The 67,503-nt window shown below is 38.5% G+C and overlaps 6 protein-coding genes across 8 annotated transcripts; 2 read left to right on the forward strand and 4 right to left on the reverse strand.

Moving 5' to 3' along the window:
- The first annotated feature begins 1,940 nt into the window (after window positions 1-1,940).
- On the forward strand, window positions 1,941-8,026 carry apol (apolipoprotein L). Of its 3 annotated transcripts, none has more exons than XM_008416446.2 (4): window positions 1,941-2,321; window positions 4,241-4,834; window positions 5,899-6,021; window positions 6,764-8,026. In XM_008416446.2, exons 1-4 carry the CDS (start codon window positions 2,140-2,142, stop codon window positions 7,722-7,724), a joined length of 1,860 nt encoding a protein of 619 aa, XP_008414668.1. In that variant the 5' UTR covers window positions 1,941-2,139; the 3' UTR covers window positions 7,725-8,026. The 3 variants fall into 3 exon arrangements, with proteins under 3 accessions (XP_008414668.1, XP_008414670.1, XP_008414669.1); XM_008416448.2 differs by lacking the exon at window positions 1,941-2,321 and adding an exon at window positions 2,976-3,079; XM_008416447.2 differs by lacking the exon at window positions 1,941-2,321 and adding an exon at window positions 3,037-3,129.
- Window positions 8,027-9,717: 1,691 nt separating this feature from the next.
- LOC103469002 (apolipoprotein L3-like) lies at window positions 9,718-10,887 on the reverse strand. The gene has a single exon (XM_008416449.1). It carries the CDS (start codon window positions 10,885-10,887, stop codon window positions 10,051-10,053), a length of 837 nt encoding a protein of 278 aa, XP_008414671.1. The 3' UTR covers window positions 9,718-10,050.
- Window positions 10,888-14,325: 3,438 nt separating this feature from the next.
- LOC108166475 (uncharacterized) lies at window positions 14,326-15,283 on the reverse strand. The gene is made up of 2 exons (XM_017306130.1): window positions 14,529-15,283; window positions 14,326-14,452 (listed from the first exon to the last, which is right to left on the reverse strand). Exons 1-2 carry the CDS (start codon window positions 15,056-15,058, stop codon window positions 14,326-14,328), a joined length of 657 nt encoding a protein of 218 aa, XP_017161619.1. The 5' UTR covers window positions 15,059-15,283.
- A 17,092-nt stretch (window positions 15,284-32,375) lies between these two features.
- LOC103469080 (apolipoprotein L4-like) lies at window positions 32,376-33,595 on the forward strand. The gene is made up of 2 exons (XM_008416571.1): window positions 32,376-32,484; window positions 32,590-33,595. Exons 1-2 carry the CDS (start codon window positions 32,450-32,452, stop codon window positions 33,593-33,595), a joined length of 1,041 nt encoding a protein of 346 aa, XP_008414793.1. The 5' UTR covers window positions 32,376-32,449.
- Window positions 33,596-45,065: 11,470 nt separating this feature from the next.
- LOC103469081 (uncharacterized) lies at window positions 45,066-47,495 on the reverse strand. Its single transcript, XM_008416572.2, has 3 exons — window positions 46,790-47,495; window positions 46,251-46,417; window positions 45,066-46,134 (listed from the first exon to the last, which is right to left on the reverse strand). Exons 1-3 carry the CDS (start codon window positions 47,480-47,482, stop codon window positions 45,198-45,200), a joined length of 1,797 nt encoding a protein of 598 aa, XP_008414794.1. The 5' UTR covers window positions 47,483-47,495; the 3' UTR covers window positions 45,066-45,197.
- A 3,351-nt stretch (window positions 47,496-50,846) lies between these two features.
- On the reverse strand, window positions 50,847-60,575 carry LOC103469003 (uncharacterized). The gene is made up of 4 exons (XM_008416450.2): window positions 60,481-60,575; window positions 56,727-57,469; window positions 53,037-53,200; window positions 50,847-52,525 (listed from the first exon to the last, which is right to left on the reverse strand). Exons 2-4 carry the CDS (start codon window positions 57,441-57,443, stop codon window positions 51,601-51,603), a joined length of 1,806 nt encoding a protein of 601 aa, XP_008414672.1. The 5' UTR covers window positions 57,444-57,469; window positions 60,481-60,575; the 3' UTR covers window positions 50,847-51,600.
- Window positions 60,576-67,503: the final 6,928 nt, after the last annotated feature.

Consider the following 67,503-nt stretch of genomic DNA (forward strand, 5'->3'; position numbering starts at 1 on the left):
CACAAAACATATCAACAAATAAATATCAAAGCAGTCCTATTAATGCTAAAATACTTTACATAACTTTTATTTTAACTAAAACATTTAAGTGAAAACAGTAAATCGGCCTCCTGGTGCAGGAACAGAATGTTCTGTCTCATTTAGAACAAACTGTTTCTGCGGCCATAATCTGTAAGGAAAAAATGATATTAACTATGATTAGTGACTTCTTTTTTTTGATTGTTTGTGATCAAATTTATATTTGCATAAATAAATCAAAGACGAATTATTTTTTTTAATAAATTCACATAAAACAGAAAAAAAAAATCAATATTTGAAACATAGACGCACTGATCAGAATTTACCTAATTCTGTCTGAACTGCTGATTCCTTCCTTCCTTCCTTACAACAAAGATACAGAAATAAAATCTTTTAAATCAAATTTACTGTTTTTATTTAAAGCGTGATTTTTTTTTCTTTTCAATTTTTTGTAACCACGAATGAATTATTTTCTTTCATCTGTTTTTTAAGTAAATTGTACATATCTCCTAATGAGATAATAAAAAACAACTTTAATTGTGACGGATTTGGTTATTTACTCCACAAAATGTAAACAGATTTACTTCCGGTATGAAGTTCTGATTTCATCAGAGCCATTTGGTTCGTGGAAACTTTGCCAAGTCAGCAATGTTTCCACCCAGAGTGTCTGTGCTTCACGGAGGGCAGCTGAACGAGCATCTCACGCACACACACACACACACACACACACACACACACACAAACACACACACACACACACACACACACACACACACACACACATGGCCTTTGGGGCCAGACGCAGTGCAAAGTAACTAGTTACATTTAGTAACTTTTAGTAATATTTTTACTATGTACTTTTTATTTTGACCTGAGTATTTTTATTATGAAGTATTTCTGCTCTTACTTGAGTAAAAATTTCTGGATTTTCTACCCAATGAATGAAAAACAAACATGTTATCCAGACACACACCTTTAGTTTTTGTTAAATGAGAGGAACTGATTTGGAAAAATTTGTTTTGCCTGATTTTATTTTATTTTATTGTTACTTATATGAATTATTATCATTTTGGTCCTTAAAACACCGAAATTTCCACTTAATTTTTAATTTTGGTCCGTCTGATTATGTAATTTTTAAATATTAATTGATTGATAATTTGATCAGTACTTCAGTTACTTTTTTACCAAATATTTTTTTACTCTTGAGTAATTTATTGGATGATTACTTCTTACTTTTACTTGAGTACAAGTAAAAAAAAATACTACAAGTTCCTTACATTTGAAGCTAATGCTGTATTACTTTTAGACTCGATAAGCTGTCAGTTTAATCCTCCATGCAGAAAGAAGCCGCATTGTCTTCTCTTTCTTCTGTCATGGTTCATGCGCAGAGAAACACTTTGGCAGAATCTGCGGCGCCCTCTAGCGTTGGCGGTTTGTACAACTTTTTCCTGAATCATTTCAAAAGTTTGAAGCAAACATATGGAGTCTGTTTTCAGATTAAATATATTTTCCAATACTGCTGTTATGTTTTTACTGTGTAACTTTACAAACGGCACCCGTTTATTTAAAAAACTGAACCATCTTTTGGCATCCACAGCTGAAAAGATGAGAAAATGATTATTTATGCCCGTTAACTGTCAGGCGGCGAATGACCTGGCAAAGAAATGAGGCTGAAAATGTGGACGGGGTTTGCCTGATAACGTCAAACATAGAACTGTCAGAGCAACTCAACGTTTATATTTCATGATAGCGTGATAGTAATTCAAGAAAACATCATAAAATTGAATAAAATCTCCTGTAGACTCCGTTTAGCGCCGCTCCGCGCGCCGGCTGACAAATGGGGCGCACCCAGAAAGCTATAAAACCTTAAATGGTTTAATAATAATAAACGGTTTGTTTGAACGGAACAAAGAATCTACTGAAATGTCGAACGACAGGAACCCTTTTCTCTGATTGGCTGTTGGAGTTTCGCTGGTTTTCTCTGATTGGCTGTTGGAGTTTCGCTGGTTTGTGTGGGACTGAAAAGTTGCTTTGTTTTCATCTTCAGCAGCAAAACAGACGCGGATCAGCTGACTGCGGGGCTGAACGGGTTAACGCGGGAGGGTGTGGTTCAACCTGCTGATGTGGAGGAACGAAAACCGAAACCGAGCTCAGATATGCAGGTTAAACCAGAACCTTTCTCAGTTTACCAGGTCCAGTCCACAGCTCCGCATCAAATCTTGTGTCCGCTCGGAGATTTTTGTTGGGAATAAAACAAAACCTGCAGGAAGTGGAGAGAGAGGAGAAAAGATGTCTGCAGGAAGGTAAGAGAATCGCACAGACAAACTGAACTGAGAGAATAACATCGATTAAAATGTCGTATCTTCACAAACAAGCAATAACTTTCATTTTTACTCAACTCGTCCGGGACTCTGCTCTTATCGCGTATTTAAAGGCTTTAAAATACATTTTAAACTCTTCATATAGAGAAAAAAAGCGCCACATGTCTGTATTAACAGTGTGATAAATTAAAAGCATGAATGCTGAAATTTTATTTTTATATTAATTTGGGACAAACTTTGATCTGAGCTCAGTTCGGTGAGCTTTGGGGCCCTCTAGTGGTCAGTTCCTGGAACTGAGTGCCACTAATGCAAATAAAGAGACGTTTATATTTCAGCAACAAGAAACGACATTCATAAAGCTTTAAATGGTGAAAATATTAAAAGTACAAGACAGCGGTATAATAAAGGAATGTAATGAAAAGTTGGAGTAAAAGAATAAAAGATAACCATCTTGTTGAAACTCTAGAACAGGGTTTCCCAACCCTGGTCCTCAAGGCTCACTGACCTGCATGTTTTAGATGTTCCCCTGCTTCAGCACACCCCATTCAGATGATTTCAATTCAGCAAAACCCTGTTAATCAGCCATCAATTGAAATCATGTGTGCTGAAGCAGGGGAATAACTAAAGCATGCAGGTCAGTGAGCCTTGAGGACCAGAAGCTTCGCGTGTTTAAAGTGCCACTCATAACCGGTTCCCAGACGGTGTCAGTAGAAAAAAGATGAGGAAGTGAAAAGATGGTGGTGAGAATTTAATCTGCAACCATTTACAGGTTATTCAGTTCGGCTAAAATGTAATTACTGTAGTTTTTGTTGGGTTATTGATGTCGTTTACATGTAACATCATTTATTTTGACTTTATTCTTTTCACCACATCATCAGTGATGCAGAGTTAAACTTATCCAGATAATCTTGACCAGAATAATGTTTAAGAAACATTATCTGAGGATGTTTTGATGTGGTAATGGCTGCAGATAGTGGAGATTCATCACAGCCAAAGTCACTGGAGCGATTTGAAAATCTTTAGATATTTAAAAAATGTCACTTGAACAGAACCGTCTTCCAGTTTTAGATGCTTGGAGTCTTTGGAGGATCTGAAGCTTTAGGAGCCTCTGTTCTTGTGTCTTAATAAATGACAACCACAACATTTATTATAATTTTAACACCTTTTATTGCAAATTTATGTTTGGAATGAAAAATAACTCAATAATACTTTATGTCAGGATGTCAAACTCATTTTAATTCTGATTAATGGTTTCTAGCCATTAGAATGTAATGATAAAACTCATAATAAACTGTAAAAAATAAAAACTACAGATTCATTTGATGAGTCTTCATAAAATTAAATGATAATGAACATCTTTTCACATTATTCAGTTGCTCTAGAATTATTTTTAGAGATTTTCTTCTCCAGTGGTTCTAATTTAGAAATATTTTCTAGAAACTTTGCAATATTTTCACGTTTGTGCACCATGTGAGAAGGAAAAACCGATAGATGGGGAAAAAAAAGTTCTAAATTTCTGCCCCAAAACTCAGAAATGTTGTAATTCATTTTAAAACGATTATAAAAAAATTAATAAATCTGGAAATTTCTGAGCTAGAAGAATATTAAGAATTTTCTAGAAAAAAACTCAGAAACTTTCTAGCAAAACATTTTTGAATTTCAAAAGTAAAAAATGTTTGACTCTTGAATCTCAGAAACTTCCAAAGTTTTTTTTAAATCATATTTTTGACTTTTAAATTTCCTTGTTTACTGGAAAATTTCTGAGAATTCAAAATGTTTTTGCACTGCTTTTTTTCCCCCATCTCTATTGCCCTTTATATGCCGTAGTAAAAAGTCACATTTGTTGTTTGAACCTGTTATTATTCTCTTAATTTTGACATAACTTGAGTTTCGCTCCACAGGAAGGAGCTGGTGGAGGCTCTGAGCCGCTACGTCTCAGAAACGCTGGCCTGCATGCAGCTGGCCAGCGGATTCTGTGCCATGTTCTCCAAATGGATGCTGTGGAGGGAAACCGAGTTGGACATGATGCTGGACATCAAAGACAGAGCGGACAAGGTGAACCTGAACATCAGCCACGTGACTCAGTCGGAGCAGAAAGGGAAGGCGTTTGTGGAGTACATGAAGAACAAGGTGAGCGGTCTGACGGCGGACAGCCGGCTGGCGGAGCTGCAGGGCGAGCTGGCGGCGGTGCTGAGCGACACGCTGGACGGGCTGCAGAAGCTCGCCGGCTTCCTGGACGCGGTGGAGAAGCTGGCGGTCACTTCGCTGCACGTCTTCGCTGAGAACCAGACGCTTCACCTGCCTGGAGACGTCGGCGCCGACCTCGTCCAGGCGGTCGTCACCGCCGCGCGCCTCATCTGCCCGCTGCTCCTGGTGTTTAAGAGGGACGCCAGCGTCTTCTTCCTGCCTAAACTGCAGAACGTGGATGTGATGGCTCACCAGCTGGACCGATACATCCAGACAGCCAAGAAAGTCTGTGACAAGATGGAGAAAAGGTGAACTCACAAGTTAAAGTCACGCAGTGTGTTTATGCAACTCAACCAGAATCCGCCACACGTTTAATTCAACACAAACAGACACAAAGTAGCATCGCTTGTGAAACATTATTTTATTTTGAAATCTTATGAAAACTTCACATTTTGCACAATTTTATTTATTTATTTAGGGCTGCACAGTGGCGCAGTTGGTAGAGCTGTTGCCTTGCAGCAAGAAGGTTCTGGGTTCGATTCCCGGCCTGGGGTCTTTCTGCATGGAGTCTCCATGTTCTCCCTGTGCATGGTGGGTTTTCTCTGGGTACTCCGGTTTCCTCCCACAGTCCAAAAATATGACTGTCAGGTTAATTGGTCTCTCTAAATTGTCCCTAGGTGTGAGTGTGTGTGTGTCCTGTGTGTCTCTGTGTTGCCCTGCGACGGACTGGCGACCTGTCCAGGTGACCCCGCCTCTCGCCCGGAACGCCAGCTGGAGAGGCACCTGCACCCCTCCCGACCCCACTGAGGGACAAGGGTGTAGGAAAATGGATGGATTTATTTATTTACTTATCCTTTACATCCATATTTTTATATCCATTGAGATATACTTATTTATTATTTTATTAAATAATTAGACCTGCCTTCGAGAGTTGCTACTTTTTAAATTTTGTTGTGCTTTCTTTCATGCACAAATACAAGTGTTTTGTTGTAGTTTTTACCATGAAGAAACTACTTGCTGCGTTCCTGTTGGTTGTGCAGGAGGCTCCGCTAATGCTTTTCAAAGATGCACAGTTGTGTAATTGTGCCTCTGTTGACATGGAGGCCTTAAAACGGCTCATTCTAACCTGAGCAGAATAAATTCTCACTATTTAAGGATGAGTTTGTGCAAAAACTGTAGTGAACAGGTTTTGTTTAGGCCATATATCGATCCTAACTGGTTTACCTTTAGGAAATAAAAAGTCTTCTGTGTGCATTTGGATTCAGCTCCTGAACTAACAAGTCTCTGACGCGAGTCTGTCAGTTTGTCGTTTTGGTAGTTGATGTCCTGAACTACGGCTTCCTGTAAAAACGTGTCGCTGTGTCTTTAACAGCTGCTTCAGTGACGTTTCCGTACAGCTGATGGGGGAAGAAGCTCAGGTGAAGGTCGGCGTGGATTTACCTGAAAATGATGTTCAGAGGATGTTGGATCACATCAACCAGCTTCATCAAATCAGGTTTGTGATTTCATCCCTGAACGGCAACAAAAGATCAACCTGAAGCAACTTCTGGAGGAAAAACTAGAAAAACTGGTTGTTTTATATTTTTGTATTGTGGTAATTAGTGGTATTTATTATTAACTGTGTTTGTTTTTTGCATATTTATGTTATCATAAAACCCATAAAATTGCAGAATAATGTCGTACAAATATGAAAATAAAGTCAAAATAATAACAAATAAAGTTAAATATTAATAAAGTCATAATATTACGATTTTATTACAAAAATAAAGTAATATAATTTTCTTCTCAAAATATTTTGAATATTCTTGTATTATTTGGATTTTATTCTCATAAAATTAGTACTTGTATGACATTATTCTGTAATTTTATTTTACATTTTTTGCTACTAACCTAATAATTTGTCATAAAACTGTTTTCTGTAGTTCATTTTTATGATTTTTTCTCCAAAATGTGGAGCTGAAAAATGTGAAAACTTACCTGATTTCAACACAAAGTGACACAAAGTAGAGCATCACTTATGAAGCATTATTTTATTTCTAAATGTTTTAAAGGAGACTTATTACAGAGTCCCTTTTCTTATGGTAGTTGATTTCCTGAACGACCATAAAATTCTTGAAAAGTGCTTGAATTTGTGGGAAAAGCGTCCGAACCCTGAAGGACGGTGGCGAATATTCCACTTCCTGTTCTAATATTTTAAGTGAAACGTCTAAATGATCCGTTCTCTCTTCGGGTCTCAGGACGGATCCAAGCTTCCGAACCGTGTTCCTGTTCCAGGACGATTCGCATCACGACTTCACGGAGGAGTTCACCAAGCGCGAGCCGGGGATGTCGGCGTTCCTGAGCGAGCTGGAGGCGAACGCCGTCCAGCTGGACAGCATGAACAAAGGAGCCAAGATCTCCAGCGTGGTGGGCAGCTCTGTGGGCGCCGTGGGCGGCGTCCTCTCCATCATCGGCTTGGCGTTGATCCCGGTCACGGCCGGAGTGTCTCTCGCCCTGACCATGACCGGGATCGGGATGGGGGTCACCAGCGGGGTCAACAGCATCGTCACCACGGCAACCGAGGTGGGCGTCAACCGCAAACACCAGAAGAAAGCCAGCGAGGTTTTCCAGAGCTTCATGGACGACGTGATGAGGCTGCAGGAATGTCTGGATGAGGTGATGCAACAAACCATCACCAGAGTGGAAACCAGCGACATCGACGTGGTTCTGGGAGCTGGGAAGGTTGTGTGCAAATTGGGGACAGTCGGGAAAAGCATTGATTCAATCGTTGACTTGGCTTCTGCTGCCAAACTGTTGAAAACCGAGGAGTTTGTGGCCAGCGCCGGGAAGGTGGCGGCTCAGGAGGGGCAAGCTCTGCGGAGCCTTCCCCGCTTGGCGTCGGACATCCCAGACGTGGGTCAGGCGGCCGTGAAAGGATCGCTGGCCGCCTCCAAGTCGGCCCGAGCCGGCCTGATCGCCGTCAACGCGCTCTTCCTCGGCATGGACATCTTCTTCATCTGCAAGGACAGCGTCGGCCTGGCCAGAGGCAGCGAGTCCGAGGTGTCGCAGTTCATCCGGGCCCGGTCCGCCCTGTGGAGCTCGGAGATGGAGTCATGGAGGAAGATCCACGAGTCGCTGAGCGACGGCCTGCCGACGTCCGGGAAGAAGGAAGCCGTGCTGGAAACGCCGTTTTACCCCGACGGTGGGAACGAGGAATAAACCGCCAACGTTTTATCTGAAGGGCCATAAAACTGACATGAACATGAAGGAGGCGAACGTTTGGTGTGAAGAATCATTCAGTAAATAAAGACACTTTTAATGCAAGGTTGATCATTTTAATGCGACTTTGACTTAAAAGTTTAATTATTTACAAAATAACACTAATAATAAAAACCCTGTATTCTATATGATTGCATCTTATTGCTGCTGGTCGTCGTCACTGACATGTTGCAGGAATGTTAAATGTGCTGCTAATCCTGTGATTTATCATGAAATTAAAAGATTTTCATTGTCATACATTATTTTAAACTAGTTTTTTTTTTTGTTGAAATTCAAAACATCTTTTTTTTTTTTAACTTAATATTTTCTGTCCAGCAGTTTGAAATTCATTAAAGGCTGAGGAAAAAACTGATTCACTTTCACAGATTATATAACTGGAAAAAATGATCTTAAAATGATCAGTTTCTGTGATTTTACTCTTTATAGGTTTATGTTTGAGTAAAATTAACATTGTTCTTTTATCCTATGTATTTATTTGCAGAAATTGAGAACTGGTCAAAATAACAGAAAAGATGCTGTGCATTCAGACCTCAAGTACTGCAAATAAAACGAGTTTCTATTCATTTAGAAACGACATTAATGTTTTAACTCAGGAAGAGTTCAGAAAACAACATTTGGTGAATAACCATCAGGTTTTCAACGGGGCAATCGGCTTACTGCAGAGCTGTGTATAAATAATGATTATAAATTTCTTTGGGTTCATTTCAAATGCAACAGATGAAAAAGAAAGGAAAACTCTGTACTAGTCTGCTTCCACACCTGCAGAAAGGGAGAAATTCGTGATGTTTCTCCATATGAACGGAGCCACAGACCCGAGGCAGACGTCTAAAGAATATAAATATGGAAATAATTCAGTGGAAAATATATAAAATTATTTCTAAAGCCGTAAATGTTTAAAGAAAATGTCAGCAGCAACATGTCTCCTCATTTTTCTCAGATGCTCCCCTGGGTTACATTCAAACAGCTTAAACTTTCAGTTTGATGGTTATTTTATTGAGTTTTTATTGTTAGATCTGAGTTTAAAGTAAAAGATAAACTGTGGAACTTCCTTAGCGCTGCGTAGATAACGATCTGACCACAGGAAGTGAACACATCAGACTTCCTGTCTGAGAAGAAGTCAGACATCTGCTGCAGGCTGTGGGAAATATTTGATCTTCAGCTTTATCTGTTTGCAGCTGTTGTTGATCATGAGTTAAAGCTAAACACTAATTACTGTTTGGTCTGAATAAAATGATACTCAGCATTTTGATTATACTATTCTAACTGCATAATACATGATACATATTGAAGATTTCCCCAAATTAAATGAAAAACAGTCAAATAAGATAATGAAGTTTGAACAGCAATAAATACACAAAGACATAAATCAAATTGGACTCATATTATTGTTCTCAATTCAGTCTTTTTAATGACATAAACAGACAGAAGTAAAACATGTTTGTCTATTTAGTTTAAAATTYATATGAAGGATTGTAGAATATATAGTGAGAAAACAAAGTTTAACCTAAAATACATAACATTGTAAACATTATTTTTTATSCTTTGTATATAATCATCCACAGCAATGAATGAAATACCAGAAAAAACTGTAAATCAAGGCATACACTGTAAAAAAAAAACAAAAACGTCTCTAGTTTACGGTAAAATGTCGGCAGCTGTGGTTGCCAGAATTTTATGGTATATTTTACTGTAAATTAGAGACATTTTTATTTACAGTGAACATTAAAACAGAAATAAGGAAGAAACAACAACATAAAACATTAAATGAAAACTAATCAATTCCTTCTGGAARCACATCTGGAAATGTATGTTTAGATTATTTTAAATRGTTTCATTTKCAAATGAATGAACTAAATTCTAACAGAGGCAAAATTTTGTATTTTCCAGGCACAAGTTGCCATTTTATAGCACAAAYAAGATACAATCAATTACCTTCAGTTGTTAGAAAAATGCTGTTTATATCAAATATGAAAAAGAATTTAACTTCACAATTCAACACCTTGAAATTAGGTTTCTGTCTCTTTAAGAAGCTCCTGCTCTTTCTGACAATCCACCTTCAGCATGTGGTCCTCCATTATGTCGTACCTTTTTTAATGCCATCCATCCATCCATCCATTTTCTAACACCCTTGTCCCTTAATGGCGTCAGGAGATGCTGCTGCCTCTCCAGCTGACGTTCCAGGCGAGAGGCGGGGTCACCTGGACAGGTCACCAGTTTTCTATGTCATCCATACTTTTATTCTCTTTATCCCTTCAGATCTAGTTTCTTAAATGCCCTCTTGAAAAAATGCCATCTGTAGGATATTTTTGTTTTCTTCTTTGGTCAGTTTGCTTTGACACAAAGAGTTGCAGATCTTCTCCCATGACTCCATCTGCGAGCAGAACAATGCAGCTCTGGCTCTGAGGAACTTTGAGACTTTAGTCTTGCTGCCTTTAGCCAGACTCAGGCTTTCTTTGGCGATGAAGAATATATCCATGCCGAGGAAGAGGGCWTTAAGGGCAATGACACCAGCTCTGGCTCCCTTGGTGAGAGCRAGAGGCCCTKTAACTGCTGCCTGACCAACATCAGCACTATCAATAATGGAATCAATACCYTTTCCTATGCTATATAGTTTATGAGCACTCCTGACTACTCCCAGCAACACGTCTATGTTACTTTGCTCCAGATTAATTACTTGTTTCATCACCTCATCAAAAGAATCCTGGACCTTTTGGAAATCCTCGTAGAACTTCCCAAAGACTTGATTTGCTTTTTTCTGTTGAGTAGAATTAACTCCCACCTCTGTTAAGGTGGTTACCACGCTGTTGGCTCCACTTGTTACCCCCATCGTCACACCGGCGATGGTCAGTCCTACAGACGCTCCGGCTGTGACTGGGATTAAGGCCAAACCAACAATGGAGAGGATTCCTCCAGCGGCTCCCACTGAGCTGCTTGTGATACTGGAGATCTTTGCTCCTTTGCTCATCTTGTCTAGCTGAACRGCACACTGCTCCACCTCATCTAGGAACYYTAGCAGTTTGGGTTGTTGCTCATTAAAGATGYKGATGAAACCAGCTGAAGAGACATCCTGGAACAGGAACTCCATCCGAAAGTCCTCGTCCATCCTGTGGAGCAAATTTTAATTCAATAAATAATTCTAACATGAAATGGAAAAGAAAAAAAAAACAGAATAAAAATTATATACAAGATAAAAATTCTAGAAATTTATTGTTAGAAGATTATTTAAAACTTTTAACGCACATTAAAACAAGAAAAAAAAATGTTTTGACACAAATGCATGTTATACACTGTTATACGGACATCCGGAAATTTTGCGCATGCGCACCACACTATGGGCAGAAAGACGATTCTTTATAAATTAATTAACAATTAATTTATTAATTTAATGCAGKGCGCCACAGCAAAGGGGAGAATAACGTAAAAAACCCGTTAAAGGACAACTCAAAATTACTTTTTATTTATCGCTCTCTGCGTTGACGACGTTACACGCACACTCGTTGCCATAGCAACCGATAACAACGCTCGTTTCAGGATTCAACAACCCAAAAGACGAACATTTTCCGAACAGAGAACAGAACATTCAGTGAATTAGAATGTTATGTTTTTAGGCTTGGTGTTTATTTTGCGATTATTAATAAGCAATCACTGTGGTTGATTAGCTACCGCTGCTGTTAGCCATTATAACAGCGGTGGTTGATTAGCTACCGCTGCTGTTAGCCATTATAACAGCGGTGGTTGATTAGCTACCGCTGCTATTAGCCATTATAACAGCGGCGGTTGATTAGCTACCGCTGCTATTAGCCATTATAACAGCGGTGGTTGATTAGCTACCGCTGCTATTAGCTAATCTAACACAACGCACCTAATACAGAATCCTAATTTCGTGACTGACTGTAGTAAATTAAGACTATTGTTCTACAAACTGTTCTACTATAAATACTCTGCTGTGGAAAATTTGTGTGTTTGTATTTAGCTTTGTCTTCATCATGACAATAACGCCACACCTTAGTGCAGATTAACCTGTTTCCCATTAGGAATATGGACTCATTCTGAACAGGGCCACATTATCTGCTAAATATCTGGTGAATAGACAGAACAAATAGGATCGGTGACAAAAATTAGTTTTGGTGAAGTCCAATACACACAATGAAAGAGGAGCACTTAGTTCTGAGAATGAATGGTAGAGAACCCAAAAATATTTATCAAGTAAAAGTAGCATTACTTCAACATATCTTACCTGGCAGAAAATAAAGTTTAAAAAGTAGCCATTCAAGAAATGAATGAAGATTAAAAAAGTATTTGGTAAAAAGTCTACTCAAGTATTGCGTAACTGATCAAATTATCAATCATTTGATATTTAAAACTTAGATAATCAGACAGACCAAAATGTAAAGTTAAGTGGAAATTTTTGTAATTTAATAACGAAAATGACAATAATTCAAATAAATAACAAAATCGGGAAAAACAATATTTTTTCAAATCAGTTTCTTTCAATAAAAAACGTATAAAACTTATAAACAAAAACTGCAGGTGTATCTCTGTGTCTGGTGAATGTTTGGTTAAAACATGTTATTTTCAATCAGTGGGTAGAAAATACAGACATTTTACTATAGTAAAAGTAAAAAGTACAGGATAGTAAAAATACTATTAAAACTACTTTTAAAAAAGTTGCACAATTAAATGTAACTAGTTACTACCCAACTCTGGTCCTGACAATATAATATGAGATAATCTATATAAAAAAAAAATCAATTTCTGCTTTCCCTCAAAGCTAACTAGAAACAACCAATCAGAGCCAGGAGGCGGGTCTTAGCGCTGTCAATCACTCTTGGGTGTGCTARGTTAGTTCAACAATAAACAGTTTTTCTGGAACGGTAAGTTGTTTCTATTATTTCCTGATTGACAGATCTAAAACGCTCCAGCTTGAACAAATGTGTGGAATTTTTTATTTTTTTTAAAATGAAAATTACATGTTATAGCTTTCAAGTTGCAGGATCTAAACGGCCATCCCTGCTGTAAAATGATGTTTTCAGGTTTTCTAATTGTATTTTTTATGTTAAAAGAATCTACAAAGGTTCCGGCTTCCTTGCAAATATTCAACTGAAAAAATAGTGAAAAATTACCTGATTTTGTCAAGCAGCTTAATCTGATCTGTCATCTTNGGTTGATTAGCTACCGCTGCTATTAGCTAATCTAACACAACGCACCTAACACAGAATCCTAATTTCGTGACTGACTGTAGTAAATTAAGACTATTGTTCTACAAACTGTTCTACTATAAATACTCTGCTGTGGAAAATTGGTGTGTTTGTGTTGAGCTTTTTCTTCATCATGACAATAACGCCACACCTTAGTGCAGACAACTCTTCTGTCATTTCCACCATCTTTAATAACAGCACATCAAGTTAATTCATCTCCTCCACTTCAGGCCAAGCCTCATCCCTGACTCTGAGATTAACCTGTTTCCCATTAGGAATATGGACTCATCCTGAACAGGGCCACATTATCTGCTAAAACTCTGGTGAATAGACAGAACAAATGGGATCGGTGACAAAAATTAGTTTTGGTGAAAGTCCAATACACCAATGAAAGAGGAGCACTTAGTTCTGAGAATGAATGGTAGAGAACCCAAAAATATTACTCAAGTAAAAGTAGCACTACTTCAACATATCTTACCTGGCAGAAAATAAAGTTAAAAAGTAGCCATCCAAGAAATGAATGAAGACTAAAAAAGTATTTGGTAAAAAGTCTACTCAAGTATTGCATAACTGATCAAATTATCAATCATTTGATATTTAAAACTTAGATAATCAGACAGACCAAAATGTAAAGTTAAGTGGAAATTTTTGTAATTTAATAACGAAAATGACAATAATTCAAATAAATAACAAAATTGGGAAAAATAATATTTTTTCAAATCAGTTTCTTTCAATAAAAAACTTATAAAACTTAAACAAAAACTGCAGGTGTATCTCTGTGTCTGGTGAATTTTTGGTTAAAACATGTTATTTTCAATCAGTGGGTAGAAAATACAGACATTTTACTATAGTAAAAGTAAAAAGTACAGCATAGTAAAAATACTATTAAAACTACTTTTAAAAAAAGTGGCTCAATTAAATGTAACTAGTTACTACCCAACTCTGGTCCTGACAATATAATATGAGATAATCTATAAAAAAAAAAAAAAAATCAATTTCTGCTTTCCCTCAAAGCTAACAACAAACAACCAATCAGAGCCAGGAGGCGGGTCTTAGCGCTGTCAATCACTCTTGGGTGTGCTAGGTTAGTTCTGGAACGGTAAGTTGTTTCTATTATTTCCTGATTGACAGATCTAAAAGGCTCCAGCTTGAACAAATGTGTGGAATTTTTTATTTTTTTAAAATGAAAATTACATGTTATAGCTTTCAAGTTGCAGAATCTAAACGGCCATCCCTGCTGTAAAATGATGTTTTCAGGTTTTCTACTTGTATTTTTTATGTTAAAAGAATCTACAAAGGTTCCAGCTTCCTTGCAAATATTCAACTGAAAAAATAGTGAAAAATTACCTGATTTTGTCAAGTAGCTTGATCTGATCTGTCATCTTCTGCATGTCGTTTTCACACAGGTCATCAGGATTCACTGCAATTTCTTCATCTTCAGCCATTTCCATGCAAATGTCAACGTTAAAGCTGTGAAAGATAAAAGCTTAAAATGTTATTTTATTCAAAACAACATCACAGTTCATTCTTTATGTTTATAAATTACCTCTGGCTGTGAATTACACATATCCTGTTGGYGGTGTCTATGTAGTTCTGCAGCTGGAATGCCAGAACCTCCACATTGTGAAGCTTTGGGAGGAAGAAGGTCTTTGCGTCTCGTTTGAACTCCAGGAGGAGAGGACAGATTTGTTGTGCAGAGCTGATCACAGCTTGAACATCATCAAAACTGATCTTTTCAGGAAGGTAGATGATCTGGTTCTCAGTGAACACATGGAGCGAAGTGACCGCCAGCTTCTCCACTGCATCCAGGAAAGTGTTGAGTTCCTCCAGACCTCCCAGCGTGTCTTCCAACACTTCAGCCAGCGTCTTTTCCAGATCTAAAAGTTTACTCTCCGCCTTGAGCTGGAAGCTGCTCTTGATGTATTTACAAAAAGACGGCCATTTGCCCTCTGACTTGGCAAAAGTGGGGTCAATTTCATCAGCCATTTCTTTCATACTCATCATTTTCACATACTCCATCTCCCTGCAGTCCTTCCACTCAGAGAATATCTCATAAAAATGTTTCACCGTTGCCATGTAAGTCAGAGTATCAGTGACGTACTGACACAAGGTGCGCTGTAGCCTCCACCTGTAAGACAGGAAGAGTTACTCTGTTTTAGAAAACAAAAGAAATGAGCAAAACAAAGACAAACATCTCTAATAATAGATATATTAGAGATAAAAAGTGTGTCTAACAGAATATATAAACTATTAGCTTGTTTGCTGTTAGGAACGGTTAAGTCTGGTGTCCAATCATTCGGACATGAAAGCTGAAAGCACTTTAAGGTCACAAATTATTTTAAAGGGACAGTTTTATGTGTTTTCCAGCCACATTGTGTTATTTTATAGCAAAATTCAGTAGTTATATTATCTTCAGTTGTTATAAAAATGCTACTTACATCATACATGATTTAAAATACATTGGATTTTTAAATTTAATGCCTTGAAATTGGGCCTCTGTCTCTTTAAGAAACTCCTGCTCTTCAGCCATCAGGAAGTCATCACAGCCTAAATACTGCACTTTTAAAACAAACTTTGTACCTTTTCAAGCGTGGCACATTCTCCTATTTAAATGTAATTTTAACCATTTGAATGATCTTAAATTCAGCACAACTTACATCAAGTTCAGTATCTTTGTGTCAGATAGATGTTATATCACAGCAGATTGTTGGCTAAAACAAAGCTTGATTTTAGACACWTTAAAAGTTATTTTCCAGTATGGAGTAAATAAAGTGGAAACATTCACATCAYTTTTAATCAAATCATTATTAACAGGCTATATTTCTTTCTTTATCTTGAGAAAAATACATTAAATATATTTGTTCAGAAAGCATCTGCTCTCTGCTTCTCATTTTAAAGAGATTTAAAAATGATGGATCTGTGTTCACAGTTTCAGTTAAACAATTTCAAGTGAACAGATCAATCAATCAATCAATCAATCAATAAATCTTTACTCTAGACACAAAAAGGTCCATAGTGAAAAAAGGTAAGAAACAAACAAAACAAGAGAAAAATAAACTAAACATGAATTATTCACCGAGTCACAAATAAATGATGACGCCAATGATTCCACAACCTTGAAGAAAATCTCACCGTACTAAAAACAGGATTTACTAAAATTGCAATTACATTATTGCATGACACAGATAATCTACACATGATTTATACATAAGATTCCYGAGCACAGCTGCACATGTGGAACAGCATCATGTACAAACATACGGCTAGCACGACTCCATCTGGGCACTTTGAGTAGGAGCCTCATGCCATCACCAACAGAAGCAAGTACATTTTATTACTTATGCTGTGAAGCTGTTSATTAATTAATCACAGATGTAAATAAATAGTGTAAATKAGTTATTTCTTTACCTTTCTCCAGGCATGTTGTTGGATTCTCAGCGTGCGGTTCTGCTGTCTTCAGCTCTCCAGAGCTACTGATAAAGACCCGTCCGATAATTAAATCAGAGCAGTTTCAGTTTCTACCTATTTAGTCTGGACTTTCTTTATAGTCTCAGTTTCTTTTTGCCAGTTTTCGCGAAACGCGAAACAAAAACACATTCTTTTCTGTGAATAATGTTTTGAAATATTTGTAGTTTACTTCGTTTGACTTCGTGAGACTCCTGGCACAGTCTGTAATTACAAACTGTTTTGCAGTCTTTTTTTATTTTATTTTTTTACAAAATGGTATATATTATTTTTACAATGCTGTGTTTGCTTGTGTGTTATAAAAGTAAAACGCGGTGATTGCTGTATTACTATTATTTATGTATTTTACCAAACTCCGGCCATTTTTTCAAGTCAAACTGAACCGGGCGCGTGAAAGCTAACCGTTCATGACGTCATGCTACTTATGTCTCAATCCTGCTTTTTAAAAATTATCAAGCTGCAGTTGTTTTATTTGCTAAACATGATTTGATGTCTGAGAATCTGACTCAAGTTTTACTGAAAGACTTCAGATTGAAATAATTATAAATCTCACATTAAGCATCTTTTGCTGTTGATTGATTAAAATAATCAATAATCAGTTCTGTTCTGTATTAAGTCAGTTTGATCTTTTCACATGTTGATCTTAATGACTTTTTAGCTGCAGATGCTTCATTTACTAAATGTTCACTAAAGGAATGTTGTTCCTGCATTTTGAGCAATAAAATGTAATTTTCTAGTTTTTAAAAATTATTTTATTTGCATTATTTGTTTCTCCGATATTGCATAAAAAGGCTTGAGAGGTTAAATGAAAAATCTGCAGAATGTATCAATATTTATCTGATTGTCAGTAAAAGAACAATCAATTATTAAACAATCATTAGTTTCAGCTCTACTTCCTGGTGGAAAGTTTGAATCTCTGAGTTTAATTATTGAGACTCTAAACCTGAGAATCCTGTCGTCTGGTTCTGATCCACTCAGCCGCCCTTCAAACACCTGGATTATTCCTGCAGCAGATTATCTCCAGATGCTGGAATAATCCAGGTCTTTGATAGGAAATAAAGATTTGATCAAAAACCCAGAATAAACATGAACAAATATCAGAATCTCTAACAAACTGGACCTGAAGAATCACTAGATGTACTGAAGTCTGGATGTTTTATAGTCATATTTAACGTCACTGGGGAACGTCCTCACGTCTCGGAGGATGTTCTCATTATGTTACATTTATTTTGAGATTAAAGTGGAAATAAAAGCAGAAACAAGTTTAATGTCTTCAGAGTTTCTTGCTGCTGATAGTTTGAGAAAATCAGTGATTGATGCAGGTTGATCATCCTGATCAATCAGACCAGCTGCATTCTGAGCAGAACGGCTCACCTTTGACCCCTGGAAACTGTTTTTCAGTTTATACCCATCAACCTTTTACAGCCTTTAATTCTCTACAACCATGCGCTGCAGCTATTTTACCACATAAACTATCATGACTCAGTGAGTTTCACACCGTCTTAGATTTTTTTATGCTTGATATTTATTAATAAGGAAAAGTTTTGCAGTTACAGTTTGATGCGGCAGCAGCAATCAGGAGATAATATAATGCACATGATTATAGAGCTAAATAAATCTAAATATATTTCCCTCAGTCTGACACTGACAGCAGTAGGAGCTGCAGCTCATGACGTGACGATGATGAGGTGGGATGGAGCAGCAGCTGCAGGTCAGGCTGCCGTCCTCAGGTTGGTTTCTCTGATTCCTCCTGTTCCCAGCTGATGACTGTTATCCTCTTCAGAGAGAGGAGAGACTCCCTCCCTCTCTCTCTCTCTCTCTCTCTCTCTCTCTCTCTCTCTCTCTCTCTCTCTCTCTCCCTCCCTCCCTCCCTCTTTGCCTTGAATGTTGGAGTCCAGGCCTTCGCCGACGTTAGAGGTCTGATTTAACTGCAGACTTTGGGAAGTTTCCCTCTGCTGTTCTGCGGCCCTTGGATCCTCTTTGATTCAGGATGTTTGGGTTTGTGTGAGACGGCTGCTGTTCCTCTGCTTAGTGGCAGATTTATGGGCTCTGCTGCTGCTATGGTCTATCCAAGCATCAAGTAGATGCAGAATCAGGTGGATTTTACCTTTAACCAGCTGGAGTTAGACATCAGGCCTGCATTAGATGGAGTTTTAGGCTCTGATCTTGACCTGAGGCAGGTCAAAGGTCACCTTCCATCCTTTTCTCTCAGCAGCTCCTTTTCTTATTTCTTTGCCGTCTGCTTCCTGAAGGCCCAGTGATCAGCTCGGGCTCCTGCTTAGTTTCTCTGTTGTCTCGGTTCACAGACACATCCTGACCCGTCAGTGAGTTAACGTCTCCTGTTTCTAGCCCATCAACAACCTGCATCACATGACTGACTTATTTTATGACTACAAATACATCAAAAACACGATAATAACTTGATTACAGTTAAAACTATCAGTACATAAAGCTGTTTCCTAATCCTCCTTTACTTTAAGCCAGTTGTTAAAACATTTCAGAGTTTTATATAACATTTAATTATTTCAACAGTTCAGTTTTTAAGTACTCTTTAAATTTGGTCTTTCTATGTGAGGAAGGCCAAACTCCACTTTACTAAAACTGAACTGAGAAGAGAAACTCAGGCAAGCAGAGAAAACAGAGAAGAAATAAACTGAAGAAAACCTGTGAGCTGTGTGATCCGATTCGGTTCTCAAGTACAGAACCAGAGAGCAGATATTTTACACATAAACACTTTACCTATGGTTTTCTCAAGATAACAAGATGATTGATGTGTGTGTTAAATGGCAAACTATATTTTCTCAGGATTTACTCCTTCTGAGAAAACCATCAGAAAATTAACTTATCATGACAAAACCAGTGAGAAAAAGATACGCAGAAAACAGGAAATTAATTTATCTTGAAAAATATCGTTGGAAAATTAACCAGTTCTCTATTCAGATAAAATAAATGTGGGAAAGCGTCTGCTCTGTGCTTCTGTACTGCAGGTCTGGACTGGCATTTAGGAAGATGGAGACTAATCACCAAAAACAGCCCTGAACATGTCAAACACGCGACGGAGTCTGGTAGGGATTGTTTCTATTGGAACGGTCATGCCGGTGTTGTCCACAGTGTAGGCGTACTGCTGCCTCAGCTCTTCTTCCTGCATTACGGCGTTTCTGGGTGATTTTCCCAGGCAGGCGGCCAGGTGGACGGTGACTTCGTATTCAGAGAAAGAGACCACCATAGAAATGGCCAACATGACGATAAAGAAGGGCACCTCACCGATCCAGGAGGCAAGGTACGGGATGACATACCGGTTGGCTGCTGGTTCACCAAGATACATTTCTAGAGCAATGAGATCTTCAAATGCCCTGTCTCCTGGTTTTCCTACAGGACTAACCATGATGTTAGGGATGTTTGAAGTTACAGAACTGTTTATGGAGTTCCAGTTACGGGGCAGATCGGGTGGTGTATGGGCCTCCTCAGGATAAGGACAGGAGTAAAACCATCTCAAAAGCCACCTCAAAGGCCAGCTGAATTGGTTAGTTGGGAATCTGCACTCAAACTGCCGGTGATCAGGCCGGATGCTTCCTGTAGCGATGCTGTAGGCCGCTCTAGTAGTCAGGCGGCAGTTCCAGGGAGAATACAGCACGACGTTTGTGATGGACTTCGAAGGCAGCAGACATTTGGCAGGAATCATCCGGTTCTCAATCGATCCATGGGCCAAGAAGATCAGTTCAATCTTCTTTCCCTCCTTCTCCCTAACCAAATCCCTTCTCAGGTTTTGTTGTATAATGCATGCAAAATTTAACAAATGGAATAAGGCATCTGACTCTGGATTGTCTCTGAACCACTGTTTAACCTCTTCTTCTTGGGAGTTTTCAATTGCGTAGTCAATCAGCGCTCTCTTCTCACGTTCGGTCTGCTTTTTCACATTTTTGATGCCTCTGATTATGAAGAGATATTTGAGAGATTTCCTGTGGGGAAAAAGTAGGAGAGTAACATTTTAAGATTATTTCTCAACAACATTCTGACTGCATTTGAGGAAAACCTGAACCATTAATGTTTGTGTGATTTCACAGCCGACCAACATACTCAATGATGCTGAACTTTTCCCATAGCTTCCTGATGATCTCCAGGATCTCCATGGCTCTGCTCCTCAGAGATCGACTGGCTTCTGTCACATGGTTGTTCTCAATCTGATCTCTCCAGCTGTTGATTTCTCCTGGACGAAAGTATATTATAGCTGCTCCTATAAGCTGTGGATCAGCAGGAGATCAGTACAAGATTGGACAGATGGCATTAGGTCTAGTCAAAGTAAGAGATTAAAGTTTCACTCAGAAACAAAAGCACTGTTATTAATTATTAAACAAAGATCAAGATAAAAATCAAACTGTGATAATCTGAGTCCAGGGATCCAACATGTTCATCCAGGAATGAATGACTTGATACAACCTGCTGGGTTTATTTAACTAGAAAACCTTTAAACTGGTTTGAATAAACTGAGCTTAGTTTACTGTTTAATATAATTTAGATTCATTTGAATTGATGATTCATTTGAAAGGACTTATAAACTGCAGAGAGATGATGTCCAGTTGCTTGCAAAATTATTCACCAGGTTGTAAACAATTGTAAAATATAAAATTATACATGACTCTGTGCTGTTAACAAAGCTCTCCATCTAATCCGACTCAGCTTGAACCGTTTGGTGAAGAAGAATGAGCAAAATTTCAGTCTGGATGTGCAAAACTGGTGGAGAAAAACCCTGAAAGACAAGAAACTGAGACTGAAGCAAGAGGTGGTTCCACAACATATTGACTCAGGAGGGTGAATACTTTTGCACACTGCACTTTTCAGGTTTTATTTGTAAAAAAATGTTTTGAGTCTTTCTACTTCGCAGCTGTATAACAATTTGTTGGTCTTTCACATCGAGTTCCAGTGAAATATATTTATGTTTGATGTTGTAATGTGAATTGATACTACATGTGTCAACTGAACTGAATATGTATTTGAATCATATATTTGATGTGATGTAGCTACAGTAAAAGTCTTACCGTGACGCCTCCAGAAGCCTCCATATCACTAATTCTGATCTGACTCCATAAACTTTCTGAACCAGTTTCCAGGTTGAAGATTATGAGAACAACACAGACATTCTTCAGGATGTGTGAGAACCCGAGCTCTTCAAGACATTTTATCAGCTTTTCAGGTAGATGGTCAATGTTGGACATGTCCAGTTGTGTGTGGATTCCCAAAGCCACCAGAACATCAGTCAGGATGTGCTGATGGAGCTTCTCTGGATCCGGGTTGGAGTTCAGCTTCTCACCCTTCAATTCCTCAAACAACTTCTGAATGCTGGCCACTGTTTTATTGCTTGACTTTAAAATATTCTCAGCTTCAGTCAAATGTTCTTGAGTTGTTCTGCCCCCACTTCCAGACTCCAGTTCTCCTGCCAGTTTCTCCAGCTTGACTGCATACTCCTTCCCCTGCTTGATCCAGGAGAAAATCTCCTCCACAAACTGGTCAGCTTTAGCCATCACAAAGAGAGAGAAGTCACAGGAATCTGGAATATAAAACCATTCAGATGTGTCATTTCCTGGGTGAAGAAGAGGAATAACTTCAGAAAACATGAACCAGAGGAAGTCTGGGTCAAATCAGACACAAGTTTTGATTTATTTTCCTTTTTTCTGATTCACAACGGTTCAAATTATTCAAACTGGCTCAGATATTTACATACTGTCCCACTGATATTTGGAAACTTTTGAGGATAATTAAAGTTTAAGCTGACAGCACAACACTGAAAAATGCAAAGTTTGAGTCAATGCAGAACAGACGTCTCCAGGTTCAGTCCTGAATGCTTTCAGATCTGTCTCTTGTCCTCCACACTGGAGTTAAATATCGGAGGAGTTGTGCTGCAACTATTATTTCAGTTGCATATTAAATTATCAATTATTCAATTCATCAGAACAAAAATGGCACATTTTACAGTTTCATTTAAGCCTTTTTATTTATTATCACAAATACATTTAAAGATGAAAATAAAGAATTATAATGTGACACCACCATTGCTTTAGTGAACTCTTCATCATTTCCTATAAAAAATACTTATAAAATAACGAGCTCAGTCCGTTCTGCTCAACTTATCTGTTTATTATTTATTGGATTAACTGATTAATAATTGGATGCAAAAAATGCTTAATTGGAGATTTATTCAGAGAATCTGGACCGAGTGAAACTAAATCAATGCCACCTGAGGAGTTTTGGGAAATATATTTGTTATATATATTTTGTACAGTTTTGGCTTAGTTACTGCTCAGACCGCCTTTTATTGAGTTTTATATTGCAGTTAGTGATTACTCATTTATTTAATTAGTTATTTCAATAATCAATTCATCATGATTAATCATTTCATCTCTACTAAGTTGCCTCTCCAGCATGCGGTCCAGCTCTATAGAGCTCTGCTAATGAGCGGATATTGGAGCCAGGTGACACCTGTCCTTACGGACCGGACTTTGAGACCACTGGTACAGAACCTGAACAGTACCACTGTGACCAGCAGAACCTGAACAGTACTACTGTGACCAGTAGAGGGAGCTCACACACCAACAACTTACTATCCAACTTTATCTTGGGAGGGTTGCTGTGGTAACGATTATAGGTCGTTTTTCTAGTGCCCACCGGATGTAGCTGTATTCCACTGTAATATGTGGATTTAAATTTGTGTGCACCACCTCAGCCAATGCAGGGCAGCTAACCAAAGCGTCCATTCGGTGCATATTTAAGATATTTCTTTCCTGCCGGCTACCGTACTAGAGTCCTCTACTATGCAAGATGTGAAGACGAAGTAGAAAAATATGAGTGGTAAGAAAAACCTTTCGGTTTCTAACCAAAGACTGCTGTAGCAGTACTGTTTGTTTATCCTGTTTGAAATTTAGGTTATTGTTTTTAGGTTCAAATTAGTTTAAGATGTATAGCTGCATAAAAACCATCCAAGTAGATAAATGTTATGTTGTTGGTTGTTCAATCTTGGATGAAGACTATCTTTCATTTTCAAGGTCTTAGGGTATGAGATTTTTTTGTTGTTGTTGGATTGGACACAGTTTACCTCAATACCATGAAGCAAACACAAGTCAACAATGTTAATAATTATCATGGAGGATAATGATGCCCTCTTCACATTTCTGCCTGTCCCCTCATGTATTCATGCCAAGAAATAACCCTGCAGACCATTAAATCAATTATTTGTTCAGATTGTAGTTCATTAGGCAGTTTGCACATAATCAGTCAGATAGTCGACCAGATATATTAATTGAAATACAACAAATACTTTATAGAATCAATATAATGAGGCTAACACACATTTTTTTATTGTTTCCAGCACATCACAGGCTTAAGGGGAATTAAGGCTTAAGGATGGCTAAGGACCAATCTGGTAAGAATATTAATGTTGGTTTTAGTATAACAAAAATAAAGGGTATAATTAAACAAAAGATGAAAGAGAAGTGGCAAAAGTAGAAGAAAGGAAAGGATGGTGGTTTGATAAAACCCAAAAGAGAACTGGAGAAATGAGAACAAAGAATCAGGAGAGAAGAGGTAATTATTTCATGACTTAGAATCAGACACACTGGATTGAATATCTCACTATTTTTGATAGGGAAACATCAGACAGGGAAATTTGATCATAAGGGAGATGAGACATTAGAACATGTTATTTTGCATTGTAGGAATTACTGGATTCATAAAAACAAGTTGAGAACCTTAATAATATGAAAATGAAATTGGATTTTGTTGATTTATTGCATAAATATTCAGGAAGCAGATGTAATCCACGGAATAAGAACTCATCTCCACAGGGCCGCGCAGAGACCTTTAGAGGGCCGGGGCTCAAAGTTAAAAAGGGGCACATTGAGCAAGATCTTAAAACACAACAACATAACAACAACCCATACTAATCATTAATCTAATATTTAATCAGATCATACTATATTACTGCCATCATGTGGGGACAATGCAAATCAAATTTAGTTTGTTTTTCCTGATAGGTATGAAGGTGCTGTTGAGGGGCTTTTGCTGCTGTCAGTCCTGGAGGGCTGAGTTGATCTGAGACTGTAGTTTTTAAGCAGATTGAAGGAGAGAATGTAGCTGGTAATGAAATATTTGATTAAATAAACCCTGATAATATCTTACTGTTTAGCCTCCATAGAAACTTGGCTGCAGACTGCTCTGAAGAAGGAAAAAGCTCAGAGTAATTAACTCTGCATCATTTTTTGATGTTAGCTCCTCTGAGCACTAGTATTATTACACTGAGATATGAAGGCAAAGAAAACGCAGTAGCTGTTGGTAGGGGCCATTCAGAAGCCCTGCAGACATTCAGGGGCCCCTAGAAATAAATGGCTGAATTGTAACACAGATTATAGATCTAAAACTTTAGCATTTGTTTATTGAGAATGACAATGTTATTGAATTTCATTTAATGTTTTCAGCAGAGATACAATGAAAATTGTACATTAAGGATTTAATTACGAAGTTTACTTTGTAAAAGTGCAAAGAGTCATTTTGATAGTTTGATTGTTGTGTTACCATGGCTACAATATGGTTTAATCTTTGTGTTTGAGCTGGGTTTCTTCACAAATACATCATAACAAATAATAGCCAATAATCAGTGATTGATTTTAAACTCAGCCAATAAACCTTGCCCTCCTCTTTCATAATTTAATAATAAACTCTGTTAGTGATAATGATGTTGTTAGCAGGACGGGGCAGGAGGCCAACTCAGATTCTACCTAAGGCCTCATATTATCTTGGGCCGGCCCTGCATGAATAGCCGCTCTGCTGAGACCAACAGGGGGATTTAATTTATGAGGCGCTAGCACAGACAGATCTTCAGATCCGGCTTTTCTGTTTCGTTACCGTTGAGCCACAGAGGCTCCCGTCAGCAGCGGCTGTAACCTGTCTGGTGGTATCATTAAGTTAAGAAGAAGCAGAGCGAACACTGAGCAGGTGGTACTGGTGCTTTGAGCTGCGCCGTATCGTTTCTTTATATCAGGATATCTGGTTCTGACCCACAGCGGGAGGACCAACTCAGGCTACCTCTAGCGAACCGAGTATTTAGTCCAGAACTGGGGCAGAATAATAAAACTGAAGCCAGAAGTTTTCTCTGCAGCTGAACCATTTCTGTGTTTGGGGGAGTTTTCCTGCAATTGTGAGGACAATTTTGAAAATAAATTACGTTTTTTTCTCATTTGAACATCAGACCTACGTTTTTATTTACAAATCAGTGTATGTTGGAAAAAAAAAATTCTTGTCCATAATCTGATAGTTAGAGGTCACCGTCCACCCCGCCCCCTTACCATGGGCCCGGTGCCTTAACAACATGGAGACACTGAGAATCCTGAGTATTAGACCGAGGGCAGCCAGACTAATTTATTTTGCACAACAGGCCTCCTGTTGCACAAATAAAAATAAAAAATATATTTAAAAAACCCTTCCAAAACGGGCACTTGGGTCACGAAGGATTAAAGGAGCAGGAGCTCAAACCCCATGCCTGCTACCCGCCCCCCTGCTGCTTGAAGCAAACCCAGAAAGAATCTTAAACTCTTCTGAAAAATGAACGGAAATGTGGAGGGAGACAGAGGTAAATATGGATTTAAACTTGGTGGACAAAACTCTAGGAATCTTAAGCAGCAGCTGAAGATTCACTGTGCTGATATTTTTTCAAACGTTATGCATAAAATCTTACCCAACAATTGGCTTCTGATAAATTTCATGCTAAGCTATAAAAATTCTCATAACTCCTGGCGCACACGACGCTAACGTCAAGCTAAAGTTTGCTTGGTTGCACTATAACGTCAGTTCAGGCTGATGTGCTTTACTATGTGTAGAACATGCAGAGATTTATGGCTTCACTATGAGAGACACCCATCTTGCAAAATGCGCAGTCGTTCTTCATTTGACAATTAAAAGTTGCTGAAACATGGGCAATATTTAGGGCAGCGTGGAAAGACTGCCAAAGATCGTTGTTCCCTAGAGACGGAACATTTTGATTGATTCAGTTTCCTGTCCTGGTTTTTGTAGCACAGTGAATATGATTAATACAGCAGCATTAGTCAATTTTACTTTTTATAGGTTATATGTAAAACAATTATAAAAATGCAATTTTTTAGGGACAATTTATATAATTTAAGGCAGAACAGGCCAGCTTTATTAGAATATGTTGTTATTCAAAGGAAGGTCAGAAAAATAAAGATGTTTGAAAAAGTTAAAAGTGTTTTTTTCTTTCTTTTTTGTATTTCATAATCAGGCAAGAACGTTATGCCATAACTGGTTAAAACTATCATTATTAATAATCCTAATAATACTAATACTTAAAACTTCAAGTTAATTGATTCGAAAGTATTTATATTTTACATTACATTTTTTCAACTAAATGTTATTAATCAACTAAGACTGAAACAATTCTGATGAAATTATGACTAAACTGAATTAAAAAGTTGCTGTCAAAATTAACACTGCTAACCTAGGTTTCCACTGATAGGACATCAGCAGAATAATTTATTTAGCCTAATGCAGCATGTCTGTGTTAGTTTCAGATACAAGGTTTCAAAAGGCTTACTGTGCAGAGAGCAGAGCTGGGATTTGGTCCAGTGAGGTTTTCCAGAGGCGACTTGGTCAGCAGCTCCTTTGAGTTGTGCAGCCTGAGGTTGAGCTCAACAGGAATCCACCAGGCATTTTATAGGAAGCTGGATCTCCTGACCTCTCCCTCTGATTCACACTTTCCATTCAGGACGAATGACGTGATAAACACCAATATTTACCAAGGTGTTTAAAAATTAAACTTATGTGCAGAAAGTACTGAGGTGGTCCACAAGCAAGATCTAACTGAATAAAACTTTGAGAAGCTGAGAGGGTTTTTTTTCCTGTTCTTAACTTTCTTCTGCTTTCATGGTTCTCAGTATCTAAAGTTTCTTTTAGTTTCCACTTTTACTGCATGTTGTATTTTGTTGTTGGTTTTAAATTTGCCAGATTAACAGAATATTTCTGATTTCAATGCATTCATTTTTGTGGGAGACAAAATAATACAAACCACTTTCTACATTTTAGTTTTTCTACTTAAGATACTCTGACATTCATCTGACCTGGTTGACTTATAAAATGCATGAAGTGTCAGGAGGACAGTAACCTCCACAATCCCTGGAGGTCCGGTAAACCCATGCCTCCGGTACGCATGGGTTTACCAGCTTAGGGCCCTGGCGCTTTGAGGGGCCCGAAAGATGCTTTGTATTTTTGTGTATGAATAAGGTCAGAATGCCTTAATTTTAAAGTGGCTAAGAGGATTTTGATGGTGTTGTTGAAAAACTGATTTGTTCTGGCAAACGTCCATCATAAATGCTGGGTTATTACTGGTCCAAGTTTGACCCGTCTTACGCTTTGGGGAGCATCAGAAAGTAATTTCTCAAAACAGCAGAGCGCAGAAACTAAAGAAAAAGAAGAGCCACAGAGAGGTGATAAAGAAAATATCTGAGCTAACTTAAACCTCCTATTGGACACGGAACAGAACCATCGTCCCTCTTCGCTTCTCAAAACCTTAGCCTTGCTAACAGCGGCTCTGCGGTCACTCAGAACCTGGATCTGTGTCTGATCTGGCGCCTGCGGAGTCAGAGGCGGTTAAAGCGCGATATTCTTGGAAAGATGGCCACGGATAACCAGACAGTACTAATCCTGTACTGATGAGCTTGTGTGGGTTTACTGGGCTGAACAAGAAGCAGGGAGCTGTCAAAGTATGGATGTTAATTTTACAGTATTTAATTTTACAGGTTTACAAAAATCAGCAATAACTCTTCTCCAGATCGCGCTTTGAAAGCCAAGTTGTGATTTCTGTATGGAATTTTATTTGTCGTACATATTTACTCAGTGACTTCGTGACTTCTCTGGAAGCTCAGCTGCAAGGGAAAGTACACAGCAAACTTATCCTTGTGGCCAGCAAGGCCAAGATAAACTTGGCGATTCCCAAATCTGATTTAATTTTGCACAGAGAGACATTCATTCCCACCTCACATGATGTGATACCTCATCCTCCAGTAGCCTGAGCTGATAGCAGCAAAGCTACAGGAACAGCTCAAGATAACTGTCGCTGTCCACTAGATTCATTTCCAACAAAGGCTGTGGGTGGAAATGGATGGTTTGATTTTTGAAAGTACTTCCGACTTGATTGTTTGAAAAAATATATGTGCTTTAATTCTTGTAAGAATATCAACAAAATAATTACTAAAAGCCTTTAACAACTTAGTTGAAAACAAAAGTTAACTTAGTCTGATGTTTCAAGACTAACATGTTAGTAAAAAAAAAAAAGACTAACATCTTTTTTTTGTAAAAGTCATCTTTTACAAAAAAGTGACATTTTGTGAAAATTATTTTACAAAACCTTCCGTCATCACACCGGACATTTGCTAAACAATAAACCTTCATCAATCACCAGGTGTGTTATTGATTACTCAGATTAATGTGCGGGTCTAACACAGAGGAGCCCAAAGTCGGTCCTGGAGGCCCGGAATCCTTCACGTTTTAGTTCTCTCTCTGCTGGTAATAACCTTTTCAGCATGTCAATGTTCTTAGGCCTCTAATGAGCCATTATTTGATGCAGGTGCGTTAAACCAGGGAGAGAACTAAAACATGCAAGATGCCGGGCCTCCAGAACCGACTTTGGGCTCCACAGTTACCAAAGTAATCTAAACCATTTGAAAAAAAAATAATTACAGATTTTGGTTATAAACTAACTTAAATATTTTCTAACTGCCCAAAGAAGAAAACTAAATTGGTAGAAATTACAATTCACAAAATTTACCATAAATGGCCACAACAAAAACCAAAGCCGCTCCAACTGTACGCTTCATCAAAAAGGAAGTCTAATCTGACTTACTTTCTGTAGGTCTGATGAGGATCCACACGTCAGATGAGGCGACACGTCAGATCACCTCATCTGACCGCAAGGAGAGGTATGAAGGTATGCAGCAAACTTGACCTTGTGGCCAAGACAAACTTGCCGTTTCCCAAATCTGGTTTCACAGAGAGACATTTATTCATACATCTGATGAGGTGATGCGGTTTTCTAACATTTATTTTGCCACACACTAAACTGTTTGAAGCTGCTTAGAAAGAAAAATATCATATGCAATTAAAACAACATGACCTCACCCAGGGCCGGACGTACGAGGATGGGGGCCCTACCCTACCTATTGGCCAGAAAATTGCAATCGGTGCAGCGCTGCTTTCTTTTTAAAATAGTGATCTGTCTGTATAACAGTGGATTACTGTAATCAATTTAACAACCATTACTACAAACTAAATATATTTAGTAGTTATTAAAGTACTTGAACATCTTGCATATGTCTACGTATTTGATAGAACATCCTAAGGAAGAAAAACTTGACAATGTTCTCTATTCATCCCCTACTGTATTTATTTATCCTTCATTTCCATCTTTATCCGTCTCTCTCCCACTTTCATTTTTTATCATTGTTCTCTGTAATTATCAGGTTTATTTCCTTACAAAGCTCAGTCACGCTCTGCTCTCCCAGGTAAAAGTATACTTTAGTATACTAAATTTTAACATACTTTGGTATACTTTTAGTAGTATTTAAATAGTATTAAATTACAATTAATAGTATACTTTAGTATACAATACGTACTTTTGGGAACAACTTCAAGTATACTTAATGTACTTAAAGTATACTTTTTCCATCCATCCATCCATTTTCTTCCGCTTATCCGGGGTCGGGTCGCGGGGGCAGCAGCTTCAGAAGGGAGGCCCAGACTTCCCTCTCCCCAGCCACTTCTTCCAGCTCCTCCGGGGGAACCCCAAGGCGTTCCCAGGCCAGCCGAGAGACATAGTCCCTCCAGCGTGTCCTGGGTCTTCCCCGAGGCCTCCTCCCAGTGGGAAGTGCCCGGAACACCTCACCAGGGAGGCGTCCAGGAGGCATCCTTACCAGATGCCCGAGCCTCAACTGGCTCCTCTCGACGTGGAGGAGCAGCGGCTCTACTCTGAGTCCCTCCCGGATGACCGAGCTTCTCACCCTATCTCTAAGGGAGAGCCCAGCCACCCTACGGAGGAAACTCATTTCGGCCGCTTGTACCCGTGATCTCGTTCTTTCGGTCATGACCCAAAGCTCATGACCATAGATGAGGGTGGGGACGTAGATCGACCGGTAAATCGAGAGCTTTGCTTTTTGACTCAGCTCTCTCTTCACCACGACGGACCGGTACAGCGCCCGCTTCACAGTAGACGCTGCCCCAATCCGCCTGTCGATTTCCCGCTCCCTTCTTCCCTCATTCGTGAACAAGATCCCCAGATACTTAAACTCCTCCACTTGAGGCAGGACGACCCCCCTGACCCGGAGAAGGCACTCTACCCTTTTCCGGCTCAAGACCATGGCCTCAGATTTGGAGGCACTGAGCCTCATCCCGGCCGCTTCACACTCGGCTGCGAACCGCTCCAGTGAGAGCTGCAGATCACGTTCCGATGAAGCCAACAGGACCACATCATCCGCAAAAAGCAGAGATGCGATCCTAAGGCCACCAAAACGGATCCCCTCAACACCTCGGCTGCGCCTAGAAATTCTGTCCATAAAAGTAATGAACAGAATCGGTGACAAAGGGCAGCCTTGGCGGAGTCCAACTCTCACCGGAAACGAGCCCGACTTACTGCCGGCAATGCGGACCAGACTCTGACACCGGTCATACAGGGACCTGACAGCCCGTATCAAAGGGCCCGGTACCCCATACTCCCCACGGTCCATGTTTTCTCCATATTTGGTAAAGCTGTCACGATGTCATAGCAGTTTGTTATGAGACAGGTAATCTGTGAATAGATCAATCTCCATCTCCTCCCTGAATTACTATTACTGGTTAAAGTAATGCACCGTTCTAACTAAAACAACCAATCAGAACCAGTAGGAGGGTCTTAGCTGTCAATTAGCCCCATTCACTCACTGCTAAATGTGCCAATGGTGGAGAAACAACTTCTCATTACAAGAAACCGTTTATCTGCTGTCATTGGTAGCTATGCTAACTAAACTGAGCATTCCCAGTTTGAATCTGTGCTATGCTAGCTGCAGCACGGCACAAAGCGAGGAGGAGGAAGGATGAGCAGCACCACATGAGATTGTGATTGACAGCACTAAAACTCTCCTGCCACTGACTGGTTGTTTCCAGCTGGGAGAAAGCAGAGGAAGTAGATTTCTCCCATACCATACTGTCACAGCATAATGACAGTTTTAACAAATATGTGAAAAAAATATATTTATATAAAAGTTACATATTGCAGCTTTAATTTCACTTAGGAGAGGACAGGTCAGGAGGGACGTGGGTTATAACTGCTGCTGACTGACTCACCTATTGTTAAGTGGTAAAAGGAACAGGGAACAAGTTAAATATATGAATATGTTGGTAATTTTTTTCCTTAATTCATTAAATGCTAGTGAAATGGAGGCAAACAGTAGTTTCTAGCTAAGCTAATTATGCTAAATGGTTGATGATCTCACACAGTCTACTCACCTCTCTTATAACCCAGAGGTCCTGGGCTATAAATTAACACTCTTGCCTTTTTCTCTCTCTCCCTCCCTCTATTTTATTTTTGAATACTTGATTTTATAACTTTTCTTAGCAGCACAGTAACTGCTTCAGTCGTTTGTGGCCGCAGCTTCTACTGACTGCAGCTGCATACGTCACTACGTCACTGTTAAGCGCTCCAAGCAGGAACGAACCATTTCAAGCAGATCCAGGTGGTTTAAGGAGAAAAACGGATGTGTGTTTTTTGATCTGGAAGGGGTAGCATCAGGGCCGTGCAGAGACCACTAAAGGGGCAGATGCTAAAAAAAAAAAAAAGGGCACATCAAAATATTGTCAAAACAAATAAGCATTCAGAGATGTTTCTGTGTTTTCCTCAGCATCAACATCAACATCTCCCTGGAAATAACAGAGGACATTTATATTGAATGTAATTTATCTGATGCTGACCTGCAAAACATGACTGATCAGGTCAAACAACTTGATAAAATCAGGTGCCGTCTCTCCCTCATGAGCAGTAGACCTTAAACATTTACCAATGTTTACCATTTACCAACATTTACCAAGTGGAAACTAAAGCTGACAACTTTCTTCCCCAGGATGGACGACGACTTTCGGATGATGTTTCTGTTCCAGAGGATCAACTACTCAATTTTTGTTAATAAGTACAATGATGAGCTTCCTGAGATGCTGCAGTTTCTAGATGAGATTGAACAGTGTGCTGTTCAGTTAGACAGAATGAATAAGGGAGCAAAGATCTCCAGTGTGACTGGGAGCTCAGTGGCAGCAGTGGGAGGAATCCTGTCCATTGTTGGTTTGGCTTTAATTCCAGTTACAGCTGGTGTGTCTATGGGGTTGACCATTGCTGGTGCGTCCCTTGGAGCAACCAGTGCAGCGAATAGCTTGGTAACCACTGTAGTGGAGTCTAGAGTTAATAAAAAACAAACAAAACAAGCAAACACAGCCTTTCAAAGATTCATGCTTGGTGTTCAGAGAATCCAGGATTGTCTGGAAGAGGCGGCAGAAATACCATATGCTGAAGTTACACAAAGCAGTGAAGATGTGCTTTACAGGGAAGTCAGGAACAGAATGGAATTATGTGCTGTTCAGAGTCTTTCCAGCAGCTCTGATGTTGCTTCTGCTTCCTGTCAAACTATTGAAGTGGTTGCAAATGCAGGCAAAACCACAGTACAGAAAGGAAGAGCAGTGGGTACTGTATCCAGGATGGCCTCAGATGTTCCTGATGTTGGTCAGGCAGCAGTTAAAGGGTCTCTTGCTCTCTCCAAGTCAGCCAGAGCTGGCTTAATTGCACTCAATGCTCTCTTCCTAGGCATGGATATCTACTTCATCACTACAGACGGCATGGCCCTGGCTAAAGGGACAGAGACTACGGTCTCTAAGTTCCTCAGAGCCAGAGCTGCTCTGTGGCTCTCAGAGATAGAGACCTGGGGGAAAATCCATAACTCACTGTGTCGCAGCAAACTGACTGCAGAGAAAAACAGAGAGATGCTTGAGAAACAATTTTATCATGTTAGCTGGAAACAGTTCATCTTTTTAAGGGGGCGTGAATACTTCTATTGTACTACTCAATTTTACTTTTTATAGGTTAACTGTTATATTTTTGATTTATAGTAAAAAAAAAAAAAAAAAGAGAGAACATAATTTAACAGGAAACAAGAAAATAAAAGCTTCTCCACCAAAATAAAATACAATTCATAAAACAAGAAAAACAAATATACCTAGATAATGAGGATGGATTTGGGGTGAAATATAAACATTTTTACACATTTGCAGCATTAATTCCTTGAAATCTCTGTTGCCTTGCGAAGGTCACACTAAACATTCAGAGGTTGGGGTTTAGATAAATACGGAAGAGGATTAGGGCCACTGGAAAAAAAAATAAAACAGTTCTGACTTTAATCTCAGAATTCTGAGATTAAAGTCAGAATTCTGACTTTAATCTCTAAAAAGACTTTTAGACTTTAATCTAAAAGTCAGATTAAAGTCTGACTTTTATTTCTGATTAAAGTCAGAAATAAAACAGTTCTGACTTTAATCTCAGGATTCTGAGATTAAAGTCAGAACTGTTTTATTTTTTTTCCCAGTGGCCCTAATCCTCTGCCATAGATAAAGACTAAGAATTTCAAATTAATTCCTAAATTTGGTGGCCCATTTTTTAGTGTCAGAGGTACAGATGGCAACTCTGCCTTTCGTTAAACAACTTTGGCCTTGTTTATAAAATGTATTGACTTATGTATCAAACGAATCAGTCCAGTTGTAGCATCTTTTATGCGATATAAAAAGAATATCTTCATTTACTGAAAAAAAACTTTAAAATCAGTAAATACATAAAAGAAATGAGACCCAGCTGCAATTGTATGGTTTTAAATTGTTTCAATAGCATAAAAATGCACCAGACATTTCTCTACTTGGTTTAAAAGTTATATGAAACAAATGAACAAAAATCACATGAAGGAAAATAAAGTTTACAGTAAAGCACACAACTTTGCAAATATTTTTTATCATCTCTATAAACACAGCCAAAGATATTCAACAAGCATATAAAACAAATATACAGTAAAATGGATATAATAAAAGAATCACAAAAATACTAAACATGTTAAATTGAAAGCTGATCAAATTATTCTAGAAGCACATTTGAGAATACAGACCCATTCAATAAATTAAAATATTAATTGAAAAGTCCATTTATTTTAGAAACTTCATCACTTACTGAAATATATAGATTAATTACACAGAGATTTGGGTTTGAAAGCTTTTTTCTGTCATGTTGATTTTCCACTTTACAGGTAATAAAAACATGACACTTAAGATAACCATATCACATAAGATCATTAAAAAATATTAGTACAGATATGAAATGTGTGTTTAATTCCTGGTTGAAGGTTGTCCTTCTCAAATATGCTGCTAACCTGATTAGCAAGCCTCATCTTAACACATGTGCTAATTTACTGAATGTGACTCTACATATTTTACAGCAAATTAACAAATGAAATTTTTAACAGAATAGTTTTAAAATGACAAGTTACAGTTATAAGGGACACACAAAAAAAAAAAAATTATTTTGTAACATTGTTTATCATTGTGTATGATTATTGCATAACTATTGTATATTTATACATTTCTTTAACAATAAGATCTTCTTTTTGTATGTTTTGGTGGAAAAGCGCCATCTAGTGGAAGAAACATCTTATAAAAAGTGCAGGAGATCAGAAAGAAAATGTATATGAAGTAGTTAACTTAGTTTTGTACAGTTTTTTTGATTGTGTTATGTAGAAATGTGTGCGGTATTGAATAATTGTTTGATATCTGTCCAAAGACAGAAGAAAAGTCTATTGTTCATCAAACCTTGCAAACCTCGTGAATTATTGTAAGTATTTCTTCAACTGATCAAGGAGAGATGCACAAGAGCTTATTGAGGACCAGAAAAACATGAACGAAAAAGCAAACTAACAAAAGTTAACAAGAAACTAAATTGTGTGAACATTAAAGTGGCTTTAACTTCAATGTATAAATCAGCCATTGCAAAATTCTTAATAGACTAAGGAAAATAAGGGCTGCACAGTGGCGCAGTTGGTAGAGCTGTTGCCTTGCAGCAAGAAGGTTCTAGGTTCGATTCCCGGCCCCGGTCTTTCTGCATGGAGTTTGCATGTTCTCCCTGTGCATGGTGGGTTTTCTCCTGGTACTCTGGTTTCTTCCCACAGTCCAAAAACATGACTGTCAGGTTAATTGGCCTCTCCAAATTGCCCCTAGGTGTGAGTGTGTGTGTGCATGGTTGTGTGTCCTGTGTGTCTCTGTGTTGCCCTGCGACAGACTGGCGACCTGTCCAGGGTGTACCCCACCTCTCGCCCGAAACGTTGGCTGGAGAGGCACCAGCACCCCTCCCGACCCCACTGAGGGAAAAAGGGTGCAAGAAAATGGATGGTTGGAGGAAAATAAATACAGGAAGTCACACATTGATCCTAATGTAGAACTGACATCAAACTGATTGCTTTATGTATTTTTTAATTTGTTAGTGAAAGAGTCAGCAGCATCAGTAAAACACTGATTCGATCTCTCTCTAGATTATTTTTAGGCGTAAGAATATGGGTGCATGAATGTTTGTCCTGTGTTTCTTGGTGGTGCCCTGTAATAGCTTGGTGAGCTGCCCAGGGTGTACCCCACCTCATACCCAGTGACTGGTGGATATAGGTAGCTGTCCCCCGGCCAACCTTGCAGCGGTGCTTGTGTGAGATAATAGGTGGCTGGATAGATCGGCCTTTTTTTCTCCCGATAAAATGTTTCTTCGAGGATATTTCTGTTTTCTTCTTGGGTGCATTGGCTTTCCAACAAAGAGTTATAGATCTTATCCCATGAGCCTATCTGGGAACGGAGCAATGCAATTCTGGCTCTCAGGAACTTTGAGACTTTAGTCTTGCTGCCTTTGGCTAGATCCATGCTGTCTTTGGCAACAGAAGAGATATCCATACCAACAAAGATAAGCTCAGCTAAAAAACTACCACATCCCTTGGAAAAACCAACATCCTGTTTAACTGCACCCTGTGGTGATGCTTTACTTTTCCTAAAAGAAGAAGCAACTCTTATGAGGGAACTGACACCGGTTGCAACTCCAGCTGCATTCACAAAACCAGTGCCAACTCCCTTAACAACAGCCATCTTCTTTGGCTTCAGATTGACTGTTGGATGTGGTATCCCATCAAGATAATACTCGATCTTTTGGAAATCTTCCAAGAAACTTTTGAAAGCTTTATTTGCCTTTTTCTGATGAGTATGATTAACCCCAACCTTTGTTAAATTGGTTACTAAAGTGTTGGCACTACTTGCTACTGCCATCATCTTTCCAATGAATGTCAGTAAGAAAGATGTTCCAAGTGTAATTGGCGCCAGCGCCATGCCACCAATGGCGAAGCCATGCCCAGCTACTGCGACTGTGCCTCCTACCACATTGGAGATGGTTTTTCCTTCTTTCATCTTGTCTAACTGAGCTGCACACTGCTCCAGCTCATTAAGAAAGTATTGCATTCTACGCCATGTATCAGGAAACATATCAATGAACCCTGCTGAAGAGACTTTCTGGAACAGGAACTCCATCCGAAAGTGCTCATCCATTCTGTGGAAACAATTTTTGTTCTTAATTCCATATAAAATATTAAAATAAAATCAGAGTAAAAATTCTATACAAGGTAATTTGTAATGAAAATTCATTAAAAAAAAATTCACAACAACCACTATTATTTAAAACTTGTAACCACTTTTAAAACAGGACAAACATTTTTGACAAAAGGTTAATTTCAGGAAAAATACACAGACACATGGGAGGAGTCCAATCTGCTGGGTTTTCTTACCTTGAATAATTTATTGAGCTTTCTGTACTGTAGGATGTCTGACTGAATTGAAATGGTTTTACGTACGCTCAATCAAGATATATTATGCTGATCATTTGGACATAAATTATTTTATTCACAATGTCCATTGTCTTGCAATTTCCATTTAGAACCAAATCAAAAATATTGTTCAAAACCAAGAAGAGAAGAAAGGTGGGCACAAAATGAGCAATAAAAGGGTTGATCATCCTGTTCATCAGGATGATCAACTGTTACCACACCACAGTTTTACCACACTACATTTACTGTAAATGTGGTGTGGTACTGTAGAACCTCACCACAAGTACTGATGAGGTTCTATAATTATTTATATCCTACCTTTTACAGTGATTGCAGATCAATGCTGATCTGCATTGATCAGACCCCAAGCAATCACTTAGGGTCTTGAAAATGGATTCATTTTCAAGATGGCTGATGGAATTCTTCAAAGACAGACCTCATATTTTGCCATAGACTTATCTATTTGCATTTAGTTTAACATGCCTGTGTACAAGGGATAGTTTAAACTTCTTTACAGGCAAATGGAGTCAAAACCTTTTATTCATAAATCTGCTGGATTATGGCTATGCTACTTCAAGGAAGCAATCTGAAAGTTGTCTGGGAAAAGTTGAACTTGTGCTGATCCTGCTTTTGGTCGGTGATTTTAAAGTGAATCCTGGGTTTTACCTGAACTTTAAGTACCTGGATGGGCCACAGCTAACATGACTAGCACTGATGCACAGATTTAAAAAAAAAGTTAAGAGAAAATCAAAAAGGGAAGTTGGGGCATCAAGGATAAAAGAGACAGGGGCTCAAGCTGCCTAGAGCCCCTCATGTACTTATTTATAATTAATTTTATTTTATTGTGATGTAACTTTGTAAAGTGAAAATGTATTTTTGTCATTTGAACTCCTTTGTTTGCTGTAAGTGGAAAATTCTGTAGTGAAATATCACCAGGTTAAATACTTAAAAAGCTGCTGATTTCATTTAAACGAATCACAACACAAAATAATATAATTGTATTGCAACAAAATATGCAAAGCTTACCTGATCTTGTGAAGTTGCTCAATGTGATTTATCATTTGTCGGATATACAAATAATCAGCATCCAGCACAATGTTGTCATCGGTCACTTGAAAGCACATCTCAAAGTTAAAGCTGTAGAAAACAGTTTGATACATTTTTGATTTTTAGTTGTTTTATTTAAAATAACAGCAGTTTACCTGTATTTAACATAATTCTACCTGTATCCATGATCCACACATATCTTGTTGGTGATGTCTATGTAAGTTCGCAGGCAGCTTGCAAGAATCTCCACATTCTGAATTTTAGGGAGGAAGAAGGTGTCTGGATCTCTTTTGAACGTCAGGAGGAGAGGACAGATTTGCTGTGCAGCGATGATCATGTCTTGAACATGATCAAAGTAGTAGTTCCTGTAGTAGCCAGGAAGTCGTAAAATCTGGTTCTCAGTGAACACATGGAGTGAAGTGACCGCCAGCTTCTCTATTGCATCCAAGAAACTGTCGAGTTCCTCCAGACCTCTCAGTGTGCCTTGTAGCACTTCAGTCAGTTCATGTTCTCGTTTTTCAAGTCTGCTGTCTTTATGGAACTGGAATTTGCTCTTCATGTATTTAGAAAATTTTTGGTGTTTTCCCTCTGACATGGTGAAACCGGGATCAATTTTGAGAGTCTTTTCTTTGATGATCATCATTTGCGTATACTCTTCCTCTCTCCTATTCTTCCACTGAGAGAACCTGCCATAAAAATATTTCACTGTTGCCATGCAAGCCTCAGTATCTGTGATGTACTCACTCAAGTCCCTCTTAAGTTTCTCCCTGCAGGACAGAAAAATGTCATTATTTATACAAAAACAAATACGAAAACTAAGGTAAGCAGCTCTAACAAGATGTATGTTGTAGATGATCAGCATTTCTATTAGAACTCTTGAATGATCAATACATTTGCTATTAGTAATTGTTTATTGGTGACTTCCACTGGACCACATTATAAGCCACCAGACGACAACCATGATGCCACTGAGAGGAGAAACAATGCAAATCACTAATTGGAATGATATTCTTTATGGGTAATTTTAGTTATTTTTTAGATTTTATTTGTAATATTCACAAATCAGAAATGGGATCGAAATATTCTGCAATTAGGGGGGGATTTTATATGCACATTGAAGTTTTGTTATTTTGTCCTGTTTGTTGTTTATTTCAGAATAAAAATAAAATGTTCAAACCCACAAAACCTAAAATAATCCTTTTGAATTCCAGGTAGCAAAACACAAAGGAGGTTGAATACTTTTGCAAGGCACTATTTAATAAAATAACTTTAATGAAACGTTGCAATAATTTATTTAATAACCATTTATTTTATGGTACATTTAATTAAGGATTTAATAATGTATTTAACTATTTAACTGTTTCCTTCTTAATCCTCTCAATTGTCAGAAATGTAAAACTTTTCATGCTGGTTTTGATTAAGGAGACATGAGCTGGTAAATTCCTCTCTGGTCATTTACTGGAAGGCAGGTGGTAAACGTCAAGCAGACCGATTCCCGAAAGGGAAGTTACATAACGTTACATACATAATCTTTTTTATAACTTAAACTGACTTCAAGATAAATATAGTGATATGGGACAGAAACATGTTTTCTATCTAGATCTATCGATCTATAGATCAGTAGTTTTATGGCAGAAAAATAATAAGTAACGAAACCAGCTCTAAATCAATCCACATGAGCCAAATTGAAAGTGTCTTGGAGAACATAACACTAATTTCTTTACAGTTCTACTTACTTGAGTAATTTTTTTTGTAATGTTAGCAGTAATATTTTGCTTTTTCTTGAGTAATATTACTGTGAAGTATCACTACCCTTATTTTAGTAAAACTTCTGGATACTCTGTCTGCTGTGAGTAACTTCACTAAATGAAGAACAAAGATCTGTTAACCAAAAATGCACCAGTTACATTCAGACTGTTAGGGAGAATTCTTGTTTGGGCACAAGCTGAGCTGATCTGAAGTTAGTTTTTATCTGCAGAGACATTTGAAGGTCAAAAACATCCAGTAAACACAGCGCATGGTCACTGGACAAATTTTAACAAAAATAAAATATCATTTTTCTAAATCAACATGTTAGCCAGAAGGAGAGTTCTTTCAGCTGCTCTGGTGCAGAGGGCAGAGGTCGCGACAGACTGTTTTGTTATCCGTCATCTTGACCGACAGCATTAAAAAAAATCGGTCATGGTTTTCCCGTCAAATTATAATCATATTGGCTATTTAGCCGCATTTTTATGCGGTTTAGTTAATATTCACTTAGCTGAACCGTGAATCCAGATCCCATCACACATAAAGCAGATAGACGCATCTATTTTTTCTCCGTAGTGACAAAAACTGTTGTGGATCCAATAATTTATGATAAATGAAATTAAACGACTCCATTTAATTTACAACACTGCAACTGATGTGGTCTGAACGGACAGCCTCACAAATTCTTCCTGGTCGCATCTGCAGAGAAATCTGAGCTGGTTCATCAGTCAGTTGGATCTGTCGGATCCAAACCGATCAATTGAACTCTGCTAGTTTTTCCACCTTGTGCGCGTTTTACGGGGGAGTGAAACCCATCTGTTTCGCTTCTCCGAAAACAGATGTTACGCAGGCTGCCGCGCTCCTGAGCGCCATGGCGAGAATGCACTCTCCTTCTGGGAGCGGGAGGGTCACGTCTTCTGTTCCATTTGTTAAAACCGCAGGCAGAGTTAAGTTTAATCCTTCGCAGTGGCAGAGCCGCGTCCGCATTGGCTGTACAGCGGACTGCTTACGGTCTAATGAACTTCTGCATCTTTCCTCAAGATAAACCACCGGCTAATCTGTTTAGACAATAAATGGAGAAACACAACATCTCTTTGGTTTTATCTGTTCTGTAATGGAGACTAGAATTAAAGGCTCCATTTCAACCAAAGGTTTAAAATGTGCTTCTGAACCAGACGCTCCAAAGCATTCGGCCCATAACTCTTCAACACGCTGTCAGCTCCGGTCAGAAAGACCCATTTAGTTCAGAGTCCATGAGATGATATTCAGGAAGGATTTTTTATTCATTTTAGTTGCTTCTGCGATTGAATCTTTGCATAAAATCTATAATATCTGCGCATGTGCACCAGTCAAGGCTGCGAATTAATAAACAAACAAAAACGGTGAAATACGGAAAATATTCCGTTAACGCGACCTATGCTCGGGCTCTGTAGATTTTAAAGACGCAAAATAAATAAATAAAGTAAAAATAAAAATTCAGGCATTCACACAAATTTAATTCAATGATTTCAGCTGGACAGAATTAATTACATTTCACTTTTTTGGTGTTAATTCTGTTAACACAATTAATCTCTGTAATTTTCTATGAATGTGTATTTTGCTTACCTTTGTCTAGACATGTTTGGTTTTTCACCGCATACAGTCTTTCTGCGTCCTACTGATTGAGGAGCTTCTTAAACAGCCCACAGCCAGTCAGTGGCCAATCCCTGAACTGAATGCTAACAGGTTGTGTTTTATTGCTGCTTCCAGTAGAGCATTAATGATATCATATTAATTTCCCAGAAATAATATTCTGAACATAAAGATCAGAGATCTGCCTAATAAAAGGGAGTAAACCTGTGCAGACACTTTTTTTTTCAACTTTGAGCAAAGGCTCAAAGTTCAAAAAGCTCACACTGAACAAGATCTTGAAGGAACAACAACATAGCAACAACCCATATTAATCAAGAATCTAATATTTAAGTGAATCCTACTATATCAATGTCATCACGTGGGAACAATGCAAAGCAAATATAGTTTATGTTTCCCCAACAGATATAAAGTTGCTGTTTCTGTTGCTGACAGTCCTGGAGGCTGAGCTGATCTGAGACTGTAGCTGTTAAAAAGACCACAGGAGAGAAGGTCAAAGGTTATCAGGCTATGAAATAAGCAAATTTGCTGCTATTATACTAATTAACCCCTATTAATATCTGACTGTTTAACCTCTATAATAATTTGGCTGCGGACTGATTTAAAGATCAAAAAAGCTCAAAGGGGTTAATGCTACATACCTTTTTGAGATCTGGAATTATAAGACTGAGATATGAAGGCAAATAAAAGTCAGTAACTGCTGCTAGGGCCAATCCAGACATTCAGGGGCCCCTATGGAAGAATTGTAACAGAGCATTCATTTATTGAAAATTATGTTATTAAATTTTATGCATTCAGTAGAGAATAAAAAAAATTGTGCATTTAGGATTTAATTAGGAAGTTTACCTTGCAAAACTTTAAAGAATCGACATGATAGTTTGGTTGTGTGTTACAACACCTACAATATGGTGTGATCTTTGTCTTTGAGCTGGGTTTCTTCACAAATACATCACAGCAAATAACAACCAATAATCAGTGATTGAGTTTAAACTCGGTCAATAAACCCGGGCCCCATATCACAGACTTCACTAAATCTATATTTAGACATAGTTTACTGTGATACTGAGGTTCTTAGTAGGAGGGTGCCGGGGGGCTAAATCATGAATCTGCCCAGGGCCCCATGTTATCTTGGACTGGCCCTGCTTGAAGAGCTAAAGCCGCTGCCTCTCTGCTGGAATCTACCTGGAATCCCAAAGTAGTGTCAGACCTCCGATGCTTTTGGGACATTTTTCATTCATTTAATTGTGGCATGTTTGGCTTTATGCTGTGGTTCAAATCATTGATTCAGTATTTTTGCTGATATTTATGTGATATTTGGAGTTCACAAAATGCTTTCATATTTTGTGAACTCCAAATGCTGTGGCCCGAATCTTCCTTTAACAATTGTGGTTCTGCAATAACTTCAAAACCAACTCAGTGTTGGCGCGCCAGTAACCGAGAGAATCCGGTTAAAGGATTTTCAAAATTAAAGATCCTCCAGACTCAGATAATACATAAAACGGAAATATTTAATTATTTCTTGTGTGGCCGGGTGCCAATTGGTCCACGGACCGGTACCGGTCCTCAGCCCGGGGGTAGAGAATCCAGAAATTTTACTCAAGAGTAAAAAATACAGTGTAGAGAAAATACTCCTAAAAGCAAATTTTTTCAAAAAGTTTACTGAAATAAATGTAATTGAGTTAATGTAACTAGTTACTACCAAGTTCTGCAGACGTTTTCTCATGAACAGTGGTGGTTTCTGATGGGCGACATGGGCAGCCGTCCCAGCTTCTCTTTTGGGGCAGCATGAATTCTCTCACAGGGGCCTTCCTGGCCTAGCCATTCAGAGCAAACACTCGCTTCGTTTGTAACATGGATGGCTCCCCAGTCCATCGTTTGGACCGGACTGTATCTGACGGTGGAGAAGAGATGCTGCATGCAGCGCTCGCGTTCAGAGAGGCACGTGTTGGGGCATTCCACAGGTGTGTAGAAAGTGCAAGGTCCAGTGTGTAATGATACGTTTTTCCATGAAGCAATATATCGCATGCATTGTCAAGGTGCTGGGAACAAGTATGTAAACACTCACATAAGCAGGACAATGTTTCATGAATTATTTAACACTTTATCAGGACACACAAAGGGTTCACACATTCACATGTTTATGATGGCAATCTACTTTCTTACAGTAAAGAGCAGTAAGGAAATCATATTCCTTTCCCAGAACAAGTGATACTGGGGCTTTGAGGTGCGTCATGGTGACTTTAGTACTGTTTCTGATATAAAGAAACAGAATGTCTCGTATATAAAGACATTTTTTATATCTATCAGTGGGACAAACTCAGGTTGCTTATAGCGAATCGGGCAAGTAGTCCAGCACTGGGGCAGAAAGATAAAATTAAGAAGTTTTCTCTGCAGCTGAACCATTTCTGTGTTTGGGGTTGAGCTGAAGGAACTGAGAATCCTGAGGGCAGCCAGACTAGTTTATGTGGCTAAATTATTGTCCATCCATCCATCCATCCATTTTCTTGACACCCTTGTCCCTCAGTGGGGTCGGGAGGGTTGCTGGTTCTTCTCCAGCTGACGTTCCCGGCGAGAGGCGGGGTCACCCTGGAAAGGTCGCCAGTCTGTCGCAGGCTAAATTATTATAGTTAGCTAAATATTATTGTTGAGTGGCACAAGCAGGCCTCCTGACACACAGATAGAAAAACTAACAAACAAACAAAAATGTATATATATAGACTCAAGCTGTCCCCCCACCCTTCACGTGCCTGCTGTGCTCCACTACACGGATCCTTTACGTCTTTTATAACTCATCATTGTAATTTTGCTTCACGTCTTCAATTGTGGAAAACATGTATGAATTGAATGCCTGTTGATTTTTCTCTTATATTCTCCTTTTGTGAGTTAATCGGAAAAACCCCATCCGTGTAATTTTTCATTTTCTATAAATTCTCAACTGAGATGATATTTTCTGATCTGTTTTTATATCAACTCTACATGAGATCCTGGTTGAGAGTGAAGAAAAGAATCTGATATAAATTTTATTTTTAAGCAATATGGCTTATGATAATCACACAGCTTTGCATAATTTTACTTCAATGTATTTTATTTTCAGTGAGTGACATATGAAATATATTCAACATTAAATCAATAGACGTAACAATGTAAAAAAATTTGTTGGGAATACAGATTTATTAATTATTTCTTTCATTAGTTTTTGTTTTACTCAAAAACATTAAGGGTTTGTGCATCAAATAGAAAGGAAATTAAATTTTCTAAGGTACACAGAGCTTTTTCTGTAAAAAAAATCTATCATAGAAATCCTCATAATCATCAAGCAGAACAAACATAAACTGAAGTAATGGATCAGTTTGTTCAAACTGTCTGAACTGATCCAGCCATTAAAAAATTGGAGCTTCTTCACCAAAAACAGCCTTGAACATATTAAACACTGGACCGTTTCTATTTTGGATCGTTTCTCTTGGAACGGTCATGCCGGTGTTGCCCACAGTGTAGGAGTACTGCCACCTCAGATACTCCTCCTGCATTACGGCGTTTCTGGGTGATTTTCCCAGGCAGGCGGCCAGGTGGACGGTGGCTTCATGATTTGTAAGTAAGAGCACCAGAGACATGGCCAACATGACGACCGAGAAGGGCACCTTGCCGATCCAGGGAGCGAGGTACGGGATGAGATACCGATTGGCTGTTGATGCACCATAATAGTCTTGCAGTGCAATGAAATCTGCAAACGCAGGGTCTCCTTCTTTTGCTACTGGACTAACCATGATGTTAGGGACTTGTTGACATCCAGCGTCCTTCATAGAGTTCCAGCTGGAGGGCAGATGTAACGGTTCATGGACATCATGAGAAGTCTCAGGAGAACAATAGCACAGGTCTGGATTGGTGCATCCAAACCGCCGGTGGTGAGGCTGGATGCTTCCTGTAGCGATGCTGTAGGCCGCTTCAGGATAAAGGAGGCAGTTCCAGGGAGAATACAGCAGGACGTCTGTGATGGACGGCAGAGGCAGCAGACATCTGGCAGGAATCATCGAGTCCACAATCGATCCATGAGCCAAGAAAACCAGTTCGATCTTCCTCCACTTCCAATCCTCCTCTTTCTTCTTCTCTGCCTCCTCCTTCAGCTTTTGGTTTATGAAGTTTCCAAGGTTTACCAGATGGAAGAAGACATCAGTCTCTGCGTTGTCTCTCAACCACTGTTTAACCTCTGGGTAAGGAGTGTTATTAATTGCGTAATCAATCAGCTCTTTCTTCTCATATTGGTTCCTGTTTTTCTTCTCTATGACGTATTTGATTCTGGAGAGTTTTCTGAGAGATTCCCTGTGGGGAAAAAGGAGAGTAACATTTTAAGATTTATTTCTCAACAACATTCTGACTGCTTTTGAGGAAAACCTGAACCATTAATGTTTGTGTGATTTCACAGCCGACCAACATACTCAATGGTGTTGAACTGATCCCTCAGCTTCCTGGTGATCTCCAGGATCTCCTTAGCTCTGCTCCTCAGAGATCGACTGACCTCTGTCACATGGTTTTTCTCGATCTGATCCCTCCAGCTGTCGATTGCTTCTGGAAGGAAATATGCCATCGCCCCCGCCCCTGCAAGCTGTGGATCATCAGGAGATCAGTACAGGATTGGACAGATGACATTAGGTCTAGTCAAAGTAAGAGATTAAATTTTCACTCGGAATCAAAAGCACTGTTATTAATTATTAAACAAAGACGAAGCTAAATAGCAAACTGTGATAATCTGAGTCCAGGGATCCAACATGTTCATCCAGGAGTGAATGACTTGATGCAACCTGCTGGGATTATTTAACTAGAAAACCTTTAAACTGGTTTGAATAAACTGGAATTAATTGGAATTGATGGATGATTACATTGAAATTACTTCTTTTGTAAAGTCCATTGAGATGATGTGTTGTGAATTGATGCTACATCTATCCACCGATTTTAATATGTAGATGAAAAGTCTTACCAAGACGCCTCCAGAAAGAGCAACAGGTCCAAAAGCTGCCAGAAGCCCAAAGCTCTTTGAACCAAGTTTCAGGTTGAAGATCAACAGAACGGCACCGACACTCATCAGGATGCATGAGTAACCGAGCAGTGGTCCACTCATGTTTCCCCCATCACCATGACTGAACTCTATCTGGCTTGTAAGCAGATGGCCCATGTTGGACATGTCCAGTCCTCTGTGTCTCCCCAGAGCCATCAGAACATCAGCCAGGACCTGGTTATCCAGCTCCTCTGGATCCATCATGGAGTTCTGCCTCTTCTTCTCATTCTTCAGTTTCTCAAACAACTCCTGAATAATAGTCACTATTTCGTTGCTTCTGTTTAAAATATCTCGAGCCTCTCTCAGTATTTTCTTAGAATATTTCTCTTCGGTTTGACTGGCGTGGACACAGGCAACAGCACCGATACCAGTATACGCAGCGCCCAGTGCTAAGAGAGGAGTAGCTAATCCACCGGTGAGCACAGAGGCAGTTCCAGCTCCAATCAGGAGGGCTGATCCCATCACTCCAACTGAGGCACCAACACATTTAACAGCACTGGTTTCTTTTCTTTCAGACTCCAGCCTCCCTGCCAGTTTCTCCAGCTTGTCTGCATAATCCTCCCCCTGCTGGATCCAGGAGAAAATCTCCTTCACAAACTGGTCAGCTGTAGCCATCACAAAGAGAGAGATGTCACAGGAATCTGGAATATAAAACCATTCAGATGTGTCATTTCCTGGGTGAAGAAGAGGAATAACTTTGGAAAACATGAACCAGAGGAAATCTGAGTCAAATCAGAGAATCAAGATTCTTGTTCCTTTATTTTAAAGAACACCAACACTTAACCTCTCTGATTCACACCAGGTTAAATTATCCAAACAGACTCAGATAACATCAAATGTTTCTGGATAATTCTAAAACAGAGAAAGATGTAAAATCTGAGTGAGTCCAGAACCTTTATGTGGTAACAGTACCTCTGTTGGACCACTAGAGGGAGCTCACACGCCACCAACGGACTGTGCAGCACAATAACAGAACAATCTCATCAAACATCTCAGTCAGTTGTTTCAGCGTCTCAACGTTTGATTATCTCATGATTCCTGATGAAGTTACTGCGCCGATTTCTCCCCCTGCTGGTCAGAGGAGGACTCTGCAACCTCAACAAATAATCAGAGAAAACCGAAAGCATTCAAATTTCTCTGCTCCCACAGCGGCTCAGATTCATAATAATCTGCTCAGAAAACCTTTTTGCAGTTTCTGCAATCTGATTATTCTGAAACAATTAATCCGATTAGTAATTATGAATCAGTTATTGAAATAATTGTCAACAAATTGAGTAGCCGACTAATCATTATCTTTACTCAAAAAAGATCCATTCCTGAAATAATAGAGCAGTAATTAAACCAAAAAATATAAACATTTTGCAATTAAGATAACAAAAACCAACAAGTCTGTAATTATGTTCTACCAAAACATAATTTTAGCTCCACCTGGTTCAAATTTTGTAAATCTCTCATTAATCACCATTTGATATAAAATTATTACTCAGTTTAAAAAAACAAAACAATCAACAGATCAAAAAGGGCTGAGTTTTTGACATGTTGATGTTAGACATATTTATTTATGCATCCTTTGCTACAAATGATTAAGCATAAACAAAAAAATTGTTACTGTTTTGCAAGCAATAAAACATTTATTTTTTAATTTAAAAAATATATCTACCGGTATGTATTTTTAATGTACCTCAAATATTGTATAGAATAGACAAAAACATCTGCAGAATGTGCCAATTATCAAATTAAAATATTAATTGGTAAGTAAAATAATTGTTAGCTGCAGAAATTTGTATAAAAGTGATCTGTAAATCTTTGTAGATTCAAACATAAATAGTGTTTTTCACGTTTAAAGTCAGATTTTGAGGGTTGATTGTCTTCATTTCTGTGGTTTTAACTCGGTATCATGAATGAGACCTGAGTTTCTCTCCTGAAGCTGGTTGAACCACTGCTGGGTCTGATGAAGGCACCAAAGTCTCCTTACAAATGAAAGTTATCAAATGTTATTTACTACAAATTAAGATAAATATGTCCAGTAAATTATAATTTTCTTGTTAAAGGTGTAAAGAGTTGTTTTGTCTGTGAAAATGTTGCTCTAAAATATGAAAAACTGTTCATGTGCATCAACCACCTGTTCACCTTAAAATGGCCCCTGCGCCACACTTTCTGTCTACAACTGTAAGCTATAGACAGATTAACTGAACTGCTGCTGTAACGGTGAAAACATTCAACCATGAACATAGATATGAAAACCCTGAACAATAAATCAGACATTAATATTGAATAAGTTCAGATTGGTTCAAACTCACAGAGCAGCGTCTCTGTTGGTCGACTGAGAGCCAAAACAATCTGACGGAAACGGTTTGTTATAGAAACAGGAACAGGAAGAGCAGGAGGAGGCAGAGGTGGGATTTCTGTGTTTCTGTTGGTTTAAAGTGAAACTGAAAGTAAAATTCATTCTTTGTGGCTTAATGGAGCAGTTCATATCAGATCAACATGGCTGCATCATTTTAATTAGAAAATGTGTCTCAGTTCTAATGTTTTTAATTTGAAGAGCTGAAGATGGTAAACAGAGACCAGAGTCTGAGAATCTGACTCAAGATTCACTGAAAGACTTTAGGTTTAAATAATTATAAATCTCATATTAAGCATCTTTTGCTGTTAATTGATTAATCCAAAATAATCAATAATCAGTCCTGTTCTATATCAAGTCATTTTGAAAGGGTTTATCTTTTCACATGTTGATCTTAATGACTTTTAGCTGCAGATGCTTCATTTGCTACAAATCACATGTTCACTAAAGAAATGATGTTACTGCATTTTGAGCAATAAAAATTAAATTTTCTTGTTTTTAAAAATTATTATAAAAAGGCTTGAGTGGTTAAATGAAAAATCTTTAGAATGTATATATTTTTTATCCGGTTAATCGTCAGAATAAATGATTAGAATAGATTATTAAACAATTAGTTTCAGCTCCAATTCATGGTGGAAAGTTTGAATCTCAGTTTAATTATTGAGACTCTAAACCTGAGAATCCTGTCGTCTGGTTCTGATCCACTCAGCTGCCCTTCAAACACCTGGATTATTCCTGCAGCAGATTATCTCCAGATGCTGGAATAATCCAGGTCTTTGATAGGAAATAAAGATTTGATCAAAAACCCAGAATAAACATGAACAAATATCAGAATCTCTTTAACAAACTGGACCTGAAGAATCACTAGATGTACTGAAGTCTGGATGTTTTATAGTCATATTTAACGTCACTGGGGAACGTCCTCACGTCTCGGAGGATGTTCTCATTATGTTACATTTATTTTGACATTAAAGTGAAAATAAAAGCAGAAACAAGTTTAATGTCTTTAGAGTTTCTTGCTGCTGATTGACAGTTTGAGAAAATCAGTGATTGATGCAGGTTGATCATCCTGATCAATCAGACCAGCTGCAGTCTGAGCAGAACGGCTCACCTTTGACCCCTGGAAACTGTTTTTCAGTTTATGCCCATCAACCGTTAATTCTCTAGAACCATGCGCTGCAGCTATTTTACCACATAAACTATCATGACTCAGTAAGTTCAATGTCCACACCGTCTTAGATTTTTTTTTATGCTTGATATTTATTAGTAAGGAAACGTTTTGCAGTCACAGCTCGATGCAGCAGCAATCAGGAGATAATACTGAATCAAATGATAATAAAAATACCAAACTCCCCTTTACTAAAACTGAACTGAGAAGAGAAACTCAGGCAGCTGCAAGCAGAGAAAACAGAATAAATAAACCTGTGAGCTGTGTGAACCCATTCAGTTCTCCAGTACAGAACCAGAGACCAGATGTTTTATACATAAACACTTTACCTACGGTTTTCTCAAGACAATGAGAGGATTGGTGTGTGTGTGCGTTAAATGACAAACTATGTTTTCTCAAGGTTTACACCTTCTGAGAAAACCATCAGAAAAAATTATATCATGACAAAACCATTGAGAGAAATAATATGCAGGAAATTAATTTACTGGAAATTAACCAGTTCTCTAGAGAAAACCATTTAGAAAAAAATGCCGTAAAACGTCCACCCTCTTGTTTCCGTTCTCCAGCTCTGGATTCGCCATTGGGAGGACGGAGACTCATCACCATAAACCTTCTTGAAAGCGTCAAACATCAACTTGTTTGTGGTGGACAGGTCATGGTGGTGCTGTCCACAGTGCAGGCTACCTGCACTGTATCCGGTAATACTCCTCCTGCATTACCGGATCTTCAGGTGATTTTCCCAGGCAGGCAGCCAGATGGACGGTGGCTCCATATTCATAGAGAGGGAGCACCAGAGAAAGGGCAGACATGACGGCAAAGAAGGAAACTGCGCCGATCTCCTCGTCAAGGAACCTGATGAGATACTGGTTGGTTTATGCAGAGTTTCTATTTACAAACGGACTAACCAAGATGTTAGGGATTTTTTAAAATCCAACGTCCTTCATTGAGTTCCATCTTGAGGGCAGATATAATGGTTCATGGACATCATGAGAAGTCTCAGGAGATCAATAGCATAGCATCCAAACCGCCAGTGGTGAGGCTGGATGCTTCCTGTAGCGATGCTGTAGGCTGCTTCAGGATACAGGAGGCTGTTCCAGGAAGAATACAGCAGGACGTCTGTGATGGTCAGCAGAAATCTGGCAGGAATCAATTCAAGGAATGGATCAATTTGGGTAAGGTGAAGTGATTCAGACCATCAACTTCTCCAAGTTTGATCAATCATTAAAAGAATGGAGACTCGTCACCAAAAACAGCCTTGAACATATTAAACACTGGGCCGTCTATGTAGCGAATCGATTCTCTTGGAACGGTCATGCCGGTGTTGTCCACAGCGTAGGCGTACTGCCACTGCAGATACTCCTCCTGCATTACTGCGTTTCCAGGTGACTTTCCCAGGCAGGCAGCCAGGTGGACAGTGGCTTCATATCCTGAGAAAAACAGCACCAGAGACATGGCCAATGTGACGATGAAGAAGGGCACTTTGCCGATCCAGGGAGCGAGGTACGGGATGAGATACCGATTGGCTGCTGGTTCACCAAAATGTGCTGCTAGAGCAATGAAAGCTGCGAACGCAGGGTCTCCTATTTTTGCTACAGGACTAACCATGATGATGGGGACAGACTGAAGTCCAGTATTTCTCATTGAGTTCCAGCTATGAGGAAGGCGAAATGACGTATGAGCTGCTGGAAGAAAAGGGCACAGGTCTGGATTGGTGCATCCAAACTGCCGGTGGTGAGGCTGGATGCTTCCTGTAGCGATGCTGTAGGCCGCTTCAGGATACAGGAGGCAGTTCCAGGGAGAATACAGCAGGACGTCTGTGATGGACGGCAGAGGCAGCAGACATCTGGCAGGAATCATCAAGTCCACAATCGATCCATGAGCCAAGAAGACCAGCTCGATCTTCTTCTTCTCCCGATCCTTCCCTTTCTTCTTCTTCGCCTCCTCATTCAGCTTTTGTGCTATAAAGTTGGTGAGATTTACCAGATGGAAGAAGACATCAGACTCTGCGTTTTCTCTCAACCACTGTTTGACCTCTGGGTAAGGAGTGTTATTAATTGCGTGGTCGATCAGCTCTCTCTTCTCGTCTCTGGTTCTCGTTTCCTTCTCTATGATGAATTTGATTCTCACCAACTTTTTAAGAGCTTCTCTGCAAAAAGATTGAAAGAAACCCGTTAGGTTTGCATACATGTTTTTATCTAAGTAGCGTGTTTTTTAAATACTCTGCCATTTTTTTCTTGCAAGCACACAACTTTGTGGTGAAACATTTTCAAACAAAGAACTTTTTGTTTTTCTAATCACCCACCAACATTCTTGGGTTTTTTGACAGAATGTTAACATTTGCACAAAGCTGCCAAACATTCAACCATCTCTGTTAAATCCAAATTTTTTAATAATTAATTAATTAATTTAATAATTAATTATTTAATAATCATTCTGAAATTATGGCATAAAACAAGAGGTGGTTAAAGTCCCCAATGTGATTACATATTTTGTGTAAGTTTTAAGAGATAAGAACAAAATGGAACAATGATTTAACTTTATTTTGCTGTGTACAAAAATGTTTACAGTGATGTAAATCTGAGGAGCTGACCGTTCAAACAGGAAGTTAAAATATTTTTAATCTCAGATTGAAACATATTGTTTTGTCATTTTCATACCTTATTTTCTGCAGTTCTTTCTCCGTCTCCTCGGCGCTGGTCAGGATAGTCCTGGCATTTTTCCTCAGAGTCTTACTGGCTTCTGTCTCGGTGTTGTCCAGGTTTTGGCAATCACTGACCAGCTCAGGAACAGAAAAGAAAAGCCCGACCGCTCCTCCTGCAACCTGAACAACACATCTGATTAAACAGTGTTCGTCAGTTGTTACCTCTAAGACAGTGGAGCCTGAAGTCGGTCCCTGAGGGCCGGCATCCTGCATGTTTCAGTTCTCTCCATGCATCACCGGCATCAGATGGGGGCTCATTAGAAGAACATGCACCTGCTGAGGAGGTTGTTGCCACCAGCAGAGAACTAAAACATGCAAGATGCCGCCCACTTTGGGCACCACTGCACTAAGAGTTGTTCCACTGATGCCTAAAAAACTGAAGTCATAAAATCAGACTCAGTCTGCTGCACTGCAAAAACACAGAATCTTACCCAGTATTTTTAGTTTAGTTTCTAGTGCAAAACTCTTAGTACACTTGGAATAAGAAAAAACTAACTTACAAGTTACTTTTCATTAAGTTACAGGAGATTGTTTTATGTACATAATTTCTTAATACTGACAAAACCCCAGATTATTTTACATATAAGGAAAAAATTTCTTGTTATAAGTGACAATCATTTTAAGCATTGTAGATTTTTCATAGATTAAAATAGATCTGTGCTCAGTTTTTCGACCTCATTTATAAGAACCTGAATCTCAGAGAGCATGTTTTCACCGTAAAGAGGAGAATCACATAAATTGAAATTAAATTGAAATTACAATAATAAATTCCCTTGATGGAAACATTATTTTTTTTAAAAACTCAGTTTTTTTCCCCTATCACGAGGACCAGGAGGATGATAATGCAGCAAGTTTTGTAATGACTTATTTCATGAACAAACTTATTCATGTATAATTTTAATTTTCTTATTTTATTAAAACACTGGAAATGAAGCCCTAGGCGGAAATTCAACCTGTAAGACTCTTCCAGCATCACCTATTACCACGCCTTCACCCCAGCCAATCAGGACGCACCACCTCTCTACCTTGATCCAATCACCTGGCAAGAGCTCCTTTAAAAGACGAAGAAACCACAGATCCACCCGCTTCAGTCGTGCTTCAACCCATCTCCTTCCCGCTTCCACCACCAGACGCCTCCAGGTCCCCTGAAGACTCCTCTCTCCAAGCTCCGCTCCACCACCAGTGACTGGGCCCGGGGGAAGACCTACCTGAGCTCCGTTCAAGCCGATCATTCAAGCTCGCTGCGATTCTCAGCACGCACGTCTTCCGCCGGTGTCCGAGCGCCAAATTCTCGGTCCAATAAAATTGTCTAATTGCCGTTTCTCTCTCTGTGTGAGTCTCTACAGATTGAATTGTGAAATTGTGGTTTTTCAACATTAGTTTTGCAATGGAAACAGCTGTAGTTCATAATTAAATATTTTTATCTCTAATTAATACAATCATTTCTTTTTTTCGAATTTTGTTTGAACTTTGAATATCTTCCTGACTTGGTTGAAATACCGTCTAACCTTTCTCTCATTAAGGCTCACCAACACAATTTAAAAGAATAAACATTTTAAAGTTGTACAAAAATTCCATGTAAAAATTATTTCAAAGTTGGCTTAATTTAGAAATATGTTAAAGTTAATAAAATGAAAAAAATTATAACAACTTGATGTAATGTAAAAACATTTCTCTTATAGTTGCTAAGTTAGATCAGTTCAGTTTAAGTTGCTTTTATTAAATGTTTTGAACTTGAAGTTTAAAGTTGATTTTACTAAACTGAGTCCAAGCAACAAGGAAACTAAACTGAATCAAACGGATTCAGGATGTTTTTTGTTTTTACAGTGTAGTGGGGCGTCAGGCATTCCTTCACATTGATCAGATGCACAGAGGAAATGTTTAGCAATCTGGAGTTCAATCTACCTCACTGTGGCTCCACTCTTCCTTCAGGACGCATTTCGTTTAGTCTGGTGTGAATAAACTGAGGACAGATTCACATGTTGCCTCGTCGGCTTCATCTCATCTCTGTTCACTTCTCAGAAACTTTTCTTAAGCTTAATAATCTTTTTTTTAAAAATATCAATTTTTTCTTTTTTGACTTATAAACAACATACTGCCTGAACTAATGTGATGTTTTCCTAACTGGAGAGGCGGCTCAGAAACATAACCATGTTTATTAATGCAAAATGAACAATAAGGATGTAAACAGTGGCATGTATAAAATGTTGAGTAATTATGCGCAAACTTCCATAAACGTCAACTCATTACATTGCAGAATGTAATATTTCCAATTTCTTTAAATGCAAAATCAATTTATTCAACTAAGAGAAGAAATAATAAAAATAGTCAAGTAAAAGAAATGTACAGTAAAACTACTCTTATAAGTACCTTTACTCCCAACTCAGTGGTTCTTAACCTGGGTTGGATCGAACCCCAGGGGTTCGGTGAGTCGGTCTCAGGGGTTCGGCGGAGCCTCTGCCGCGGAGGTAAAGACACACTTGTGTAAAGTCATGATGACGCCCCGCAAGTGATGGCAGAGAGGATCACGTTACATTGCTGAGCCAATCAGAGGATCACGTTACATTGCTGAGCCAATCAGAGCTGTGGAGGAGCCCTGATTGAAGGAGCTCTACTCTCAGCATGGATTTGAACTTGTGTCTTTATTTACTTCAGCAAAGCTCACAGTTTTTACCAAATTCTGTAGCTTTCGGTGAACTTCTAAATCTGCTCCTTAGTCGCATCTTTTCGGGGTTGCTACTGCCTCTAGTGGCGTGGGGGTGGTAACACAACTAATATAATTACATTACTAAATCAGAAATCCACGACGTCTTTATTATTTTTTCATTCTCTTAAGAATGTAGAGTTAATTAAATGACCTAAAGACCTTAAAGTGGTTCCAGTTTCTCTTGAAGGCCAACTGAAACTGTGGCAAATTTTAAATACCTTGGGTCGTTCCTGGACAGTCAGCTCAACTTTGCTGAAAACACTGACTATATTTTGAAGAACTGTTCTCAGAGACTCTACCTTTAAGAAGACTTAGTGATCTAAACTCTAGTTGGGTCACCCATATGTCTTGAATTTGGGGGAGGGGGAAAATCATATTTTATTTATTACTGCAGAAGGGTTCAGTGAATGCGCATATGAAACTGGTGGGTTCGGTACCGCAAAAAAGATTAAGAACCACTGGTCTAAAAGTATATTCAAGTCAGCCAATATTACCTGCATCCAACAGAATTATTCAACTCGGTTGGTTTTTGGGGGGAAACTGCAAAGGTTTTTGGCTTTTGCTGGTTTGCTGCCATGATTCTAACACAGACCTGCTGCAGCAGCAGCATGTTTCTGTTGTAGGTGTAAAACCGGTGCCAGTATCTTCATTTTCATGCTGCGTTTAGAGGCAGCTTGGAAAAACACCTTACGATTAACAATGGATGAAAAAGTTGTGAAAAAGGTGCAGAGGGAACAGATACAGGACCTGTGGGATCCCCTACCGTACAAGTAAAGATAGGAATAATAGAAAGTTGTCCACTCTGAGGTAAAAATAATAATAAACAGCTTCCAGTCCAGGGGGCACTGCTGACTGTGGGTGGGCGATGCCCCCCAATGTCTCCCCGTTGCCCCCCAATGCCACCTGATCTGCTCCTACTGGTGTTAGATTCATACTTACACTTCCAGCTGCTGCTGAAGCTGCTTTTTTCCCCAGAGATGAAGCCACTTTCTTCCCTCCTTGTTTGGATACTGCAATCAGAGCACTTGTAAGGATTATAAGACATCCTGCAAGAATAATATCATTGGCCTTGATCCTCTTGAACATGTCGATATGCGGTAACCCAAACACCGATCTGATCATGATGCTGCTGGAGAGCTCCAGCCCTTCCTGTCTGGCCATTGATCTCATGACAAACTCCATAACGTTGCCATCATCATCGTCGTCATCTCCACCACCAGCAGCGCCACCATGGCGACAGAAGCTGGAGTCTTGTCGTTTCAGCGACTTCATGAGGTCTTTCATTTCCTGTTCAAGACTCTGTAGCTCTTCCAGAACCTTTTGGGCTTCCTCCATGATGTCTTTGGACTTGCTGGCGCTGTAAACATCAGAACCAACACTGGTTAGCGCACCGGTCCCAGAAGCCACTGCTCCCGCACCTGCCACTACAGCCAGAACAGGCAGCGCTGCTCCGCCGGTCAGAAGCGTCAACACGCCCGCCGCCGTCATGGCAGCTGCTCCCCCCACCGACACCGAGCTGCCGACGACTTTGGTCACGTTGGCCGCCTTCGTCGCTTCCTCCAGCTCATCCGCCAGGTTCTTCAACTTCCTGGAACATTCCTTCTGAAGAGCCACCCATTTATTGACCTTGCGTACGAGAGCATCAGCATCATCCATGATGTGACTGCAGAGAGGAAGGAGATCTGCAACAAGAGCAGGAAATATTATGAGGCGGAGGTGATTAATTATGATTATTGTCAACTTATTTAGTAATCAGTTAATCAATTACTGGAGAAAAAGGCATTTGCTGAAAGAAGAAAGGAGATGGTAGTATAACTGTACAACCTAAATTAGTTGACCATTATTTCGATAATTGATCAGACTAATCATGATTAATCAATTATTGAAATAATTGTCAACTTATTTAGTAATCATTAATTGGAGACAAACTAAAAGCATTCACTGAAAAACAAGACTCAAGTAGTAATTACACCAAAACTGTATAAAATATAAATTAGTTACCGATAATTTCAAAAGCTGATTAATCACAGTTAATCAGATCAATTGTAATTAATCCATTATTGAAATAATCATCAACTTATTTAGGAATCAATTAATTAACTGCAGCAAAACCTTTTTAAAAAAGGCATTTCAGTAGTAAATAAACCAAAAATGCACAAAAATTAAATTAGTTGATTTTAATAGTCACTCAGAATTAATCTGGTTAATCATTTCAGACATAATAAACTGTAGCCCAGCTAATCTCAGCTCATCTATGAACAATTCATGAACTCAAGACATTTTCTACCTTTAGATTAGCAGCTCATGATCTGGTTCCTCTTTTGTTATTTTAATAAATGTGTGTTAAGAGATTTTTTGGTATTATCATTTTGTTATTACTTTAGTTCATAGTCAGTCTAATATTAATCAATAATTAATCAACATTCAGTCTACAGATTATTGTGATTTTCAATTTAAAGTGTTCTCTTCCTTCTGTGTGTATAAACTGACCTGGAGGCCACATCTGCCCGTTTGTCTTCATGTGAAACAGTTAACTGTGTTTCCCAGACGTTAAATTATGTTTCCACAACTGACTTCTTATCAACCGGAATACTCCCTATCTTAGAAACTGCCTGTGTGCAGTAATATTTTGTCTCCGCCGTCTTTCCTCCCTCTTTTTGCTTGATAAAAGTAAAAACTGTAAGCAAAGGTCTTTCTGACGCTCAGTGAACGGCTTGGAGGAGCAGTTTGCAGAGTCTTCTCCTTTTGCAAAAGCTTCGCCATAAAATTCATATACGTTGTCTGTGGTTCTTTTATGAGGGTTAGAGAAAAATACCCATCACTGTGTCTAAGTTTAATGTGAGAAAAACACAATTTCCTGTTTATTCAGTCAGCATTTAGTAAATCTGACACAATACAACGTTAAATGTTGATTAATTTCTTTTTTTTTTTTTTAAATCAACATGAAAAATTTAGCCCTTCGTGTTATGGAAGGCCAGTCGGCCATCTTGAGAGAAGATTTTAAGAAAATGGCTACATATCAATTAATCGTTAGTCAATCGATTAATTGATATGTAGCCAAAAAATAAAAAAATCAGCCATAACAAAAATACTCCAGAACGTGGAATATTTCATGCAGATGAGGGGAGTCATCTGCCGTTTATCAGAGCTGCAGACAGGTTCTGGTCAGACAGTCATTTCCTCTCTGGAGGAATGCAGAACCGAGCCAGTCGAGTCCAATCACACAGGAAAATGTTCTCTTCCCTTTCCTGTCAGAGCGGGTACCACCGGGTCCGACTCGGCCCGGCAGAACATAAATAGAGTCCCTATGTGCTCCCATAACTTCTAGGAAACAGAAAGTAACTGTGCAGATTGGACTTTATACTGAACTTCAGCAGGAGAGATGATTTTAATTCCTTTGGTTTTAAGTTCCTTGTTTGTAATGTGAACAGGAAAGTTTTATCATTTATAAAAATATGTTGCTTCAGAATAGAAAAGAAAACAATCATGTATAATTATTGATCCTAATCATAAGAAAATTGCTCAATTTTATCTTTGCTTCCCGTTTTATCTCCTTTTAATCAAAGTTTTTATTTCTGAGGATAAATCTGCTGCTTTTCTCTGCAAACATTGAAATTTAAGTTAAATATTTTAGATTAAGACGTTTTATACTGGATTCTTTTCCAACAGGGTTTTATCAGAATATGTCCCATATTTTAAGTGTTTCTTCTTTATCTCAATAAAATAAAAATTTATTCCCTATAAATATATGCTAGAATATCAATAGTTACAAAGCAACAAAAATAATAGTTTAACTTTTAAAATAGAACTTGTTTTTATAAAGGAAAAAAATACTATAAATAACATAACCGTCAGAAGACATTATTATTGCTATTTTTAATTAAAAACAACATTTTTTGTTTGGGATATTTTAATCACAATTTACGGCAGAAAATGTAACATTAAAAATGAACAGGCTGCACTCAGGCCCGTTTTTCAGCAGGGTGATGAACAGGAGGCCTGCAGTCGCCTGACTTCAGTCCTGGAGAGTTTCTGCAACATCTGAATCTAAAGGATGATTTATGATCAGGTCTCTGCAGAGCAGAGTGACTATTAATGAGAGAGTTCAGCTGCTGGAGCAGGAATTCAGCTGAACGTAGCAAACAAAGATGGCGGAGCTAAAATAGAATGGCAAATAGAAACGGTCCAGACACACCAATATGAGAACATTATGAGGTTCTGGTTAGAAATATAAACACTTTACAAAGTCTTAGGTTTCACCTGAATAAAGCTAGATGAACCGTGTCAACTTCTCAATTTAAAAAAGAAATGCTAAAGAGGTGGGGATTTAATTTTTAAAAAAAAGTGGAAAAGTTGGAACATGATGGGAGGGAAAAACCCATGATGCCAATGAGCAAGGCAGATTTTGGTCCAAACTTTTAACATTCCTTCATGCGCAGCTGCAGTTTGTATGAATGTCTCTCTATTTGTGGGGGATTAAATTTCACATTTTACTCATCTTTTATTTTTTAATTAATCAACTTAAGAGGTTTCTGTTGTCATATTTATTAAATATAAATTCAGTAATGTAAGAAAACCACAATTTCATGTTTTTTTTTTCAGTCAGTATTTAATACAGCTGACGGCATTTACGCTGATGATTAGAACAAGTCAAACTCAGAGACTGGAAACAAAAAAAAAAAACTTTACTCACTGTTTGTTGCTGTTCGGTCCTGCTTCTGTTCTAAAACTGCACGGAGTTACTGGTCTCCTCAGAAAAGTCCAGTTGTTTGTCCCCTCAGCTGCTTATAACGGGGCCTGCAATCAGGAAGTGGGAGGAGCAAAGGAGGGTCTCTCTCTCTCTCTCTCTCTCTCTCTCTCTCTCTCTCTCTCTCTCTATCTCTCTCTCTCTCTCTCTCTCTCTCTCTCTCCCTCTCCAGTGAACATGATGTGTGTCGTTGTTTCTGTCAGTGAACTCAGGCTGTGCGTTTCTCAGGATCAGATTATTTCCAGGAAAACGAAAGTGAAAGTCCCACACAGAGGTCATCCATGTTTAACTGCAGCCTCTAGTTTCTCTGGGTCTTTTTTTAGTTTATTTATAGCCTTGAAAACGTCTTAAAAAATGTTTGAATTTTACCTTGGGAAAAATTCAAACATTTTTACTTCACTGCAAGCATACTGCAGCATGTGCTGCAATAATTAAATTACAACTTTGAACTCATTGAATTAAAATGAGCAGAAAAGAAAGATGGCACAGATGAAGAGCTGCTGTAGAAAACTGTTATCTCAATGAGGTGAAAGTTCATACATTAGGAAAACAAGCACAGAATATCACTGGTCTGCTCCAGCTGGATCATGTCTCTCTTTATTTATATCTCATGTGTTGGGTGGTTCAGGGTCAACCAACGTTCACATAGAGGAATTGACGCAAAAACAGGAAATGGAGCTCAAAGGTTCTCAACATGAACAGGAAACTGCGGCTTTGAAGCGTTTTTATTGTTCTGCTCCATCATTTTGCTCAACCATCTGTGAGCTCAGATGCGTTTCCATTGACCATAAAATTGTGTAAATTGGAATTATGAAAATAAATGTGCCTAATTGAAACTCGGCAATTTTACAAAAACCCAAAGTTTTGCAAAATTACTGTATTTTGTAAAACTGCAATGAAAACAGTTTGTTCAGACAACCGGATGTTACTACTGCTGGAAACGACAAAGAAGATGACAGGAAGTGGAACGAGGATGATGTATTTTAATAATTTATTGAATAAACAAACTTATTCGCGTGTGGTTTTGGTTTTTATTTAATGGAAACGCCACAACTGAGAAATAGTATTTTATCAACAATAACCGAATATTGACGTTTTGCTCACATTGGTAATGGAAATGTAGCCAATTATGTGAAGATGAAGAGTTAAAGCAGCAGTCGGATGTAAAATATAGAAAACTGAAGCATTTAATTGTTTGAAAGAATGTAATATCAAGAAAATAAAAAAATATTTCACGTAAGGTCAAATTACATTTTCCAATTTAAATGTTTTTCCAATTAAGTTTAAATAATAATTTATATTTTCTATTTGAATACATTAAAAAGGTCTAAATGAATTAACCTGAACTCAAATCCAAACATAGTAAAATAACATTATTACTACTGGTTTTTATGTGTTATTAGATGTGCAGATTTGCACATTTTTTGTACAGTTGGTGTAACTTGGGTTAGATTTAACAGATCTGCAAGGTTATTAGGCAACAGAACAGCCCAGAGGTTCTGGTAGCATCCAGAAAATACAGAAATTGAGCAATATGTTTTACATATTCATGATTTTAATGTTTCATAATGTTGTTTTTATTATGTTTAGTAACTAGGAACACAGTAAAAACACAAAAAACACACAGTAGTGTTGTATTTTATTTATTTTTGTCACATTTGACCCGTTTACCGGAGCTAAACCAGAACCAGTACCCCTCAGGACGGCTTCAAGTCTTTAAGGATTTTAGATGTAAACAATGTTTTTTTCCACACGTTCCTCAATCAGTTCTGGTGTTCCACAGGGTTCTGGACTAAGACCCGTTCTGTTCCCGGTTTGTGTTTTTCTGGATAAACTCAAGAAACATTTATGCACTGCAAAAAATATTACCAAGTATTTTTGATTTAGTTCCTGTTGCAAATATCGTAACATAATTTAAAGAAGATGAAACTAACTTTTCAGCCAGATTTATGAGTTTAAATGCTACTAGCAGATTATTTCACTTAAAACAAGACATTTTTGATGTTATAAGTGAAATAATCTGCCAATGGATTTTAACTTTTTTAATAAAATAAACACCTATATCTTGGTAAAAGTACATTTTTAGTTGTGTCATATCTCAAGTCTACTGCATTATTTGCACTAGAAGCTAGACTCAAAATACTTGGTAAGATTTTGTGTTTTTCCAGAGGATAAATGTTTGTTTTTACGCCGATGACATTCAGCATGATCTAACTATAAAACCTGAGAAATCTAACGGTTACTCAGACTTTAAGTTTGTCTTGAAGACACAAAAAAAAGTATGAGATTCTTCATTTATGGGTTTTTAATGCTACTGAAAACTGAAACCTGTCGTTATGTTTGCAGACATAAAGTTATAATGCTTAGAAAATAAAAGTGCTGGAGTGATGGAAGGGAAGAACTCTGTGCTATTTACACCTCAGGGATGTTCAACTGGACCCGACTGAACACCTCAGGAGAACATGCCAGTCCGGTTCCGTCGATGGCGCAGGCGTACTGCTGCTCCAGGTAGCTTTTATCAAACTTCTGTCCAGTAGAATGGTCACTCAGACAGGCGTCCAGGTGGACGGTGGCTCCGAACCTGGACTGGAGCAGAACCAGAGACAGGGCCAAGGTGACCACAGAGAACGGGACGCTGTCTGATTCTTTTCCTGGGAGGATGAAGGGAATGACGATCTGGTTTCTCCCAATAGGACCGTGTTTTTTGGTGAGAGACTCAAAGCTTTTCCAGATTCCATCATCTGGTCGTAGAGGACTAACTGAGATGTTTGGGATCACCTGGTCTCCTGCCTGCCTCATTGAGTTCCAGCGGTCCGGTAGTTTCATGGGTCGATGTTTTTCATCAGGAACTGTGCAGCCGAGCTTCTTGGTGCAGTAGAAAACTCTGTGCTGAGGCTTCAGCCGTCCTGTGGCGACAGCGTACCCCAAACTGCAGGTGACACAGTTCCAGGGAGCGTAGAGAACCACGTCCCTGATGGAGGCCAGAGGCAGCAGGCAGCTGGCTGGGATCATAAAGTCTCTGATTGATCCATGAGCCACAAATGTGATGTCCACAGTGTCACTGTGGTCCTTCTTCTCCTCTGCAGCGATGTGTGTCTGCAGGAAGTTAAACATGTCTGCCAGCCTGCTGAAGGTGCTGGACTCAGAGTTTTGTCTCAGCCACGTCAGGACGGTTTGGTCGCCACAGTTTTCCACAGCGAGCGCCATCAGTCTGCTGCGTTCATCAGGAATCGTGACGATGTCAGAGAGATGAACTCCCCTGAGGCGTTTCCTCCTGGAGAAACCAGCAAACTGAGCGTCAAACATGTTGACCAAATGGCCCCCAAACCACCACTTTGGACCCCCCAGACTGTAGATTAATCAGAAAGCCAGTCCTACCTCTGAACTCTTTGTGATCCTCCAACAGCAGCAGCGCTGCGGGTCTGAACAGAAGGTGGAGGGAAAATCCAGATAATCTGGTTGTTTCTGTGAGTCGACCACAAAAAAGCACAAAAACACAAATGGGTTATTTGTGTCTTGCTTTCATTCTGTATATTGTTTTATATGAATAAATCAAAGCTAGATGCAGAGCAGCAAGAAGAGCAAACATGGAGGACAGTATGCAGTCATTATGTGACTGCAGACTGTCCTAAAAACGGGTCATTTTATAATTCCCCTTACATGGAGTAAAAGAGGAAAATATATCCGACAAAAAAAATCTGAAATGTTGAAATGTTGAGCTTAATCTCAGGAATATCCTGCAAATAAAACCAAGTTAAACAAATTTTAAAAATTCTCATGTTTTGAGAATAATGTCAGAAATTTTCAGTTTTCTGACTTTGAAAAGTAGAACAATAGCCATAATCCGCCGCCATATAATTACATATTTTTTTTTATAATTTCAGTTTTCGGTCCTGCCAGAGGGAAACCGCTCTGCCTCTACTCTGCCCCCTGGTGGAACCTTCTGGCAACACAGAACCGAAATAACTACGATATTAGAAATATAAACATAAGAAAAATCCCCTAAGGTTCCCCTAAAAGGACCAAAAGCATTTTTTTTTCTTTTTAAATCCACTGTCTTTGTTTGTCTCAGTATCCTGGAGAGGAGGAACCTGACAAGTTTCACTTTCAGGGGAAAGTTTTAAAAACCCTGTTTTCATGCTGTAACCCTGTCAGAGGGGATTTCCTGTGGCAGCTGGGCGTGAACTGAAGGTTAATCCAGATCCGGATGGTTTTCAGCCTGGATGCTCCATCTGGTTTAAACTTTTTATTACCCCCCAAAATCCCTCTGGAATCCTGAAGTAGAACATTTTTTATTGTTGAACAGCTTTATTTGTTATTTGGACGAAAGGAGCAGGTTTAATGAAATGCTCATTTGTTGATTTTAGTGACATTTACCAGCAATTCATTTAAATCTGATGGATTATATGTTATATGTATTAAAGTAGATACTTTAAGGCCTCAAAGACTTTTTATTGACAGAAGCTCCTCCTCTTGTTTGGTGACAGTTTTGCTTTCATTTAGTTTCTGTTTTCATTTAAAGCGTCGTCGCTCCAAACTCTCATCGAAAACATGTTTTAACCACAAGATCTCCTCAGAAAATGGATCCTTTTCATTGTTGGTTCCTCTGGAGATCAGACCACCAGGATCATTTTAAAGGTTTCTTTTATTATGGAGTTTATATACATTTGCAGAACTGAGGTAAACAAAGTTTTTTAAAGTCTCTAATTTTCCTGGTTCCCAGCAGGTTATTTATTCTTTCTTTCAGTCAAATATGTTGAATATTTTTCTTGTAAAATTAATTTCTGTCCCTTTTCTGCTGAATCAGGTTTGTTGTTCTGCCTTCAGAACTTCCTGATGTTGATTCCATCCATCAACCAGCAGAGGGAGACAGAGAGCTGCGTTTTTAATGATAAACTTGAACCCAGAAGTTTAATTATATTGGAGCTAATTCCAAAAACAAAGGGATTGTTTTTATGTAAAAAATAAATAAAAATGAAATTTTATAAAATGTTTATTTATGTATTTATTAAGATCTATTTGAAGCGTTTAAAATCAAAGTGTTTGCAGACTCACAGATGCTGCAGCAGCCGTTCGAGCTCGTCCATCGCAGCAGAAAGCTGAATCAGGTTGTGGATGTAAAAATCACTCATAGCTGGTTTTTCATCAGGAAACACAAGAAAACAAACAGAATATCAGTTCATACATCAGTAAATGTCTAAATAATTAACAAAAACCTTGAAGTATAATCATCTCAGGATGAATTATTGTTCTTAACATTCAACAGACGTAAAGGAGATAATACTCTGAATATTAATGTCTCAATATGACACAAAATGTATCAATAAAAACAGACTGATTTTAAAAAATGTCTAAAGAAAAATAAAGTTTTTAAAAGACAAGCTGCAGTCTGAGAGCTTCTTACCTCTCAGGTGAGTCTGAGGAGAAAACCTGGAGCTGCTCTTCTGTCCAGATGATAAAATGTTTCTGAAAACGGTTCWGACAGGTGGGTATTTACCCACTTTACYGAGTGGGCACACACCCAGTCAGGGAAACACCTGAGTGGGTGTTACCCTGACTTCATTTAAATCTTTGAAGATGGAAAACAGTTTTACTTTCTTATTAACATGTTTTGTAGAAAATAAGAAGTTAAATYGTGTTTTTAATGTTTGTTTTTTAGTTAAACTCAGAATAAACTGATTTCTGTGTTTATTTTATGAATAGAAGATAATCCAATATTATACATTTACAAAAAAAACCTAAAACATTTATTTATTGTATAGTCAGAGGAACCAGAGGTCAGATAAAGGCTGAAAATGAATATTTTAATTTTAAATTTTCTTATTTTTTACAAAATATAGTCTTTTTGTCTTTATGCACAAATATGTATTCAAATTATGTAGTTTTTAAAAATCCTACATAGTCGCACATTCCTTAGATCTGAGTATCTGATAACATAAAATCATAACTTTGTCTTTACTGTACATGTTGGTTTTTGTTGGTTTTTTATTTTTTTATATAAATATATTTTTAAATCTTTCTGTGATTCCTCTTTGCTGAGTTTTATGTTGGAGGCTGAAATCCGGTTGAACAGGTTTAGATATAAACAAACTGGATGATGATGATGATGTTGGAATTCCAAAGAAATTCCCGAATGAACCTTCCCATAAATCCGATGATTTCTTGTAACTCAGCATGTTTCTCCTCTCCACGGTTTGGATTATTTCTTTTAGTGATCAGGTCTGAATCTCATTGGTTTTTACCAAAGATTCTCAGTCAGATCAAATAAAATGTCTCTTTATCTGAAGTGTGTTTGAATATTTAGCAACTAAAGTGTAAAAATTAAAAAGCAGAAAGATCCACAAAGTGTCACAAGCCTGTTATCTGTTATTTAAAAATGTGGAAGTGATGGATTTTTTTATTGCAGAGATTTCAAAGGACCAAAGTGAGGAAAAGTTTACAAAGTACGAATACTTTTATGTGGCTTTAGCTCTACAGACTTTATTGAAAGATTAAGTAAATGTTGATTWTTATGGYTTGGACTCAACAGTARCTTTAATCAATCAACACGTCAATCAGAACATTTCCAGCTCCAGACTGAATCTGGGAAGGAGGAGCGACTCTCAGTCCTTTACATTAAGGTCAGCTGCATCAGTCCAGCAGARAGCAAAGGTTTCCTCTGACAGGTTCTGCTSACCCATCTGGACCTCTGTTTGCTCCTCAAACATCTCTCAGGTCAGCAGAGTTTATATTCACATTTTAATCAGGTCTTTGGCTGCAGCTGCTTTCATGGTTTATTTTATTTTGATCCTGAGATAAGAAGAAGTTCCAGCTGACAGAGAATAAAACCATCAGAGCAGCAGGTAACTCACCAGGTTGTTTATGATTGGTGTTTTTGCTTGATCAAGATTTCAGGAGAAGAAAACTTTGTCTTGGAAGTTCGTTCACTTAAAGACGACGTCTGACGTCTAAATGTGGAGAAAAAGTTAA

Source organism: Poecilia reticulata, linkage group LG8 (assembly GCF_000633615.1).
Source record: "Poecilia reticulata strain Guanapo linkage group LG8, Guppy_female_1.0+MT, whole genome shotgun sequence".
NCBI lineage: Eukaryota > Metazoa > Chordata > Actinopteri > Cyprinodontiformes > Poeciliidae > Poecilia > Poecilia reticulata.

What these genes read in the sequence shown, in the direction of transcription:
- apol (XM_008416446.2), top strand. Translation starts at nt 2,140, where the DNA reads ATGTGGAGGAACGAAAACCGAAACCGAGCTCAGATATGCAGGTTAAAC. An exon ending in GAAAAGATGTCTGCAGGAAG is followed by an intron (nt 2,322 to 4,240) that starts GTAAGAGAATCG and finishes TTCGCTCCACAG; the next exon opens with GAAGGAGCTGGTGGAGGCTC. An exon ending in TGTGACAAGATGGAGAAAAG is followed by an intron (nt 4,835 to 5,898) that starts GTGAACTCACAA and finishes TGTCTTTAACAG; the next exon opens with CTGCTTCAGTGACGTTTCCG.
- LOC103469080 (XM_008416571.1), top strand. Translation starts at nt 32,450, where the DNA reads ATGACTGATCAGGTCAAACAACTTGATAAAATCAG. An exon ending in AAACAACTTGATAAAATCAG is followed by an intron (nt 32,485 to 32,589) that starts GTGCCGTCTCTC and finishes TTTCTTCCCCAG; the next exon opens with GATGGACGACGACTTTCGGA.
- LOC103469081 (XM_008416572.2), bottom strand. Translation starts at nt 47,482, where the DNA reads ATGGCTACAGCTGACCAGTTTGTGAAGGAGATTTTCTCCTGGATCCAG. An exon ending in CTCTTTCTGGAGGCGTCTTG is followed by an intron (nt 46,418 to 46,789) that starts GTAAGACTTTTC and finishes GATGATCCACAG; the next exon opens with CTTGCAGGGGCGGGGGCGAT. An exon ending in GATCAGTTCAACACCATTGA is followed by an intron (nt 46,135 to 46,250) that starts GTATGTTGGTCG and finishes TTTTCCCCACAG; the next exon opens with GGAATCTCTCAGAAAACTCT.
- LOC103469003 (XM_008416450.2), bottom strand. Translation starts at nt 57,443, where the DNA reads ATGGATGATGCTGATGCTCTCGTACGCAAGGTCAATAAATGGGTGGCT. An exon ending in CTTCAGCAGCAGCTGGAAGT is followed by an intron (nt 53,201 to 56,726) that starts GTAAGTATGAAT and finishes TGTGTTGTTCAG; the next exon opens with GTTGCAGGAGGAGCGGTCGG. An exon ending in AAAGAACTGCAGAAAATAAG is followed by an intron (nt 52,526 to 53,036) that starts GTATGAAAATGA and finishes ATCTTTTTGCAG; the next exon opens with AGAAGCTCTTAAAAAGTTGG.